At 45.3% G+C, this 56,261-nt stretch overlaps 1 protein-coding gene across 4 annotated transcripts; it reads right to left on the bottom strand.

Annotated features, from left to right (window-relative positions):
- Positions 1 to 15,527: 15,527 nt before the first annotated feature.
- ATP1B4 (ATPase Na+/K+ transporting family member beta 4) lies at positions 15,528 to 34,511 on the bottom strand. 4 transcript variants are annotated; one of them, XM_026520509.4, is made up of 8 exons: positions 34,120 to 34,511; positions 29,913 to 30,180; positions 25,435 to 25,563; positions 25,071 to 25,175; positions 21,647 to 21,843; positions 20,912 to 20,968; positions 18,693 to 18,788; positions 15,528 to 17,946 (listed from the first exon to the last, which is right to left on the bottom strand). In XM_026520509.4, the coding sequence occupies exons 1-8, from the start codon at positions 34,180 to 34,182 to the stop codon at positions 17,785 to 17,787; spliced, it is 1,077 nt and encodes a 358-aa protein (XP_026376294.1). In that variant the 5' UTR covers positions 34,183 to 34,511; the 3' UTR covers positions 15,528 to 17,784. The 4 variants fall into 4 exon arrangements, with proteins under 4 accessions (XP_026376294.1, XP_044247557.1, XP_057170066.1 ...); XM_044391622.3 differs by having other exon boundaries at positions 29,925 to 30,180; positions 34,120 to 34,297; XM_057314083.1 differs by lacking the exon at positions 25,071 to 25,175 and having other exon boundaries at positions 34,120 to 34,504.
- Between the last annotated feature and the right edge of the window lie 21,750 nt (positions 34,512 to 56,261).

Raw genomic sequence — 56,261 nt, 5'->3', positions numbered from 1 at the left:
TGGGTTTTTTTTAAAGATTTTATCTATTTTTATTTTTGCACGTGTGCACACAGGCATGTGCAAGAGTGAGAGAGAGTGAGGGAGCAAGGGGAGGGGGAGGGGCCGAGGGAGAAGCAGACTCCCTGCTGAGCAGGGAGCCCACTGCTGGACTCTGGGATCACAACCCAAGCAGAAGGCAGATGCTTAACCAACTGAGCCACCCAGGTACCCAGGCTTGTTTTAATATTGTGGGAGTTGAGAGAGTCAATAGCTGTTTCTCGACAGTGTTAGGTATGGAGGGGCCCTTGGTTTACAAATAATTTTCAGGAATTTACTGAAATGGCAGGGCCTTGCACTATGAGTGAGGCAATGGCCCATCCACTTTGCCGATCTCCCTTGTAAGTATTCGTGTGCCCTGAATAAGTGTGCCAAATGAATATCCTCAGAGGAGGGTGTCATGAATATAATGCTATACGTGTGCCCCTGGAAAAATCTAGATGCAGTTAAGATCATGTCTGCAAAGACTGTGTGCGATGGCCAGGCTACTGTGGTACTCCATAGATAACCAGGTAAAGGTATATCGTGTCCCTTAGGTAAAGGGAAACTGCCGGTAGAATAGACACTGAACAGAACATATGAGCCAAACCTATTATGGAAAAATATTTACCAGTTGCTGATCAGATACTCTGTAATTTCAATATTTTGAGTATGGGGGCCTTAATGAATGGGACCACAACACTGAAGCTGCAGTAATCCCCTGGGAGGCACCATGCGTTCTTTCTAAGTTTAAGAACAAGTGAAATTGAATTGTTAAATGGAGGAGTAGTGGTTAACAATCACTCTTTCCCTAAATAGATGTTATATAATGGGTTTCAATCCTTGAAGGCCCTATTTAAATTTACATTGGACCTTATTAGCTTTTTTAACAGGTATGTAGAGGGGAGAAGGTCCATGTGGTCTCATTTTTTTAAAAGATTTTATTTATTTATTTGACAGAGAGAGAGAGACAGCCAGTGAGAGAGGGAACACAAGCAGGGGGAGTGGGAGAGGGAGAAGCAGGCTCCCAGCGGAGCAGGGAGCCCGATGCGGGGCTCGATCCCAGGACCCTGGGATCATGACCTGAGCCGAAGGCAGACGCTTAACGACTGAGCCACCCAGGTGCCCCAGAAACACTGTTCTCATTTTTTAAAGCCAATTTGTAAGTGCCAAAGATTTAATTTTAATTTATTACCCATTGGGTTAGAGCATCTGTGTCCTTATTATGGGATATTTTAGGGCAATGGGTGCTACCGTCACAGGGAATTTAGGCAAGGCTATTGTCCCGATGGTGAAGATGAGGCATAACTGTCCTCTATTTTATGTTGTAGTAACTTCCCTACGAGTACAGGGGTTCTGTTCAAATTTAGAAGGATCCTCAGGTATCACTATAATTTGAGCCCAAGTATTGGTAAAGGCCATCAAAGTTTGCTAGTTGATGCATTTCAGCAGATATTAAAGTTAGTTCAGAAGCTATGTTGTAGAGGCACAAAAGCCAATCAGCACACTTTTATCTCTTTGTTTTATAAATTCGTTTAGTAAATTTTGGATCTTCAGTTGAGTCAAACTGTGGACCTCTGTTTCATTGTTTTGTTTCTTCCCCTGTATCCCATTCCTCCCTCCCTCCCTCCCTCCCTCCCTCCCTCCCTTCCTTCCTTGTTTTCTGCTTGCTTGCTTCCTTCCTCCCTTTTTCTTTCTTCCTTTCTTTCTTTTTTTTCTTTCTTTCTTCCTTCCTCCCTCCATCCCTCCCTCCCTCCCTCCCTCCCTCCCTCCCTCCCTCTCTCTCTTTCTTTCTTTCTTTCTTTCTTTCTTTCTTTCTTTCTTTCCTTCTTTCCTCCTAGCTACATTTCCCAGGACTCTTTGTCTTTTTACTTTAAAAAATTTTTTATTTACAATTCAATTTAATTAATATATAGTGTATTATTAGTTTCAGGGGTAGAGTTTAGTGATTCATCAGTTGCATGTAACACCCAGTGCTCATTACAGCAAGTGCCCTTCTTAATGCCCATCACCCCATTATCCCTTCCCCCCAACCCACTTCCCCTCCAGCAACCCTCAGTTTTCCTACAGTTAAGAGTCTCTTATGGTTTGTCTCCCTCTCTGATTTCGTCTTATTTTATTTTTCCCTCCTTTCCTCTATGTTCATCTGTTTTGTTTCTTAAATTCCACATATAAGTGAAATCATATGATATTTGTCTTTCTCTGACTGACTTATTTTGCTTAGCATAATACCCTCTAGTTCCATCTATGGCAAATGGCAAGATTTCGTTCTTTTTGAAGGCTGAGTAATATTCCTCTGTGTGTGTGTGTGTGTGTGTGTGTGTGTGTGTGTGTGTGTGCCACTTCTTTATCCATTCATCTGTCAATGGACATCTGGGCTCTTTCCATATTTTAACTATTGTGGACATTGCTGCTATAAACATTGGGGGAATTTGCCTTCCTTTATGTTTCCAGTTAGGGTAAGACACAATCGGGTTTATTGTGGGAGATTTGGAGGACCAAAGTGAAGCGGTGGCCATTTTGTAGCTTGAACATATTGGGCTTTTTTCATTGATTCACCTTATTGACACAAGGCAGCAGCTGGGTTTGGAACTGTTCCGCCTTCTGCTGGATCCTCCTTTGGCTCCTCTGACTCCTGGGCCAGGTGCGTGGATTTAGTTCTGTGATGAGGTGTCTTGGCCTCTGCAGGGTACCCGTTCCATCAAGGTCAGAGGAAATAAGAACTGACGAAGGCTTCAGTCTATCCTCAGGGGTGCCAGCTCATGTTTGTGGGTACCACTGTGGTTTTCTTCTCTCCCACTTTACATTATGTCCATCTTGCTTTCCTGATTTCCTACACTGTGGACTTCAAGTTTCAGCATCAGATGTAAAGATAACAGCTCTACAGAGACTCCTTAACCAGGTCCCACAATTGTACAAGGGAAAATCTCTATAGCAAATCCCTTATAAATTAATGTATACATCTGTGCACATGTGCGTGCACACACACACGCAGTAGTTCTACTACTTTGATTGAAGCCTGACTGACACACTTTGAAGTAAAACTTAACAGAAAAGATGGTAGATTCCACTACTGGCCAAGATGACATACTAGGGACTGGATTTACTCTCCCACCAGAAAAAAAAAAATTTTTTTTAATGGACAAAAGATATGAAATAACAGTTTTAAAGCCATTGGCCGTTAAGTAATAAAGGACAGTGATCCCTGAGAAATGAGGTGAACCCCATGTTTGTGTAGTATACTGTCTGGAGTGAGTGTCCAGGCCATGGTGTAAGGAGAGGGAAACCAGGTGGAACCTGAAAAACTGAGGAGATGGAGTGGAGAATCTGGGGAGACTGTGGCAGCTGGAGTTTGCAAGACAGAGTACTAGATAGGAGAGATGTATAGAGAGAGGACTCCGCAGACCTAGAGCATGTCCCCCCCAGCACTAATATGCACGTACATCAGAGGAAACTACCCAAGGCTAAGGAATTAACCACACAAAAGGATTGGAGCACAGACAGAACTATACTGAACTATACACTTAAAAATAGTTAGGATTTTTTTAAAAGATTGCTTATTTATTTATTTGACAGAGAGAGAGAGAGCACAAGCAGGCAGAGTGGCAGGCAGAGGGAGAGAAAGAAGCGGGCTCCCCACTGAGCAGGGAGCCTACCATGGGGCTCGATCCCAGGACCCTGGGATCATGACCTAAGCCAAAGGCAGGCACTTAACTGAATGAGCCACCCAGGTGCCCCTCAAAATGGTTAGGAGGTAAATTTTATGTTTGTGTATTTTTTACCACAATAAAAAACTATACTAAAGAAATAGAAATGGGCAAAGAGATTTTTTGCAAAAATGTTTATTGCTATATAATTTGTAATATCAACCAAAAAAGGTAGTGACTTTAATCACAATTTGGAATTGGTTAAATACATTTTGATGCGTCCATACTCTGAATAGTACATAATACTATTTAGTTATGAAAAGTCATGTTGCAAAAAAAAAAAGGTGATTGGTTAAGGCTAACAATAGCAATGTAGTGTGGTGTTTATAATATAGGCAGAAGAAAAATGTATGATGATAGCACAAAGATGAAAATGGAAGTATATTGTTGCGAATTTCCTACACTATATGAGAAGTGGTACAATATGACTTCGAGGTAGACAGTGATATGTTAAAAATATCTACTACGAACCCTAAAGCAATGTCTAAAAAAAACCCCAAACAAATAAACCAAGCAATATAGCTAATAAATCAAAGGGGATAAAGTGGAATCATTTTTAAAACCCAATTCATTCAAATAGAAGGCAGAAAAAAGAAGAAGGGAGAAACAATGAACAAACAAGACAAACAGAAAATGAAGAGCAAGATGATAGATTTAAATACAACGCGTATCAATAGTCGTGTTATTTATAAATAGTCTAAACAATTCAAGTAACTGGTAGAGATTGTCAGGATAAGAAAAAACCTGAGACCCAACTATGTGTGGTCTACAATAAACCCACCTTAGATAATAAAGACACAAATAGGCTAAAGTATAAGAATAGAAAAAAAAAATACATTCTGCTAACACCAATCGAAGTAAAGCTGAAATGGTGACTTTAATTTCAAACAAAGTAGGTAGCAGAGCAGCAAACACAAAGAAGACTTGAAAAGTGTGATCAATAAAAAAATATGATTAATCAACTTGACTTAATTGATATTTATAGAACACTATACCTACACACATCACAATACGTATTTCAGGTGATCATTTGCCAAAATAGACAATATTCTGAGTTATAAAACAAGTCGATATATTTAAAATCATTTAGATAATATGAAGTATGTTGTCTTACTGCAATGGAAAATTAAATTAGAAATCAATAACAGAAAGATATCTGTAAATCCCCAAATATTTGGAAACTAAATAATGCCACTTCTAAATATTTCTTGAGTTAAAGAAGAAATCAAATGGGAAATTAGAAAGTGTTTTGAAGGGAATTAAAATAAAAACACAATATATCAGAATTATTGAGGTGTAGCTGAAGCATAAGCTTATTAGAGGAAAATTTAAACATGTTTAAATGTATTGTTTAAATCTAAACATACTTGGAAATTTATAGAACTAAATGCTTACATTAGAAAAGAAAAAAAAAAAGAAAAGAAGAAAGGTCCAATTGAATGACCTGAGTTTCCACTTTAAGAAACCAAAAATGTAAGGGCTAATTAAATGCAAAATAATTTTTGAAAATTAGAACAGGAATCAATGAGGTAGAAAACAGTAAAACAATAGAGGAAAACCAGTGAAATCTAAAGCTGGTCTTTAAGGAAATCAGTGAAATTGATAAACCTCCAGGCAGACTCATTAGGGAAAAAAAGTGAAAAGATACAAATTACCAATATAAGGAATGAGAGACAATACATCACTACAGATTCATACAGACAATAAAAGGCTTATAAGGAAATATTATGACAACTTTATGCCACAAAAATATCAATCCAGAGTATATTTTCACATATCAAGATATATCTTTTCCTCTAAATCTGGATTTGAACATCGTCGTTGGTGTTCCAGTTTGGGTTCTCCAGAAACAGATGCTGAAATGGAGCGAGGGTGTCAGATGTTCGTCAGGGATCAACACCCACGAAAGACGGATGAAGTAGGATTGGGCCAGTGGAGAAGCTGAAAGGTGATATGGGCCAAACAGAGACTGGTGGCCCGGCAAAGAAAGGGCTTTGGAATGAATATTGCCGATCAGCGTGGCCCCATGTCAAACTCAGTTACACATGTGGGCTGCCCCAGGAAGGGTGTAACTTGGGCGGAGAGAGACTGCAGCTGAGGCATGCCCTGAGAACGCTGACAGCTACCTCGGGTCGCTGCCCTTCTCAGAGCTGAGCAGCAACTTTTTCCTGGAAGAGGCAGCTAGGTAGTATATGTCTTTGTCTACCACAATATACCACTTGTGCCACTGGGATACATTTCTTTCTGTATATTTGGGGGACAGATTCTACAGGACTCTATACGGTCTTTTCTCCTGAGGGGAAACTTAGAAGAGAGAGGTCAGTGTTACAAACTACAGGCAACGCTGCAGACGTTGGTCTTGGGTTCACAATTGATAGTCATCACCTCCTTCCTCTACTATCCATTTTAAATCCCATTTACCCCCCAGTTACCACCTCTGTTGTCTCAGTGGCTTACCTAGTGGTATGACCCAGACCTTTGTCCTTGAGTGGCCTCAATCTCCTCACCACCTCCTTCTCAGTTCAAGGTTGCTCTACCTGTCCATTCATAGTCATAACTGGGAAAGGTAGTACCTAGAAATATTCAAGTGGATCACCTGGTTGCACACACATACCTGTAGGGAAATGGATCAACCCTGGCACCCTGGCAACCTTCATATATCTGTGTAAGCTGCATAGGCAAGGCTCAACTGGTTCGACCTAAGTCTTGGCAGAACACCCTGTGATCCTCCTGGGAACACGGCAAGATAGCAATCTTGTGAGGAGCTGTCGCAAGGCTATTTCTCATAAGCTTCCCTATCTTGCAAGAGGATGCCACAAATCAGGTTCTTATCTACCTCCCTGGTTCCAGTGAGGCCTGGACTATCTGCCTTGGCTTGCTCAGCATGTAGATAAAGGCTCCAACACTTCTTAGCTGTAGTCTAGAATTGGTTCCTCCACAAGGGAGTGATCTATCAGTCTATTATCTGACCCCTGTGGTTCAGCTGTCATCCTGTGGGATTAGAGATGTGGGATCTGACACTGTGCTGATCTTGCTTATGCCATCTATGTAAGTAACAAAGTGTGTGTATCTATTTGGGCTTTTCTCCTTACTGGACAGTTCTCTGACAGAATAGTAATCCAACCTAGCGGCTGCTTCTGCTTAGAGACTACTTGATCCTCCAATCATTCCTCCCTGTTCCCATTGTCCAATAGTAGCCCTATCTCCTGATAGTCAGGGTCAACTGACCAAGTTAAAATGGTGACTCCTCTCCTTGCCTGCTGGACCCTCGACACAAGGAGATCAAAATGCCCAGGTGGCAGCCACAAATTATAGCTCAATATGAACCTTTTACTCTCTATTGGATAGAGCAGTGATTCTCGACTTGGGGCACTTCGGTCTCCCAGAAAACATTTGGAAATATCTGGAGACATTTTTGTTCATCGCAGCTGGGAAGACCGTGCTACTGGCGTCTAGCCAGGGATGCTGTTAAATATCCTATAATGTACAGGACAGCCCCTGCAAAGAAAGAATTATCTAGCCCCGCATGTCATTAGTGGCAAAGTTGAGAAACCCTAGGCTAGAGTGAGCTCCCTTCAGGGCTAGCACCTCTAACCCTAGAAAGTTCAGAATTGCAGGGACGGCAAACATAAAATTCCCCAGATGTGTCCTTGGAAGTGATGGTAAGTGTGGCTATTCCTGCTTCCACTCCTTGGCTCCTGAACCCATGTATCCTACTTGAGGATACACACAATATAAAAATGTTTAATTCAATGAATTTAATGTATTCTGGAGAACAGCATCCTGTCCTCACAAAGTATTTATTTACTTTGAGTTGGTGTTTCAGCTGTTCCTCAGCAGGCAATTCCATTACTTTGTCAGGATATCAGCTTTCCAGGGGGTGTCATATATTACAGAACCAGTAGATCCCATCATCATAGGCCCATTCTTATATCTCCTTTGCTGTAAAATACATCTCCTGGCTTAATGCAATGTTATGTAATATGACATGCCAATTGATCAAATACTCTGTAAGATCTCAGAGAGCAATGTTGACTGGGACCTTGTGATTAAGAAAGGCAAACCCATACGAGGAATAGACATCCACTGCTGGTGGTACGTCCAGGAGTGACGTGGCTCATTGTAGTCAATTTGTCACCAAATGGTCAGTGGGACACATAGAGTGATGATGCCATACCAGATGCTCCCTGTTGGTCTAATTTGTTGGTAGGTTAGAGATTCAGAGGTAGCAATAGCCAGACCAGTCTTGGTAAGTATGAATCCATGCTGTTGGGCCCATCTTTAGTCTCCACCTCTGCCATTAAGGCCACCTTGTTCATGTGCTCAACGTGCTAGCACCAAAGTGATGTGCTGATGTCAACTGACCAAGTAATTTTGTTTACTTGGTTTTTTAGGACCTCTTCCATGGTAGACACTGTCTGGTGAGCATTAACAAGTGATACAAAGATCTTCATACTTTGTAAGCTTTGCCATATGTTTATCCACATCCCAAACTCTTTTGCCTGCAATTTTCTAGTCATTTTCCTTCCAGGTTCCTAATCAGAGGGCCAGGCCACGAACCCTTTGCCCATAAATCTGTAATCATCTAATCTTAGAAAAAAAAGTCATTGGGGCACCTGGGTGGCTCAGTCAGTTGAGCATCCAACTCTTGGTTTTGGCTCAGCATGATCAAGTCCTATGTGGGGCTCTGTGCTTGGTGGGGAGTCTACTTGAGATTCTCTCTCTCCCTGTCCCTCTGCCACTCACCCTGCACTCTCTCTCTCAAATAAATAAATAAATCTTGAAAAAGGTCATTATAAATATATTTAACATCCTCAATAAAGTACAGAAGGATTGAACATAATAAGTAGAGATGTGGGAAATATAAAAAGGAACCAAATCAGACTTGTGGAAATGAAAACTACAATATCTGAGATCAAATAAGCACTGTATTTTTGATTAATGATAGATTTCCAGTTGTAGAGGAAAATAGTAGTGTATCTGAAGATATAACAATAGAAAATCATCGAAATGAAATGCAGATAGAAAATGAATGAAAAAAGATCAGTGTATCAATGAATTATGGGAAAATTTCAAGCAACCCAATATTATATGTATTCAGAGTCCCTGAAGGAGAGGATGAGGTGGGAGTGATAGCCAAAAGAATATTTGAAGAGGAAATAATAGCTGAGTTATTTCCAAATTTTAGGAAGTCTACAGATCCAAGAAGATCAATGAACTCTCAGCACAAGGAGCATGAAAACTGTGCCAAGTACATAATATCAGATTGCTTAGAAATAGTGATAAAGAGAAAATCTTACAAACAGTGAGGGGAAGGGACGCCTGGGTGGCTCAGTCAGTTAAGCATCTGCCTTCGGCTCAGGTCATGATCCCAGGTCCTAGTATCAAGTCCTGCATCCAGTTCCTTGCTCAGCAGGGAGCCTACTTCTCCCTCTGCCTGCCGCTCCCCCTCCTTGTGCACATACTCTCTCTCTCTCTGACAAATAAATAAAATCTTAAAAAATAATAATAAAACAAAAACAATGAGGGAAAAAAATATGTATAAAGGTTAACATCAGATTTCTTGGAGAAACAAGCCAGAAGACAGTGAAGCAATATCTTTAAAGAAGTAAAAGAAAACACTTTTAATCAAGAATTCTTTTTTTAAAAGTAGGTTCCAAGCCCAGTATGGAGCCCAACGTGGGGCTTGAACTCACAACCCTGAGATTAAGACCTAAGCTGAGATCAACAGTCGGATGCTTACCCCACTGAGCCACCCAGGTGCCCCTCCCAATCAAGAATTCTATACTCATCAACATATTTTTCAAAAAGAAAGACAAAAATGAAGACTTTCAGGCATACAAAGGCTGAAAAAAACCATCACCAGCAGTTCCGCACCACTGAACGTGTTAAAGGATATTTTTCAAGCAGAATGAAAGTGATGCTATTTGGAAACCTGGATCTACACAAAGGAATAAAGAGCCCTGGAAATGGTAACTACATGATTAAATAGATAAGATTCTTTTTCTTATTATTTAAATCTCTTTTTAAAACAATTAATTGTTTAAATAAAAATAATAATGTGTTGTGGGACTTATGTGAATAAGTAAGTAAAATGTATGATAACAGTAGTCAAAGGTCTGGATGGGGAAAATGGAAGTATACTATGGTAAGGTTCATATACAATACATGAAATGGTATAATAGAACTTGAAGATAGACTGTGATGTTAAAGATGTAAACTCTAATCCAGTGGTTCTCAGTCAGGGGTGATTTTGGTCCCCGGAGGACATTCAACAATGTCTGGAGACATGTTTGGTTTCCAAAACTGATATTTATTGGATAGAGGCCAGGAATGGTGCAAAATGCATAGGGCAGTCCCCAAAACAATTACCTGGCCCCAAATGTCAACAAGGCTGAGAAAAAACTGCTATAAATCCTAAAGCATGCATTGAAATAGAACCTTTCTTGCAGAAATTAACAAGCAGATCCAAAAGTTTAAATAGAAGTTAAAAGGAAAAAAATCCAAAAAAGGTCTTTAAAAAGAACAAAGTTGGAATATTCATACTTCCCAAACACAACTTGCTACAAAGCTATAGTAATTAAAAGATTGCAGTAACTCAAGGGGTGCCTGGGTGGCTCAGTCAGTGAAGCGTCTGCCCTCAGCTCAGGTCCTGGAATTGAGCCCTGCGTCTCCCCACTCAGCAGGGAGCCTGCTTCTCCCTCTGCCCATTGCTCCCCCTGCTTGTGCTCTCTTGCTCTCTCTGTCAAATAAATAAATAAATCTTAAAAAAAAAAAGACTGTGGTAACTCAAAGTGGTCATAGATCTAAATGTACCAGCAGAAGCTCTAAAACACCTAGGAGAAAACATAAGAGTAAACTTCATGACCTTGAGTTAGGGAAGAGTTTCTTAGATATGAGACCAAAAGCACAAGCAACCAAAGAAAAAATATATAAATTGTTCTTCACCCAAATTAAAAACTTTTTCACTTCAAAGGATTCTATCAAGAACTTGAAAGGACAACCCATAAAATGGGAGAAAATTTATGTAAATCTTATACTTGATAAGGGTCTAATATCCAGACCATAAATAGCTCTAACAAAAATAGTAAAAAGACAACTGAACTAAAAATGAGCACAGAATCTGAACAGATAGCTCTCCAAAAAAAATATACAAATGGTCAATGAGCACATGAAAAAAATATTCAACATCATCAGTCATCAGGGAAATGCAAAACGTAAATCAAAATCACAATGAGATGCCACTGCATAACCGGTGGGATGACTATAATTGAAAAAATGGACAGTAACAAGTGTAGGCAAGGATATAGAGAAATTGGAACTTGCATTTACTGCTGGTGGGACTGTAAAATGGTGCAGCTGCTTTGGAAAACAGCCTGGCAGTTCCTCTAAAAGTTAAACAAGAGGTTGCCATATGACCCAGAAATTTCTCTCCCTCTGTCTATAGATGAATAGATAGGTGGATAGATAGATAGTCAGATGGGTGGATGGATACATACATACATACATACATACATACATAGATATTCTCATTCCCATTAGCAATCACTCTCTATTCCACCCCCCTCCAGCCCCTCCCTGGCAACTGCTGCTATGTTTGGTGTCTTTATGGATTTGCCTATTCTGGACATGCCATATAAATGGGATCATGTATGTGGCCTTTTGTTTCTGGCTTCTTTTACTTAGCATAATGTTTTGAGGTTTGTCCATGCTATAGCATGGATCTGTTCATAGCTTTTATAGCTGAATAATATCCCATTATATGGCTATGCCATACTTTTATTCATTCATTAGTTGATGGACATTGAGTTATTTCCACTTTTTGTTTATTATGAATAATGCTGCTGTGAACATTCGAGTACATGCTTTTGGGGGGACTTATGTTTTCAGCGATCTTTGGTGTATATCTAGGAGTGGAATTTCTGGGTCATATGGTAAACTCTATGTTTAACCTTTTGAAGAACTGCCAAACTGTTTTTCCAAAGTGGCTTCACCATTTTACGTTATCTCCAGCCGTTTATGAGGGTTCTAATTTCTCCACATCCTCAACAACACTTGTTATTGTCCTTTCTTTTAATAGCCATTGTAGTGGATGTGAAATGGTCTCTTATTGTGGTTTTGATTTGCACTTCCCTAATGACTAATAATGTTTAACATCTTTTCATATACTTATTAGTCATTTGTGTATCTCTTTTGGAGAAATATCTATTTAGACTCTTTGCACACTTTTGTATTTAAGAAACTATTGTTTAATCCAAGGTCACAAAGATTTATGTCTATATTTCTTCTAAGAGTTTTATAATTTTTGCTCTTTTTTTTTTTTTAAGATTTTATTTATTTATTTGACAGAGACAGAGACAGCCAGCGAGAGAGGGAACACAAGCAGGGGGAGGGGGAGAGGAAGAAGCAGGCTCATACCGGAGGAGCCTGATGTGGGGCTCGATCCCACAACGCCGGGATCACGCCCTGAGCCGAAGGCAGACGCTTAACCGCTGTGCCACCCAGGCGCCCCTATAATTTTTGCTCTTAAATTTAGATCTTTGATCCATTCAGGGTTAATTTTTGTATATGGTGTGAGGTAAGGGTCCAAATTAACATTTTTACATGTGGATTGTCCCAGCACCATTTGTTGAAGAGACTATTCTTTGACTATTGAATGGATGTAGCACTGTTTTCAAAAATCAACTGGCCATAGATGTATGGGTTTATTTTTGAAATTTCAGTTCTATTCCATTGTTCTGTATGTCTATCCTTATGACAGTACCACACTGTTTTAATTACTCCAGTGTTGTAGTAAGTTTTGAAATTGGGATGTATGAGTCTTCCAGATTTGTTCTTCTTTTTCAAAATTATTTTGGCTTTTCCCGAGTCCCTTACATTTCCAAGTTAATTTTTGGATTACCATATCAATTTCTCGGGGAAAAAAGGAAGTTGGATTTTGAAAGGATTGTATTGAATATGTAGATCAATTTGGAAAGTATTGCCATTTTAGCAATATTAATCCTCTAATCCATGAACATGGGTCTTTCCATTTATTTAGCTCTTTTATTTCAACAATGCTATGTAGTTTTCAGTGCACAAGTCTTGCATTTCTTTTGTTACTCTTTTCCTAAGTATTTTGTTTTTTATGCAATTGTAAATGGAATTGTTTTGTTAATTTCTTTTTTTTAATTGTTCACTGCTATTGTATAGAAAGACAACTGATTTTTGTACACTGATCTTTTATCTTGCAGTGTTGGTGAACTTGTTTATTAGCTGTAATAGTCTTTTAGTAGATTCCTTAGGATTTTCTATATTCGAGACGATATCATCAGCTGGAGGATTAGAGGGGGAAAGGATGTCACCCTTATCCTGATTCTCATTTATGAACATGTTTGTCCTTGATGGAAGACAAATACTTTTCTGATTCAAGTTAACTGTATTACGAAGGTCGTATCATTCTGTTCTGGAAAGAAAATGTCTTATGGAAGCCAGACATTTAATGCAGAGTTGAATTGTAGAATGTTTTTTGGTAAAGATAAAGTGGAATAAATCAAGGCAGCTTCTTTCTCTCTCTCTTCGCCCTCCCTTTCTTTCAAGTGAAAGATGTCAACAAAATGCTGGGGTAGAGTGAAAGGACTGTTCTTTGGAGATCATAATGTTAAAATTTTGAAAAGATTTTAGTTTAAAAGTTCAGATACAACCATAAACAGGTGTAGGATTACCTCCCTACAAGATCACCTTGGGCTAGCTTAGTCCTTCAACAAGGTCACCACTCCTCTCAAGGCAGTCAGCTGTACATGACTCAGTCTTTCTGGGTTGTGGGAGTCACTTCCTATGCCTGTCCCTTGGGGGTCTAGGGAAGGTAAGAGTTTAGCTTATACTAGCCTGGGTTATTGTGCTTTTCTCTGTGGTTCCCCGCATCTGCACATTTATAAGTAATCTTTTTGGAAATAACCCCCCTTCCAATTATTGCATTTTGTCAGGTGTGCTATTTTTTGTTGCAACCCTGGTTGATGTTATGGCCATACAGGAGCCTGCACAAAGTACATCCTGCCAGACTGAGAGCCTATCATATCCTTCTTAAGCCTTTTAGATCTTCCTATCAGCGTTTCTAGCCCTTCTAGCCTGCAACTAAAGAACTTTGTGAAGTAAGCAGGGCTATTCAGTCTTTCAACTCCTTTTTCCTCGCCCTTTGCCTCCATCCATCCTGCCCTTCCTCCCCACCACCACACACATCGAAACCTCTGTTTTCTGCCTAGATAAAAGCACAGTGTAAATCACACTTCTGCATGACTTGGCTAAATTACTCAATCATGTTTGAGTATTTTAAGAGGAAATTAGTAAGGAAAATGAATCTGACAAAGAGCCAAATAGGGGAAATGTATTGGGATCACAGACCTCACCCCAATCAAACCATATAAACCTAGTAGACCTTGGGCCAGGGCAGCTTCCCAAGAAAGAAGGGATTTCTACAGCAGCTTAGTCTCTTGAGTCAAACAAGGGAGTGGAAATATTTCTGTCTTTAATTGCAATTACCATTAGAGATTTGCTCTGGGAAATCATTTGTGACCAGATGTGCCCTAAGTCACTTAGCCAGGCTTTCATCAAGCAATTGAAGCTTCTCTTTGGCTTTTGGCTCCTTCTCCCAACCTCAAAGTTTCTCTTGGTGTTCTTTTCATACACAAACAAATGGAACAATTTATACCAAGACTCGATGAAGAAAGGAAGTTTGCTCTGACGAAACAGTCTTCCGAAAAGCCAGAGTGTAGAGACTACAAAAGGAAAAATGCTCCGAAATGAAACAACTTTTAGTTTCATCCTCCTGTGGTTAAACCCCAAGAGTCAAAAAAAAAAAAAAAAAGGTAGGGGGAAGCAGAAGAAAAAGGTTTTAAACTAATAAGCTGTCAATTGTCAAGTTTTCCACCCACATGACTGCCCAGTATTCCTGTGGGAAAATCAGTGGTACCGTCTAGAAAGAGAAAACCATACACTTCTTTTTTATTTCAATTTATTGTTGTCAACAATTCCTCAATACAATAATAATGTTTTCTACATGAAGAGTCCCAGCAAATAGATGCCTAAGAAAAGTTACTTTAGGATAATGATTTCAGAGGGGTGAGAAATCATAAATCTAGCATGGACAAAACCACGAAGGCATTTGGAAGTAGTAATTCTCATTGACAATCAAGTAAAACCAAGTGCATTGCAACAGATGGTATACAGATCAAATCCCGGTGTGAAACGGTAGGGGGGGAAGATTTAAATTAATCCACCGGAAGTTTATTGAACTGTCAGAATTCCATTTTAGTGAGTATATATTATAATATCCAGTTCTGCGTGATAACGCTATTTTTTCACGTCCCATCCGACAACCCAAACCATCCTAGTACTATTCAATACTGCTTGGAAACTGTGGATACAATGGATTCCACTGAATGAGAAATGCTGTACGACAAAAGATTAATAATTCCTTGTCTGTGTAATAGTCAACGCATTTAACAGGATAATGTATTATGTATAAAATATAGCACCAGTAGTTGAATTCCTGTGAAATGTTAACTATTCTAACTCAAATTTGACATATGTTTCAAAATGTTTGGGGTATCATCCATTGATTTTTAAAAAGATGGTACTTCCTGGTAAGCAGCAGCTCAGAGTAGAAAGAGCACTGGACCTGGAGTCAGATGCAATGCAGGTTGTTTTCTCTAAACACTCTAGTATCCTTTCCAGATCTAATGTTCTATTATCTTTTACTACTGAAGTTTGAGAGTTTGATTATTTGAGGTAATCTTGAAATGGTTTTAAAGTTACCGTCTTCAGATATTTTGTTCTTTCTTTTTAAAGATTAGTTTTAGAAATGGAATTTGGTAAGAACAGGAGTTGGGAGGAGACAGTTTCACTGGTTTTTGTTTTTTTGTATTTTCCACAGATCTGCTGTCGAATATCTTTTATCACTTGTTAATAGAGGTCGGCTCCCCTCTACTCTGTTGACAAGGGTTGGAAAGCTGGAAGGAGATTCCCAAGAGCAGCCGCAGTGCTTTCTGCCACAAGCGAAAGAGAAAAACACTATCTGAGAGACTAGATTGGTGTGGTGTGTTTACATAACTGGCTCAAGTTCCCGAGGTTAAATAGCTTAGAATTTCTTAAGAGAGTTCACTTAAGCAAATGTTGCATTTGTTCTCAGATTTCCTTCTCCCCAACCTCACTTGTGTTTACATCTCCACATCGGTGTCTGACCAATAGGAATCGCAAGCTTTAAATTGATCACATCTTGCTCTCCAATCTTCCTTCTCTCTTGGATTCCCAGTCTTGATCAACAGTATCACCATCACACTGGTTCTAGCCAAGTTCAAAGCCTTGGAGCCATTCTTGACCCCCCTTGTCCCTCATTGCCCATTCCCCAGTCTTGCCCTCTCCAACCCACCCTTCACACTGTAGCTGCCAAAGTGCTCTTTCTAAAGTGCAAATATGATCGCAGAGCTTCCCCGCTTAAAATACTTTAATGACTCCTTTTCACATATTGGATCAAACTCAAAGTCCTCTTTCAGTACCCGTATACCTCTCTAGCCCAATCCCCTGCCCCTCGCGGCCATTCCTTGGAGCCCCTTACACTCCAGTTACACGAACTGCTCCCAGTTACCTAAACACACCGCGGTCTTTCGTGATTGTGACTTTGCATGTGAAATTTCCTCTGCTACATTCTCAGCTCAAGTTCGTTACTTTTCCTCGTGTTCCCACAGCATTTCCACCTACTAGTTGTGTATCTCGTCCTACTAGTTCACAGTTACTTCTTTGCTTGTTAGTCTTCACTACCAGACTGCCAGTTCCCTGTTTCGGGAGAAGATAAACATTATAGAGGAGATTCAGACTCTGGATGCTTCTAGGTGGCACTGAAGCTTACTTTGGACCCCGAGACACTAATGCAATTCTCTACGGCTCACTTTTTCTCCTTGTCCCAGCCCTCCCCCTGGTGGAGGTGTTAAGAAGCAGTGGAATGGTCGCATGGCCAAAGATAGACAAAGCAGCCTGGCTGATCCACAACCTGGATAAACATCTGTCCCACATCGTATTCTAGGCAAATGAAACGCTGGCAATGGGCCTTGGATTTGGGGTGGCCTGGCGGGAGCTTTCTGTCTTACTATGTATCAGTTGGCAGACCGTGATTTCAATCCCTAGAGCTGTAGCCAGGGCTCAACATGCCCATCCCGGATGGTCTTGAAGAACATTGTACTCCTGTCAAGCATATAGCCCAAGAATAATTCGCTGGTGGAGATCTTCCTTGTTTTCTCCTTTGCCTGAAGCTGAGACACACCCGTGTGCAGGAATGTTTGCCTTGGGATGATCACACCACAGAGCAAGGAATCAAATGCCAATCACATCCACATGGTAGGTATTCTCCCCAGTTGCTATGGACCCCACCTCCTCGAAAAAGTCATAGGAAAGGTGTTCATTTCTATTCCAGCACGATATCCAGTTAGCACTGCTTTCTGTCCCAGTTGAAGGTAACCTAGTCTTCAAATCAGTATTATTTAGTTGCCCATTTGAGGCAGCCAGTTCCTCAAACACCCTTGGATATAGAGTTCTCTAGGTATGGTAGCCCTAGGTGTATTCTGAGTTGGTCTGATTGGTGATTCCCGGGGAAGGAACTTGCCAGGCAGGTTAAGAAAAAAAATTTTTTTTAAATGTTATCAGCCTGGTTGGGAGGAATCTCACCTCTAAAAACAAAATTTTACAGAACACAATGAATTTAAAATCATCATAGAAATTCTCCTTCATGGCTCTTTTGAATTTTCTCAGATACTATGTTTACACTATGGTGAGACTTCTAGCAGCAATGGGTTTTAGTTTTAAGTGGGGGGAAAGGAAATTAACATCATCTATTTGTCATCAGGAGAGACTACCTTTAAAAAATCAATCCCACAATGTCATTTTATACATATGTCAAAGGCAAGGAAAGATGACCTGTTGTCTTAGGTGTCCATCTGGCTGTGTCCTGAGCGAAGAAAAAGAATTCAGGTACTACCAGGGGGTACATGAAATAAAACAGAAACAGAACTAGTGGGAGTGGTCCGCAAAGTTCTTAGGTTTCTATGTTCAGCGTAAAGATCACCCTACCCACAAAACGATCGTTGATGACATCATTTATGATGCCCTTGCCCTTCAGCTGGCACTGGACAGGCACTGCTTGGTTCTTCACCACATCTGTAAAGTGCATTGCCACCAGCGGGGAGGTGTAGTTAACCTGCAGGCGGAAGAACAGTGAATCCTAAGTGGGAGGAGCGGAGGGCGTGGCGTGGGTAACAGGATGCAAGTGAGCGGATACTTCAGTGCAGGATGGGATAACCTCCCGCAGCGAACTGGGTAAATCCCATGATGCCAAGGCACGAATGGCTTAAGCAACTGACATGCGCGCTCTCTGCCCTGGGACGGTGGGGAAATGACATGTTTCTCTCATAAGTCACTGTCAGATGTCTGACTGTCCTCTGGGGAAAATCAGTTCTAACTCTGTGTGATAGGAGTTTCTGGATATCAGACCACAAATGAAACCAGAACTAGTATCTTTCAAATGTCTATGCTAAAGGTGGAGCCTCACCCTATGACCCACCACCCACTGCCCCAAGGCTTCACCTGGGAGAAACAGGCAGGTGTGATTATTTGGGTGTCGTGGAGTGCAATGACAGTGATTTGTCTGCTCCTGGCTCTGCCACTATTAGCTATGTGTGTTGGGCAAGTCACTTTCTCTCTCTGAACTCGAATTTCTCCATCTGTAAACTGGAGGAACTAGACCAGACCATGTCTGAATTACCTTCAGATACGGAAAGGAGTGGTTATACTAGGAATTGGTAGAGAGAGCTCCTGGTCTTGGCCAGCCGCGATTCACCCCACTGTTACTACATGAGGCTCCCTGATTCTCAGAGATTCTGGACAGCCGTGCCTCTGTCTCCGAGCCCTTTCTGACAGCAAAGACTGAAAAGGATACAGGCTTACATGAGTCAGTTTGCCGTAGTAAGGGTAGTAGCGAAGGTCAAAAGAAGCCGACTCTGGGTAGTAATTGATGGATCGGATGTCATTTTCATCGCCTCTCTGGAAGTAAAAGCAGGTATATGTGGGATGCTGGGTCCCTCGGTGGGTTGAAGCCTAAGCTCAAGGGGTCTGTGCCCCGGGGAAAATCACGATGTGACCCACAACCAAATGTCCCAGGAAGACCCATGAGAGCAGACTGGGGCATAGCTTACCCCACATCTATCCCCAGAGCATTTCCAGGGAGAGACTGTGCCTCGGTTTTCAGTTCAAGGAATATCGAATGGAAGGTCTGGACTCAGGAGGCCGAACGTGCTCGATATAGTTCTGTACCGGCTCCTGGGGACCCAGACAGAAGGGCTCTGGAGGGCTGGCAGTAGCTGGTGCTGCTCTAGCAAGAGGGCCTACCGTGCCAGCCCCTCTCCAAAAAAAAAAAAAAAATCATCCTGGGCCTGGCACCCAGTCTTGGACGTTGAGGCAGGTAGAAGTTAGAACATGTTGAGTAAACCCCATGCCGCGACAACTTGCACACCGTGGGTTCAGTTCCATTGGAAGTCAGACCAGGTGCACAGGGGTCTGCTGCATAGGGACACAGCCTATAGTTTGGCCCACCGAAACTCAAGTCTCAGACCACCTTCTCTGTAGTGCTTAATTACAGGAGGTGAACTCAGGAGGATAAGCCAGAGGGAGCCAGGGCTGGAAAGATGAAATAAGTAAGTCTACCCTCATGATATCATGTCAGGTAGGGGACTGACCTTTCGCCTGTGCATTAGGCTTGCTCTATATAGCCGAGGTCTGGGGGCTAATAAGGGACGAACAGTGGATTACTACTAGCAAATCACTCTCTGGGGTCATGTGATTACTTCTGTCAATATAGTGTAATCGTTCAGAGTATACTCTGAGCTCTCCTTAATTTATTCTAGTGATTACCTTGTCCTGCTTCATTTTCACAAGTTGGTGTGGATTTTGACCAATTGATTATTATAGCATGTATAAAGACCCTTACTATTTCTTGTTTTCTTTTTAAAAGACAGTTCTCAGCAAGGTTCTGTGTAAGTGGAAAAACGAATGGCTTCCACTGGGGAACTCAAGCCAATTAATATACTAGTTTAAGACTGAGTCGGTCTTTATGATTTACTTAACGTATTCTTCTAGAAGGCAATGCAATTCACGTCTGTGAATAGTCAGTGCCACTCGTTTGTTGTCACGCCTCACGTGCACGTATATTTACACACACTCATGTCCATGTGAACGGAATGAATGTCCTATCTACCTTGTTCACGGGGCAAACCACGGCCTGACCTTTCAACACTCACCTTCAGTGTCCCTACTGCTCCTTTCATAGCAGCTGTAATACGTGATTGCCCCGATTTCAGAGACAGAGTCCTAGTTATCTTGGCACCCCCAACACCTAGCGAAATACCTGGTATACTGTAAGTGATCGATAAATGTTTGCTGAATAAATGCGGCCTTCAGCTGCTTTCGGATCTGCCTCCATCGAGGCTGGAGTTTTGAGCTGTATTTCTAGCACTGAGAATGGGATCACTGCCTTCACACATTAGCGAGACAGCTGTCCGGTCTGGGGGGCGCAGTGCATGTTAGGGAACGGTGGGAGCTACAGCTTCCAGTCTGAGAAGCAAACCCAAGATCTAGGGCTTCTCGCTACAAAGTAGCTAATTGGTGCAGATGAGATAGGAGTTAATGGCCCTGGAAGGACGGTTAATTAGCATATTAATGGGGGTTCTGTTTATACTTCCCTTGTAGTCATTTGTTGTTGCAACACTCAGTGCCCCTGGTCATTGCTGCAAAAAGTGAAATTCTGTTTTAAAAGCAGGGACTAATGACTCTAATGAACGCTGTTGAGTTCAAAGAAACAAGTAATTAGAGCTAAAAGCAAAAGTGTAAACAGAATCCCAATTAATGACGGGGCACATTGTCGGTCCCAGCCGTGGCCCTTAGCCCGTTCATCCTTTGGCTTTCACAGGTATAAACCGGCGCGGACACACACACCCGCACGACACACAAACACACATGAATTAAATGCTTTCTGGCAGGAAGGAGGCCGGAAGGTACTAACCCTTTCCCTAGCCCATGGCCAGTCATCCCTGGCGAAACCCTTGGAGGGGATGAACCATCTTTCTGCATAAAGCGATGTGCTACAATACTTACTCAAAAAGGCACTTTACCTGAACTTTGCAGGACACCTTCACGGGATCCCCAAGCTCAGGACGAAAGCCTACAATCTATCGAAAGAAAACCAGCGTTGTTGTTGTTGTTGTTGTTGTTGTTGTTAAACATCAAAAAGCAAAAGGGATTGAACAGTAAAAATGGGGCTTTTCTATCCCCTCCCCCGTAAGCCACCCCTTCCTTAGGCATAAACTGAACCTATTTTGCCCTCTCAGGAATGTTACAAAAAGCCAAAAATGCCAAAATATCTCCAGAGCTGTGCAGCTCAGCCTACTCCTTGCTGTGTCTGTGCCTGATGTTCATACAATGGTAACTGCAGCAAGAGAACCCCGAAGCTACAAAGAACTTTCAGGTCTGAAGAGGGATGTGCCTGGTAAGGCTCCACCACACCGAAGGCATGGCAGGAGAGGAGGAAAATGTAGCTCTTATGATACAAGAATTGTCCCCCCCATCATGTCAGTCCCCTGTTCCAAACAGCTCAGGACCTCATTACTGACCCAGGGCATCAAAGGGCAGGTTAGGGCAGGAGAGAAGAGTGCAAATAGGAAATACTCAGGGAGAAAAAGGGATTGTTGCTTGAAAGGTTTGTCCAGTTGTTTGTATTACTGATGCTGTCAGCGAAAGTGACCGGACGTGCAGCATGCGAAGACAGAGCCCAAGAGAAATGGAGTGGCCAGAGCCCTCCTACCCAGCTCCTCCACTTATTATCGCCGGAGTATCGAGGGCCAATATACCCGGTTCATCTTTAGAAGGATGCAGGGCTGTCCAGTAGAGTAGCCAAAAGTAGGGTCCTCCAAGCCAGAGCAGTTCTTCAGGAAGGAGCGCTTAAATTGGCAGGCCTTCTTGTCTTCATCCTCATCGCCATCTTGGATGAAGTATTGCCCCGGGGGACAATCTACATTCATCTCCTCTTGAAGACTGTCGTTGTAACCTAAAGCGTGGGGGGGGGGCGAAAGGGGGGGCATGTTAGGTGCTAGGGGGGAGGGCCACCTTGTCAGTAGTCCCCCTCCCTAGTTTCCCTTCTGCAGCTTGCTGGTGCTCCTCTGAAAGCCCACTCAGCCTGGCCTGGGCTCTGTGACCCGGCATTGGTGCCCAAGGCCCCCCATCAGCATCTCTCCTGGAAACCTTTCGGGCTCATCCCCTCGACCCACTTTGATTGCTTCTCCTTCCCTCTGAACTTTGGAACATCAATCTCTGGGTCACGTGTTGGTTACTGTATAACTTCCATTTTCCATTCTTTCTTTTTTTTTTTTAAAGATTTTATTTATTTGACAGAGAGAGACAGCCAGCGAGAGAGGGAACACAAGCAGGGGGAGTGGGAGAGGAAGAAGCAGGCTCCCAGCGGAGGAGCCTGACGTGGGGCTCGATCCCATAACGCCGGGATCACGCCCTGAGCTGAAGGCAGACGCTTAATGACTGAGCCACCCAGGCGCCCCTCCATTTTCCATTATTTGTTTTCAGCTATGGCAAACTGTACACTGGGAGGGCTGCCTCTTCTACTTCTGGAAGAGGAAGAGACACATAGATTCTGGAAGAGGGAATGAATCATGTCTCGGCATGGCTTGTATAAGGAAGTGAAGCTCTTGGGCTAAATCTCTGTACGCTCGGCCTAGGAAACATCTCCCTTGGAGGTCCACGAAAGACACCTGATACAAGAAAATGAGAAGTGTGTGTTGTGGGACAGGAGGGAGGGATAGGAGGAAGAGAGGGAGAAAGAGGAGATAAACCGGCTTCTCATCCTGTACAGACCGAAGTCAGCACCACAACACAGAAGCTTAGGTTGAAAGCCAGAAACCAACAACAAGCTGTAGCGTCTCCCCCGAGAAGGTGAGAGGGTGAGATCTCGTCTACCGAGACCCAAGGCACTCAGGGTTCATGTCCCTTTCCATCAGACGGAACGGAGCATGTGTCCAAGGTATACATATCATGGAGAGAGAGCTGAAAGGGGCTGTCTGTGAGCTCACTCTTTGGACTACCAGATGCCACGGAACTGGGCTTTGGAAATGACTGTGTTCTTTCCAATTTGGTTTTAAGTGCTGGAGTCCAGTTAGTCCTGTTAGGTCCAGCCCCCATGCATTCAAGTTCCTGGTAGCTTAGTTTTTTCATAGGAGACCTATGATCTACCAGTGGTAAAATTCCAAATGTACTGCTGGGTTGTACAGCAACCAGCTTGTGACTTGGGGTTAATATTATTAAGGAACAACTGGGAATTTTAAATCTATTCCAATTATGGTTAAGCCTTTATTTTTCTTTTGACAAAGCTACATTCGATTCAAGGTTTTGTTTTAATCTTTTTTTTTTTTTAGAACAAGAACTATGTTCAAATAATAAGTTTCTAAATAGAAGCTCTAATCACGTGTTCATTGTTTCTCTTGAGGTAGTTCCATTAAAAATAATGTGACATGGGCATGACTCTTATTGCAAAATCCCAGTACTCATGGGAATGAAATTGATACTCTGGGATGTCTATTTCAGAGATGTGTTCCTTTTAAATAGGGCATGTTATCTACACTTAGGAACTAAAAACCCAATGCTTTCCCTAATGTTCTCCATCTCTGTCGTCAGGTCAGAATTGGTATTTCTCTAACTACTAGCTTCTCGGAGGGATTTCCTCAGCAGAGATTCTGACAACACACTTGGAATAGCTCACAGTTTGAAAGAAAAGAAGATGTTGTGCTGGCTATGATGCCCAAAACGTTTTTTGCTTTTTTGTTTTGTTTTATTTTGTTTTGTTTTTGAGCTCAACGAACTACATGGACTCAGAAAGGACCCAGCCCCCCTCATTTTACAGATGAGGAATCTGAAACTCAGACTTCCCCCAAATGACACTGAGCATGACTGATCCGAAGTTGAGTTTCTAACTCCTGGTCACATGGCAGCAGCAAAGAACTACGAAAAGCAGTATTTCTCAAGCTTTAAAGTTCATAAGTTTCGATCCTGATCCAACAGGTCTGGGGTGGGGCCTGAGAGCCTGCCCTTCTAACAAACTCCCAGGGGAGGCCGCTGCGGCGGGTCCTAGATCACACTTCCAGTAGCAAGGGTGTCAAAACCACGGATGTGGGTTTAAACACTGGTTCGGCTGCTATGAGACTTCTATCACGTTACTTCCCCGCTCTGAGCCTCAGTTGCCCCATTTGTAGAATGGGGATGGTAGATTCTTTATGTGGCCCGAACGTGGGGCTTGAACTCACAACCTTAAGATCGAGACCTAAGCTGAGATCAAGAGTTGGATGCTTAACCGACTGAGCCACCCAGGCGCCCGAATAATGGTAGCTTCTATGCAGGGTTAAAGTGAAACGACAAAATGTATGCATTTACATAACACTTCCCATCGCAGAAGAGATGTTTTTCTCTTTCAGTGCACACTCTACTGCTCCCTATCCCCCCACTTCAGCCAGGCAGGGACCACCAAAGCAATCAAAGTGGCTTTTTCCACAAAAAAATTGTGCAACCCCCTGGGGCTTAGAGCCTGCATGCTCTGTGTCGAGCCTAAACCAAACTGCTACCTCAGTTTTCAGTCTGTGGAAGGGCTTCTCAAAAAGCCACTCGTTGGTCCCTGAAAGTATATCTGAAGACGCTATAGAGATATAGGCATCTGGCAAACATTTGCTGTCAAAATTTTGGAGTGACTGTCACCCAGAGATTCTTCCTCTAACTCCCTGCCGGGATGTTATTAAATCAAGGCCCTTGCTCTCTTCCTTCAAGATGGCCCATCTCCAAGAAAGGAATTCTCTTACCTTGAGAAAGTATAGGAGGCAGGAATCTTCCCATTCGGGAGAACACTCTTCTTTTCTCACCACTACCCACCCCCTAGAATGATCTTTTGTAAATGATCATTATTGAGCCATCTGGATGTGCCCAGGACATAACTAGGTGCCCTAGAATGTTTAACAAAAGAAAACAAGTTCTCTGCCCCAATGAACTTAGCGTCTTGCTGGAGAGTTTGGCTTATATGCTTTCAAGACAACATCCAAGCACAAACGAGAACAGTTCTGATTAAATATACAGGTGCTGAGGGGGATGCAAAGTAAGGAAAGACCAGGATGGGCTGGGGTTAGTGAGAGTGGGATTTCTGATGAATTGTGAATTTCGAATCCCCCACCTCCACCCCATCCCCTTTCCAAAGAGATGTTCCCCCATTCAGAGGAACTTACTTACCTTGGAGAAAGCCATTTAGGCTAATGACATAATGCTGCCAAGTGTCAGGTTCAGAAACGTTGAAGTTGAAGTTAAGGCTATGGGCGAAGGGTCTAATCATAACTCCTGGCAACGAAAACAGGTCTTGGATATATTAACCCGTTCTTGGGATAATTTTTTTGTATTGATTCCCATGAAACCATTACCCCCCAGGCAATCAAAATAAAAAGGACCATAATTTGCCAAGTACCATTTTACTTTTACTCTTAATAATTGAATCCCTAAGTCATTACCGGGAAGAGCCAAAGTTAATTGAGGCTGAACATGCCGTACAGGCGGATTTCTGTCCAGCAGTTCTGACAGCACAGGGCATCTGGGCACTCACCAGGCGGCTTCACCCTCTCAGTGAAGGTCGGCATGTAGGGACTGATGGTCAGAAATAGCGTGTACATGCAGAGGGTGATCACGGCGGCCAGGGAGGCATAGAAGAAGAAGTAAATGACTAAGATCAGGCCTGCAGAAGGATTAGAGATGAGAGAGGTCAGCGCTTGCCAGAAAGCCCTCCTGCCTCCTCGCTCGAACTCGCGAGCCAGCACCAACCCCAACACGTGAGCCGGCTTATATTTCTTTCTTTATTTTTCCACCTTCCCCAGATTCAGTATGTCCTTGCTTATTCAGACTTCACCAATTTGGAATTTGTGAGCACCGTGCCGGAGGCCTGATTGCGGTGTACCTTTACAGCAGCCCCGATGGAAGGGCTCGTTGAGCGGGTGGTGGCCATGAGCAAGATTATAGGGGAGTGGAGTTGAAAGTAGTGCAGTGGGCAAATTGCTTGGGAGTCCTCATGAAAGCAGGTGCCCTGAAGAGTCCTAGTGGCTTGGCTCCAGTGATTATGTGTATTTGCAAGTGATGAAAACAGCATTTCTTGTCACATACCCTATAATTCAAACTTTTGATTAATTTCCGCTGGACTTGCCTCTGCTCTATAATCAAGGCAAAGTGAGGTCTCACCCTACTTATTTCAAATCTTATTCATCTTTAGCAAAAGTTTAAGTGGCTCTGCTTTTCCAAAAGAACACGAGACGGGGAAGGAAGGAGCAAGAAACTGTACTTAATTATTGGCGCTCACTCCACCTGTGAGCTTGGACAAATTCCAGAACCTCTCTGTGCCCCCAATTCCTCACAGGTAAAATGGGAACAAGTTTAGCACTTAACCTCATATCCTGATCTACATCCCTAACAGTATCTGAAATTCCACTTCTCCTTGCGTCCTACCCTGACCTTACCATTTCCTCACTGTTTCATCGTGGACATGCTGCTCGCCTCTCTGGGCTTCAATTTCCTCATCTGTACAATGAGGACAGTAATAGGACTTCCTTCTTGGCGTTGGATGGTGCATATAAATAGCATAGCCCAGAGCCTGGCAGATACCAAGTGCTCTTTACACGGCAGGTCCTCACCATTGTTATTATTCGTATGATTATTGCTGTCGGACCAGCAGCACAGTTGTGTGAATCCCTCCTCCGTGGGCTGTTTTGGGATGAGGTTTGCCCCGGGATGAGGCAGCACCGAGTGAAGTGAGTGAGCTCTTTTCAAGCCCTCCTCGGAGCCCTTGCAGGCGATAATATCTGGCTCCGCTCACAGCGGGGACATGATATCGGAACGACAGGTTTGAACTGAATCACCAACCAGAAACCGGAACAAACCACATAACTCTGCTGTATCCCAAACGGAATCCAAATATTAATTTTTAAATTGAACCATGAACCAAATAAAATTAACCAGAAAGGGGCGGGGGAGGAGGAGCGGAGGAAGGGAGAAAAAAGATCCTCAGTCATCCAACTGGAAATGGACCCTTGACGTTTTATAAGGTGAACTGAGGCAGAACTGGAACAGGGACACATCGATTCAGCTGGACTCCCTGGAGAACGCACGGCCGCCCCTGTCCACCTGTGGTGCTTGATTACCGCCCACAGGCTGCCCTGTGCCTCCTCCTCCCTTCCTCGACGCCCGTCCCCAGTCCGGGGAATGGGCCGATGGCTGGAGCCATCCTGGGGGACTAGAAGACTCAGTTTCACGGATGCGAGGAAAACAATGGAATAGAGGTACTCTCCCTTGGACATATCTTCCGCCTCGCCTAGGACATGGGGCTAGGATGTGTAGGGGGGAGAAGGGTACTAGTGGTAAGTCCCCTGAGCCTTACCCCTGGGCTATGCCCTGAAGGCTGTGATGGGCTAACACAGCTTCCCACTCCCCATCCCTACCAAGGAAGACCGAGCACCATACCCATCGGAACCCACTGATCCCTCCAACTTTTTCTGCTCTGGATGTCCAGCTTTTACTCGGGCGACTCCTCTAGGTAATCCAGGGCTCTCTTCTGAATGCCTTACCCAAACCTGGAGAGACCGAGGTATCTTGGATATAGTAGGGACCCATGATCTAGATTCTTCATTGCTCCCACCAAAATATCCCATCAGGTCCTGAGACCCTACCCACCAGGGCCTTACTCATCACTACACTTCATGAAGACAATGGGGTGTTCCAGCAAGAGGATGAACCCCAGTGTTCATCTGACCTGGGCTTCAATCCCAGTGCCGCTGCTTAATAACTGTGTGACTTTAGATAAGTTACTTACCCTCTCTAAGCCTCAGTTTCTGCATCTGTAAAATGGGGATAATAATATTACTACCTCATATGGTTCTTGTCAGTATCCAATAAAATAACAGATAGTTCCTAAAAACAGAAGTTGCCCAGCTACCAAAGGAAAAACCCAGAATATAATCATAGGCTGGGTGAATAATGTTGGTGATGTCGATGTGCAGGCTGGGATGGGGTTAGTAAATGCTCAAGTGGGCACCTAGTTTTCAAGCAAGAGGGCAGCAAAGAGGGCAGCAAAGCATATGCTTGGTGGCCTAGGCATTAACGTCACTACGTGCCCCTTGCCCAGGCGTAGCCCAACAGCAGAAGCCTGAGTTCCTGGACTCTCCTCAGACCTGCCACCCAGAGGCCTGGGTACGGCTTACCATGTGGTGTCCCCACTACCATGTCTTCCCTGGGCCCTTGAACCTTTCTCCCCCATCCCTCTCTTTTGGCCTATGGATTATTCCCCGCAGGAGCAACGTGGATCAACTCATCTGGTGAAGTTCCAAGGGCTGGCTATTTGGGGGGGTAAAGTATAGCTCCCCCTCCCAGAATCACGCTTGCATTTCACAAGGCCTGTTTTCCCAGTCTTCTTTAGGCAAGGGAGAAACAGCTGTGCCCCCCTCTGGAGCCCCAGTGAGTGTCCGGCATTTGTCTGCAGCTTCCAGAATGTTGGAATGTTCCTTGAATGGTACATTTGTTACAGTTGAGAGTTTGAGGGATCGGCAGGGGTGGGGCTGGGAACTGAGGAGGGGTGAAGGGAGGTGGGCATTGCTCAGAGCCCCACACCTGCTATTCCTAATTCCAGGAAGGAGGGCTGGCCGGTTCACCCTGACGGAGCTGAATTAGAAACATAAACTAGGCGGGAGAGAATTCTCAGCCAAAGGGGCCTTTAGAAGGCATGACTGTCAACTTTAGCAGCCTAGACCCTGGGCACTGGGGGACTCTGATTTCTTCCATAGAGTCATCTATTTTGTTCTTCTCCTATGGATTAACTGAATGCCAAGCCAGCAGCTGCTCTTTTTCTGGGCCGTGCAGAGAGTGTGGCAAGTGTGACTTTTACCACGGCTACATCTCCTGAGGAGACGGCTCAGCGTGCATAGTTCAAGAGGTGAGTAGGGCCCTGGGAGAGGGCTGCCGGAGAGGTCGTGAAGTCAAAGCGGTGGCTAAGGAATGCCATTCTGCCACTGATTGAGCACGACGGGACTCGGCCGTAATCATGAGAAATGACCCCTTTAAACCGAATTTCTCTGTGTACGCGGGAGCCTAAAGCACCCACAAGCCGGGGCCGAGGGCAGCCCTCCTGGCTTTCCTTTTCTGACATTGCTGGGTGAAGCGATGAGATCGCATAAGCGATCAAGTTAGCAGGCACCGGGGTCTCATATTCTAGCAATAGTCTCCTGCATAGTACAGTGGACCCTTGAACAGTGCGGCGCGTAGGGGTGCCAAGCCCCGTGCGATTGAAAATCTGTGTCTAACTCTTGACTCCCCCCAAACCGAACTCCTAATAGCCTACTGTTGACCAGGAGCCTTTTGAATAACAGAAAGAGTCCATTCGCACGTATTTGGTATGTTACGTGTGTGATATACTGTCTGCTTACAATAAAATAAGCTACACGGAAGGACATCTTGTGGAAGAGAAAATACATTCACAGCACTACGCTGTACTCGCAGGGGGAACACAGCGCGCCCGTGCAGAGCAGCGCCGTCCAAACCTGTGTGGTTCAAGGGTCAACTGTGCTTTCCAGTCTACAATTGGAGCACCTGACGGGAGCCTCAGGCTGATCCTGTGGGAGAGACAGGGTAGGGATTGTTTCCCTCATTTGGCAGGTGAGGAAAACCGAGGCTCAGAGAGGGTAAATGATGAGCCCAAGGTCACACAGATAGAAAGTGATGGGGCTGGGACTTAAATAAATAAATAAATAAATAAATAAATAAATAAATAAAGCTGTGCTTTTCCAACTCATTCTTACTGTCTCTCCGCATCGCAAATGAAGTTGAGCCCAGCGGCTTTCAGCTCCACAATCCAGTGTGTTAACTACTTGGAGTTTCTTCCGATGGGATCTGCCCACACTCCAGGCATTTCCCTAGGCATCGAGCCCTTCACACGAAATCGAAGAGAAGTTTGCAGACAAGCCCATCCAACATATGGTAAAGGAGTCCTGGACACCAAGCCAAAAGCAAAGGACACCCGACTGGGGCATTGGGACAGCTGGGACTTACTCCAACTCTGACCTGTTCGGGCCAGAGACATCCTTTTCTCCGGATCCCACAGGTATTCGTTCACGATCTGCCATCTCTGCCACCAGGCATTGCCTGCTGGCTCACCCTGACCCTTTTCCTCCTCCTTTTCCTCCTCTTCTAGCTCCTCCTCTTCCTCCTCCTCCTCTTCTTCCTCCTCCAAATCGGGTGCCACCATCACCCGGGCCTCTTCTTCAGCTTCTTCCTCTTCATCTGCTAAGTAGTTCTGGTTCACTTCATCCTGATCGTCCTGGAATGGTGACAAAACACAGTCCCCTTTTTGAAAAAAATTCCCCAGGGCGCGTCCCATCAGCCAAAAGGAATGGAAACCGACTCCATATTTTGGAGACGCTTCCCCGTACACATACCCATCATTACAAGAGGCACATGTTCTCTCTCTCTCTGCTCTTTTGGAGGAAATATCCTTTCTTTGACCCGTTTTGACCCAGTATTCTTTCCACAGAGGTGTACGTTTTATTCTCAGCCGCAGGCCCCTGGGCTCTTCCCCTCACGACTCTGCTTATGTCACTCCTCGGTCCTGGGGCCCTGGCCTCACTTTGTCTGGCCTGTCAGGGCGGGGCTGAGCCCAACACTGAAGGACGGAGTCACTGTAGACACTTGAGTCCACCGTGGCAAATTCTAAGTCCAAGCCGGCTTTATCGTCGGTCTTGTAGCTGGCGGGTGCTCAACCCGACCATCCCGCTTTGTCCCTGAAGGTAACGGGGACGGACAGCAGGAGGAGAGGCCAGCGGCTGGACTCCGCCTCAAAACTGAGACTCCCTCCCCAGCAGAAACAAAGCACAGGGGTCTGTTTGCGGCTTCTCTGACTGCTGCCTGAGCTGACACCTCTTTTTGCCTTCAGCTGGTTCAACAGACTCCCTGAGGTCTGGAACCTCAACTGACGCTTCCCTCATCTCCCCCCTTCCTCCCCCCCACCCCATACCCTCGGCAAAAATCTGGGCACGTAGTGAGTGCTCAGCACATAGCTGTTGATTGACTGATTGCAGTCACTGAGATCCGAAACTGTAATCTTCTCTGAGTGGTTCTAAGAAAATGAAACAAAAAAAGAGAAACCCAGACTTCACCAACGGTATTTCAAATGCCTTCCAGCCACAGGCAGGAGAGCTGGATCTTTGCTCTTTGGGGGTCTGCCAAGGCTCACTGCAGCAGCAGAAAATGAGGCCACCCTCCCTTCCCTCTGTTGTCCAAATCTGAAGAGTGGCGGGGCCTGTGCACCTGTTGGGGCTGGATGTGTCAAATGATAGAGGCCAGGGGCTCCATGCTGCCCCCTCCCTGTCTGATTCCTCAAAGGCCGTTTAGAGGACACTCAGCTAAAAATGCTGCCATGGGTTGGGGGGGGCTCAGAAAATTGGATTGTGCAGAATTAGTAAAAGTGACACAGAATGACAAGGCTCTGCTCTCAGCGTTCAGGCTGGCCAGCACTATCTAGGTCTGGACCGTAAGCACTGCTGAATGGCTCTCGAATTTGTTCCAATGCACAGCTTTCTGTCACACACCGTGTTAGAACTGACAGGGACCTTGAAGATTCCCTTGTCCATCGGAGGCCCAGAGAGGGGGCAGGACACAGCTACAGCCACACAAGAGAGTTTGTGGCCGAGTTGACAGTCTCAGGACCTGTGTCTCTTGTTGCCTGGGATAGGGAGGTCTCCCCCTCGTACACCAAGCGCAAGCGCCTAGACGTCGTTAACAGGTCGATGGAGCCACCGGCGCTGTGTTGCGTTCTGTGTTCCCAGGAGACTGTGGGTGCTCAAAATCAAGGCTTTCTGACTCTGACATGGACACACGGTACAAGGCTCAGGAGAAGAGCCCCCAGCCCTCAGTGTTGAATGGATTAATAAATGTTCTTAAATCTCTTTCCCTTGTGTGCGAACACAGGTACGCATTTGACCTCCCCAACTACATTCTGAGCACCCAAGGGGCAGAGTCGGTATTTTCCAGCTCCCTGATGCCCCCCCACCCGTGTGGAGCCCACAGCTCGGGAGCCCGTGGGGAGTGAACGAGCGCCGGGGGTAACCACCAGGCTTAAGCCTGAGCCTGCACTCTGGGGAAACGGCTCTCGCAGAGCTTGTAGCCCTAACCCCAGCAGCCTGCTAGACGGTGGTGGATGGTCCTCGTGGCCCCCGAGAATCTACCGCAGCTGGGAATCTCCGAGCATTTGAGGTTGGAACGGTTCACTGCGGAGGGATTTATAGTCCCCTTTATGTTTTCTGGACAAATTCCTTTTCTCCCCCTCTTGCCGGGGCGCCTGCCCTCCACCTCCGCGCACAGAGGAGGCAGCTGGCCTGGGCCTCAGCCTGATCGTATTTGTAGATATGGGCTTTCATGATAATCCCATTAAAGATGGCTTGTCATTAAAGCTTTACCCTCCCGGGAAGAATTAACCTTCTCCGAGCTAATTTCCCCACGGCTCTCAACACTGCCTGAGTTTCAGGAACCTCAACTATCTCTTTTGCTCTCCTCTGCTTCCCGGTGCAGGAGAACCTCACATTGTGCAAGGGAGGCACTTCGGTGCAACTATTTAACAGAATCCTGTAGGGGATCCTCTGGTCATGAGAGGGTCTGTGTTTGTCCGTTGCCTAAAGTGGCGGTGCCCTCATGTGATAGTGTGTGTGAATGTGCTGGAATATAGTAGTGGGTGTGTGCCGGAGTCATCATGTTGCCCTAAAAGGGAACAGTCTGAAGGGCAGAGGGTGGCTCCATTTTGAGCACTCTAAATATATAAACATATAAACATATAAACAAACAGTGTGACCCGAAGGATAAATTTGTGCCCTGCATTGAGTAACACCCTGTAAACACTTGAAGGGTTGGTTAATTTTAAAGCGAAGTTAGCATACGAGAAACCACTGCGTTAAATGGTTTCTTTTTAAATTTGATCAAGTATCCCCTCTAAAGGCCAAGATGCCCCGATGCACTTGACGGATTATTGAAACGCTACACAACGCTTGAGCAACATGACGCGGAAAAGAAGCCAAGGAAGGACGAGTTCTAGCTGCCCGACAGGCCGTGACTGCTCCGAAAGCCGGGAGGGACTCTGGAAGTGCGAAAAGAAAGATTCTGCGCGGTGTGGCTGAGAAGGGAAGCCCTCTGTGGGTTGATACGGGGTTGGAAGGATTCGTGTTTTCCTGGGCCGGCTGTTGACAGTCTTTTTTTAACTCCCCGGTTATATAAGCGGCCATTTTCCAAAGAAAAGTGGATTAAGGCTTGTTTCCTCCTGGGGCTCAGGTCACAGCCCTCTCTGGGGGAGATCTCAGACCACACTCTCCCCCTCCCCGCCAAAAAAAGGACTGCGTGGGGCATATGGTAACGGTTTCTAGCAAAGTAAATGCAAAGAAACGGCGGGTTCAAAGACATCTGTAGAGCACCCTGGAGATAAACAGCGACAGCGGAGAGGCGTGCGTGTGCACGCGTGCGTGCGTGCGTGCGTGCGAGTGGGGGGGCAGGGTGGGGGGGCAGGCAGGTTGGCAACGGGGGCGGTGGGTCAGAGGGCCAGGGAGTTGCCTACTGCTCGTCTAATAGAGCACAAGATTAGAAGTGAGCAGACTTGGCGTTCTCACTGGGGCTCTTCCGCTGACTTGCAAGTCACTCCTGTGCTCTGAGCCCCAGCAGCCTCCTTTACATAATGAGGGGTTCTGGAGAGATGATGTCTAAGATTACTGCCGGCTTCTATCTACGATTGTCTGATTTTAGCGAGAGTTGGGAATTTCTGCTTTAGAAACGGAGCAGCTGGGTTCCTAAGACGCTCCCGCCCCAGGGGACGGAGACAGCTGGGTGGGCAGGGTCTTTCGCTTCCTCTTCCCCTTCCTCTCTCTCCTGGCGAAAATTTCCTGCTATCGGACCAAAACCTCTACTCCCAGACTCCAAAAGGTCTGTTTGCTTAAATTCTAGACTCCTCCCCCCGCAATTTTAGAAGGCCCCTATTCTTTTGGCGTCTTCCCCTTCCCTTGTCTTTTGTTCCCCAGGAAGAGGGGTCTCCTCCTTCAATGCAGCAATGTAGGGCACAATGGGGTGCCAGGAGTCACTGCTCGAGCCTGAAATTATAGGCTTCCTTAAACCTCGCCGTTCCTGCCCGTGCTGAGGAGAAGCGCCCATAAGCCAAGATCTACGCAACCCCCAACCCACCCCCCTAAAAAGGGTCGGCAAAATACTCTGCTTCCCCAGGACTCACAAGTCTGTAGCGATAACCGTAAGGAGAGGCCGGAGCCCTTCTGGACCGGAGCTGCCTTCTCATGGCTGGTCAGTGGGCGAAGCCGAGGCAGAGGCAGGCAAGAGGGTGAGAGAGCTGCAACTTCTGCTGGTACAGGAGACACTGGTTGCTGGGGACACTTGGCGCCTGGGAAAAGTGAACCCTCCTGGCACGAGCCCTTCCCCAAAATAATCTAACATGCCCCTCTCTCATTGGTTGGCCCATTCCCTGAATCAAAGGAAAGCCCTTATGGAAAAGCAAGCTCATCATCACAGGGAGGGGGAGATATTCTGGGTCACGAGGATGAGCGACTCACCACCCCCCTCACCTCTCGTCTCCACCCGCCCTCTGCCCTTCTCTAGCGCCCGAGGTACTATGGGCCCAATGGAAATCTTAAGTCGTGTTCTTCTCAATTGAGAGCCGAGTATCAGTGTGCGCAGGAGGTGGGGCGTGGGTGGGAGTTGGGGGTTGAGGGGACATGGCCAAGAATAACTTTCTTTTTTCATAAGACTGATCTCATGCAAAAGGATCTAGGGTGTCAGGAAAGATTCCCTTTGCTCCCCCCACCCCCCTAACACACACCAAGCCACCTACAATATTCCTTACTTGTGTCAACCCATGAGCCCCTTGAAATGTGGATTATGCATTCTGATTTTAGAGGCCAGGCTCCTGCTCTACCCCTCCCCTCCGCAAAGAGGGTCTTGCACATAAAGAAGCCTTTTTCTAGCCCACATGTCAGAATGGCCCCATCAGTCACTGCCCCTCACACACACACCCCTTGGAATCCTGGCCACATTTCTCTAGTGGTTGAGATCTATATTTATCCCTTAGCATCAGGGCAGGGAACAGGCCAGAACTTTGCAGTGTCAGTTTCTCAGACATATATAACTCCTGAAGCCAATGTGGGATCCAACAAGAGAAAAATTAGTGGAAAGAGCCAAAACATTGTATAGCATTTTTGGTCTGTTTGGTCCACCCGCCCAGAGCCTGGGTGGCTAACAGGCTTGGGTGGAATTTGTGATCATTCTTTCATAAATCACCCCCCAGCCCATTATACCCAGGTGGCTGAGAACGTTGCAGATAATGAGATTCTGGGTATATACATAACCAAGAAAACCAACACAATAGCTTAGATAGAATGACTTATTCATAATTCCAAGCCTAGGCTATTCTGATGAAGACAGCTTCAATAGTGGTTAATTTAAAATAAAGACTCCATTTACTAGAACGTTACTAATTAGGACTCTTCCTTAACAGAGTCCCTCCCCCCCATACCCTTATTTGATGAGAAAGAGGCCACTGACAAAAAAAAGAGAAACTCATTCTTCTTTTTGGACTTTGATGAAAGCAAAATACATTCCAGGGGTTAACCTGATCTCAGTAGATACTGAGCTCTCTCACGCTTTCTCCAATCAAGCCTTTGGGGTGACTCCAAATGTTAAATATGAGAATCTCGAAGCCCTTTGCAAGCCTCAAAACCCAGAGGATAGGTTAACTGGTCTTGTCTTCCTAAAGCAGAAAAGAGCACAGTCATGTAAACAAGATTTCAAAAATCAAGAGTGGGGGGGCAGGATTATTCACAATAGTCAGGGAATGGAAGCAACCTAAATGTCTGTCAGTGCATGAATGGATAAGGAAAGTGTCACTCACACACACACACACACACACACACACACACACACACACAGGAATATCGTTTAGCCACGAGAAAGAAGGAAATCCTTCCATTAGCGACAACATGGATGGACCTTGAGGGCATAATGCCAAGTGAAATAAGTCAAACAGCAAAGGCAAAAACTCTGTGCTCTCACTTATATGTGGACTCTAAAAAAGCCAAACTCATAGAAACAGAGTAGAATGGTGGTTAGCAGGGGCTGGGGGTGGGGGAATTGGGGAGATGTTGGTCGAAGGGTACAAACTTGCAGTTATAAGGTGAATAAGTTCTAGGGATCTAATGTACAGCATGGTGACTATAGTTAATAATACTGTATTATTACTTGAGAGTCGATTTTAAGTGTCTTCACCCTAAAAAAGAAATGGCACTTAAGTGACGTGATGAAGGTTTTGTTAGCTAACACTATGGTAATCATCATTTTGCAATATATGAGTGAGTCAAACCACCTCGTACACCCAAACTTATACGATGTTATATGTCAATACATCTCAGTAAAGCTGGGGAAAAAACCCAGGACGGGAAAGACAAGAGGAGATTTGGAGCAATGTGACCTCAGGTAACAAAATATTCCATTCTCCGCAATCTCCCAAGCCCGAGCCTTCTGGGTAACTTGGGGTTTGCTATACACTTAATATACTTGCAGTGTATTTTGACTATAGCTCAGGCTGCCTTCTGGAATGCCAGCTGTTGGGTGGGGTAAAATAACAAAATCCTATAGGACCTTAAAGACAGAAATCTGTATGAGTTCACACTCAAAAGACTCTAGCTACAGGAGAAACCATTCCTGCCAATTTTTTTTGAGGGGGGGGAAGCAATCTGCCGAGCAGTGCAGCAGGCTGGAGCCAGAGTGGCCAGTGGAGCTGCAAATGAGCCATGGCTACGGAGGCAGGAGAGGCAAGGAGAGGCTTTGACAGCAGACTGAACGGCTAATGACTCCAGTCTCTCAAACTGTATATGCCCAGTCCTTGGGTGCAGGTGTTAGCAGCTCCTTCTAGAAGCCTCCTCTCCTGGTTGCCTGCTCTGGTCAAACCACATGGTTACTGGGTTGCTGATGGGGAACAGAAACCTATGGACTGGGTCCTCCTGCTCCCAGAGGAAGAAAGAGTTGGTAGCATTCTTCAGAAAATCTTCACCTCCACCATGAGATGGGCTAGTTTTTGACATCTGTTCTTGTGGGTCATTTCCACAGTTGTGTGTGTGTGTGTGTGTTGAGTGCGGGGAGGAGGGAGTGTGTCCCGGAGCCATCAAAGAGCAGTCGTGTGGTTTCCTTACCTAGGGATTCGCTAAATCTTCAGGGAGTCTCTGGGAGGTCACCGGCAGTGGGGCTTAAGAGTTCTTTGCCATTGGAGTCAGCGGGGGCAGTGCTGGGCACACTCTAGAACCCCAGACCCTTCCAAGTTAGTGACCTGTGGACTCTGAAGTCATAGGTGCCAAAGCTCCAGGCCAGCCGAGGGCCTGAGGCTGTCTGTGAATACTGCCCGGCATAGGGTGTCATCTTCAAAGTGCATGGAGGAGGGGGAACTTATTTGGAGCTGCAGAGATCAGGGAAGTCTTCCCGGAATAGGCGGGGCTTGGGCTGGACCTTGAAGGGCAGTCCTTCAAGCTGGAGCAGCTACTGCCCGACTTTGCTGAGCCAGTATGGTTCCCTGTGCCCGAAGTTCCCCCCTCCCGAACAGTTCGCCTCTGAGTACTGGCCAGCAGGCGTAGCCAGCAGGCTCACTGGCTAAGGCCAGAGGGTTTCCTTGACCTGAATGGTCCAGATAATGGCCCCAGATCCCTACTTCGCTGGGTTCCAGGAAGAACCCTTAGCGCATCACATTCCTGAGCAGAGTTTCCATCTGTCGAGTACAGTTGTACAGTGAGAGATGCTTTCATTTCGAGGGACTGAGGGCCATGAGTTTGTGACTGTATAAGCCTAGACCCCTAGGGGGAAAAAATGAAGGCTTGGGAAATTGTGAGGTCCTTGTGGAGATCCAAGCCTATTTCCAGTGGCTAAAAGGCACTAATGAGCATAATGCAGGCAAGAGACGTTGGTTCAAACAAACAACTAATTGGAATTAAGAGAAGAAGTGTGCAGAGGCCCCTAATGAATGGATATGCTAATTGGTCTTCTTGGCTAGCCCCTTGGGCTTTGGCTGTGACATAGACTAGCCTATTAGATGCCTGCTCTGTAATAGCTGCTGAGCCGGCCCTTTATCGCCATGGTAACATTGATGTCTAGAGTCTAGCTGAGCCCCGGATCTCTTAATTTACTACTCAGGCAGCTACAATTCTTTGGGTTTTATTATTCTTCATGCCCCGGGTGCCAGAGTGGCAGTGAATCATGCTTATTCATCCTCTGCACCGCCCACGGTGTCTTTGAATAAGTCAGGGTGTCTCTTACTGTGTGTGATGAGCAGATTATTAAGTTAGAGCCTATTTCTGCCTTAGCTAGATTGGTGGCTCTCAGAAACCCAGTGCACCTCGCTAACTGCCTGCTTACCTGCTACATCAGATGGCTTTTGGCAAGCGGAGTCACGGCCCTGCAACGGGCCCGCAGACACCGGCTTCTGAGGAGCCTAGCGCTCGCTGGGTGGGCAGGGAGGAGCGGAGCGGTGTAGGTGGGGCAGCCCCTCCCCCCTCCCCGGGGGAAACAAGCTCAGGGACACAATCCATCAGAGGAGCCGTTGGAGGGGGAGTAGAGCCGTCGCAGCCAGGGTTCTGGCTCAGAACCGCAGTGCTGGAAGCTTCAGTCTCTCTAGGGTTGGGGGTGGGGCCTGGGTGCCCAAGGAGATCCCTTGTTCGAGGAGGGAAGTAGCCCCCCATGGCTAGCAGGTACCAGGAGGGTGGATTTCCCCTTGTTTTAGAAAAGACCTTTGTTGAAAAGAAGCTGGTCACGGAGGCCAGCTGCCTCTGAAAGCTAGCGAGCAACTTGTCGCTGGAGCTGCCCGGCCTTTGGTCTCTCGGCCAGGGGGTGATGAGTAGGATGGAGGGCTTTGCCAGATGACCTCTTAGGAGTCCTCCAACTTTGAAATCTTGTGTGTCTATACATGATGCTGTTTAATTTATCAGGACGTACTAAACTTGGATGATCCTTTTATGTACATGTGCTGGTTTCGACGGCACACATGCTAAAATTGGGGTGACACTCTATATGTGTTTGTCTGCGTCTATCTCCAGCCGGAGCTGAGACTTTGCAACAGGTGCACGGGTGTTTTTCTGACACCTCTGTCGCTAGAAAATGGGCAACCTGAAACTAAAGATTAAACTGGGCCGTAAGCCCCCAAATTACCAGTGGCTTGCTAGTAGGAGCCGGTCTTGATTTTTGTGGGTTGGTTTGTCGTGTTGTTTTCATTTCACTGCAGCATTTGACTGGGCGTTCTCACGGAAGAATTGAGAGATGAGGGAAAAGCGTGGGCTACGCAAATGTAGAGACCCTTCACAAGGCTCGTTTTCTGTTTATGTGGCATGGAGGGTGGAGGATGGGGGCGAGAGATTTTCTGGAGCTAACTGGAATCTAAGAGGTTGCATTTTTCCCCGTGACAGGCTGGACAGAGCGCCAGAAGCCTAAAGGCAGTCAGTCAGGAGGGGCTGTTAGGCAACATTGGTCTTTTCCGCCAAAGCCTGCAAACCTGTTTATTATCAAGCAGTAGCATTTCCCCCACACAAAGGACAGTGATATTAATCCAACCCGAACCCACTCTGGATTCAGCAAGCACCAGCCAGAAATCACAGTGGCTCTCAGCTGCCTCTTAAATCAAAATCAAATTCATAAGCAAGAGCTTACGGTCTCTCCATCAGCAGCCCCGCTCAGCTACTCACTCGCCGTAAGACCGCAGGAATGCCAATTGATTTCTGTGTCGCACCGTCTCCCCACCTTGAAAGAGAATAAGTCCAGGGCCCCTGCTTCCTTACGCTCAGGAATGCTGAGGGCTCAGAAGGCTTCAGAAGAAAATGGTGAGAGAATTCTGAAGTCAGGTGGAATGAGCGCTCCGTAGGGAGTGCAATATAGCACTTAATAGCATGGGCTCTACAGTTGAAACTGGATTCGAATCCAGTTCCTACCCTGAATAGCTTGGGGAGGTTACTTCACCTCTCTGAACCTCAGTGTTCCCATATGTGCACTCATTGGATTAATGTAAGGATCTTTTTTAAGGGCTCTTCTTCACAAGGCCAATGACCTTACTGGTAAAGGGAGCGAGCTCCCTCATGTTGGAGGCGATGTCCCCATCTGGCCTACTAGTGTCTCTTGTGCTAGGGATCTGGGGCCAGGCAAGACAGAGGGGGCATTTGGAGGTGGAGTGGGAGGTGAACAATGAAGACAGACATGCTCAGCCCAGGGTGAGTCTGTATTTGGGAGATGGACAAGGCCTTTCGGACCTTCCGTCACATCATAACATGCAAAACAGCGGTTCAGACTTCAGGGCACTCAAAAATCACCGTAAAAGCTTGTTAAATGTGCACATTCCTAGTTAACCCACAGATCCCTTATTAATTTTAAAGAAAAATTGTACCTTTACAATGAAGAGTTCTAGAAGACACCGCTTATGTAAGTGATCGAGTTTAACGTCACGTGGACCTCCCCGTGTGAAGCGATGGGAAGTGGGCAAAATCACTCCTATAGTCTTCCTGCCAAAGGCGTTGGATAGGAATCTAACCATGAAGAAAGAGTCAGACAAATCCAGATTACAGGTAAGACAACTGACCTGGACTCTTCGAAAATACCAGTATCTTTAGGAAAAATAGCCAAAGGTACTGCTCTAGAATCTTGATTAAAGGAGACAAAAAAAAAAAAAGACAATTAAGTGAAATCCGTGATTCTTTAAGATTTTTTTTTATTTGAGAGAGAGAGCACAGGTAAGGGTAGGGGTAGAGGCAGAGGGAGAGGGAGAAGCAGACTCCCCGCTGAGTAGGGAGCCCGAGGTGGGGCTCGGGGCTCGATCCCAGGACCCTGAGATCATGACCTGAGCTGAAGGCAGATGCTTAATCGACTGAGCCACCCAGGCGCCCCAAAATCCATGATTCTTGATTGAATCCTGCATCAACACAAACATCTAGGATGTTTTAGAGATCATTTGAGTAATTTCTATATGGATTTGATATTGGATAATGTTATTCTATCAACATAACACTTCTTGGATGTGATAATGGTATTATGATTATGTAAGAGAATGAGAGAATGCTCTATTCTTAGGAGATACATGCTCGAGTGGCAGTTAGGTATAAAGTGGCTTGATGCCTGCAATTTAATTTCAGATGTGTCGCCAAATACATCCATATGTGTATTACATATGTGTATATGGAGAGAGAATATATGTGCAAATCTAAAACATTAACAATTTCTAGGTGAAGGCTATACTAGGATTCATCACAGTTTACTTTCAAATTATTCCAAATGAAAAGTTGGGGGTCAAATGTAAATCCCTTCCTGTAGCTCCATCCCAGATGTGTCTTCATCCCCAACACCTCCCTGTACCCCAATTCTTATATGCCCACTATGGCCTATTCCATAGCAATGGGAGGTAGTAGCAGTTAAGGAGTCATGAAGTCAGGGAGAGCTTCATGAAGGCAGCTACATCCGAACTTGGCCTCCAGGGATGGGACGGGATTTTGTGAAGCCAAGATAACAGGGAAAGAACTTTCCAGAAAGAGGCCGCAGCTCAAGTGAAGCTCGAAGAACATAGAGCAGAGGTCCTCAACTTTAGTGTGCACAGAGTTATTTGAGGAGCTTGTGCAGATTCCCAGATCCCAGCTCCAAAATTCTGATTCTGTAGGTCTGAAGGAGGCCAGAAATTTGAAGGTTTGAGAAGTACTAAGATGAATCTAATGCAGGGGTTTGAGGACCGGGACTTGGGAAACGCTGACATGAGCAGTTGCCTATTTCACCTACACAGGGAACTGGCCCCGTCTCTCTCCTGGTCAGCTGAATCTGTCCCAGGTGCCTCGTCACCAAGGCCGACGCAAACCTTCAGAGGAGAGCCGTGTGTACTAGACCCGTCAGTCGTGGCGCCTGCTACGTCCAATCCTGTGCTCGCTGCCTCCTGCTCAGGAAGGCGGATCCAGCCAGTTGTGGCACAGAGGTGACCGTCACTGTGCCAGCAATGGGTCCCACAGTTTGGAGACAGATATGGCAGCCAGGGACAAAGGGCCCTGCCCAATAGGATTGATAGTAACAAGCTAAGGCAATCAGACCAGCACCCGGTGGAACTGTTGCTATAGACCATGGAGAGAATTTTCCAGTCAGTGGCGAGAGGAGAATAGCGCAGACTTCCAGCGTTAAGCAGGGACAGTATACAAGACGCTGATGAGTGGGGCTACTTTGGAATCTCGCTGTTCCCCAGGCCATGTGTAGCCATGCTTACCATGAGCTTCCTTCCCTTGAGGTATCCTGAGTGGGTTGTTGCTGTCTGTGATAAACGGGTGAAATGAATGCACGTTCTAGGAGGTTCCCAGTTCTTAGAGAATGCCTCAGGCCCATGCTGAAAACAGAAAGTGTCTTTAGGTTGTATTGCTGCTCACCTGAGGAGCGAGTGGGACAGAAATAAGCTAATTGGTTCCTTGTCTCTTGTCTCTTCAAGCAAACACACGCGCGTCAAGAAAGAAACCGGAAGCCCACTTTCTTGAGACTCTTTCTTTTAAAAAAAAAAAGATTTTATTTAATTATTTGACAGAGAGAGCGAAAGAGCACAAGCAGGGGGAGCAGCAGAGGGAGAGGGAGAAGCAGACTCCCCGCTGAGCAGGGAGCCCGAAGTGGGGCTCGATCCCAGGACCCTGGGATCATGACCTGAGCCGAAGGCAGATGCTTAATCACTTAACCGCTTAACCAGGTGAGCCACCCAGGCACCCCTCTTGAGACCCTTTCTCTCTTATGGATGCCTGGGTCCCAAAGGCCTCCCTTTCCTACCCCTAGTCCTCCTTGCTTGGTTCAGGATGGTTCCAACCCCAACTTGTGCAGGCCTCTAATGAACTGGTTGCTTCCCGCCACCTCTGGCTCCAACGCAAGTGGAGCTCGGCTTGGTAAATCTATGCCCAGAAGTCAAGAAGTGAAACAGTCGTCCTCTGTTCAGGCGACAGCAACAGCTGTTGGAGGGGCCGGGAGGGGGCGGATAGCTGAAGGCTGTGGGTTTCTACCGCAACTCTGCCAGTTGGCCATTCGGCCAGGGGGACCGGCCATCTGGCTGGACTCCAGGAGGGAAAGACTAACCATCACAGGCCTGAAGACACCTACACGTTGTAGATTTTGGATGCAGGGAGGGAAAGGACAAAGTCATGGTCCAGTCAGACTCTGGGACTGTCAGTCCCCAGCTCTTTGCTGTACACCAGTCCTTACACTGCTCTTCCACCCCGCCTTTGTGGAAGGAAGCCCGACATGGCTTGGCATTGACTTTGCCCTGCCTTTGGTCTCCCGAGATTCTGTCTTCCAGGCAAGATGACCAGAAGCTGTCAAAAGGAAGAACCCTCATCCTAACGTTCCTGCCCTTCTTCCTCCTGACCCTGGGGCGCTATCCTGTGAACTCACTACGTTTCCAAGCTGGGGAGATGAATTCTAGCCCCAGACCTGTTAGAAATGCACAGTATGGGCGCCTGAGTGGCTCAGCTTGTTAAGCGGCTGCCTTTGGCTCAGGTCATGATCCTGGAGTCCCAGGATCGAATCCTGAGTCGGGCTCCCTTCTCAGTGGGGAGTCTGCTTCTCCCTCTGACCCTCCCCCCTCTTGTGCTCTCTCTCTCTCTCTCTCTCTCAAGTAAATAAATAAAATTTCTTTAAAAAAAAAGGAAATGCACAGTATGCTGCTGGAATGGTCACTGAAGACCTCAGCTTTCTCGAAGGGCTATTATGAAGATAGCCTGTTACCACTTGAGTGGAAGTTCTAGACAGATCATCAGGCCTTCTGGAAGAGCAGTCTTCCGGGGACGTGGTAAGTGGGAACAGCCTCACTCCTCTGCAACCTCCTGGTTCCCCTCTTTGCCACCTTGAGCTGGCAGCCCCCGCTCCAGCTTCGCCGAACAGAGAGAGTGATGGTCTAACATCCCAGCAGCGCTGAAGATAAAAAGTGTTTGTAAATAATGAGAACATTATTATATGGGTCTTCCATATAAACAAAAGGGATCCTGGAGACTCCTGAGATGAGAAATCTGTACTGATACCACTTGATACAATATCCGGGGGGGGGTTTAGAAATATAGAGACTGTGATGCTGGGATCTCACCACTGTACACCTCCCGAACACACCCAGATGCCCTCGATCTAGAGTTGGCCAGTATCAAGCCAGCTTGTAGTATCTAAGGTGCTCCAGGTGTCATGCCCTCTGGGAATCCCTGGCCATCGGTATGAATCGGCCTGGCTCCTGGGTCAGAGACAAGGGGCTTGATGTCTCACAGCCAGCGTAGTAGCCAGAGTGTAAAGATTTTCTCGTGTCGCTTCCTCTTGTACCCAGATTTCCCAGGAGCTCCTCGGAAGGGGCCAGGCGACCCCCATACCTGGTGTGGGTTGTGCGGCAGGAGAGTGACACTGAGCTTCGCGAAGCCGAATCTTTTAGGGCAGGCAGTGAGTGTGCCCTTCCTTCGCTCCAGAGGGAGATACCGTATCTTCCAAAGCTGTTCACTCTACAAATACCGTCGAAAAAAATACTCCGAACACCGTTGGCTCCGAGATGCGCAGAAACGCTAGAGATTCACGGAGAACCGTCTCACACTGGTGATCGTGAGCAAGTTGTAACTCTCTGCGGCTCCTCTGTTCTCCTCTGTAAAACCTTGCAGGGGGGAGGGTACATGACTTCATACATGTTAAGGTACCAGACACCCAGAAGATGCTCTGCAGATGTTAGTTTCCCTTTGCCACCGAGACTACTAGAAGGCCCTGCTGTCTCACACTTCCTGTCCCGTTCTGCAGCCGTCCCGCGGCAGCCAGTGAAGACCTCCATTTCTTTCTTACCACCTTTTCTCACTCATCTGTTCGTCTCCATCCACATCCAGTCAGGACTTAAGCCCCACTTAATTCATTAATTAATTCTTCATTCATTTGACACATATTTACAGGACACTGACCGTGTGTCAGATACTGTGCTAGGGGCCAGAGACACAGCAGAGAATGAAAAAGACGCGGTCACCACCCTCAGACAGTTTGCCCTTTAGTTGGGGAGATGGACATTAAACAAACAAATAAAAAATTACTGGTCACCAGGAGAACATAATATATGGAAGAGAGGATTATCCCCATTTCCCTCTTTCGCTCTACACTGCCTCACTGAGAGACACTGTCCACATAGGATCCTATCTCTTAACCACTTTTCCTTGATGGAGTCACGCTTCACTTCTGGGCCCTAACTAGGTGAAAGGTCAGTCTAAACTTGCAGACCAGCTAGGATGGAGAACACTGTCCAAGGAGTGGAGTCCTATTACTTTCCAAGACAGGCAGAGACACTGGTGATAGAAAGGAAGGAGGGTCAGGGAAATGAGGCTTCTAGAATCTGCTGAGGACTTGAAAGAACAGATCCCAGTTGACATTAGTAGAGCCATCTTTAAGATAAAACACAGCTGCCAAAGGAGCGTTTGTTAGCTAATCTGTTACCCTTCACTATTCAGGAACCGACAGGCTGCCCTCATTTTTCACCATCAATTAGCCACAAAACTGCCCTCCCTCTCCTTCGAAGGTCAGCCTCACCTCTGGCAGGTAAAGAAACGATCACACACTCCAAACCAGTGAGATATCGCACTGGTTTGCTACCACCCTTCCTCATCCTGGCTGAATATTTTTTCTCTCCAATAGGATTGTAAGAGCCCTGAAGGCAGAGGCTGTGCCTGACACACCTCACTTCTATTCCTTCCCTTCCCAGCAGAGCCGGCATCTGTTCGGGGACATAAACACGCTGGTCTCGAAATAAATAAATAAATAAATAAATAAATAAATAAATAAATAAATAACTAGCTAAAAAAAGGAATGACCCTGTGGAATGGCATGGCGTCTACCAGCAGATTCGTGGGTATTTTATTTATAAAAATTCTCAGACTTCTCTGGTCAGTCGCTCTTAGGGTATCAACAAAAATATTTTTCCCCAAGTATTTTGCGAGCCCAAATTGGTCTCCCTAGTTTCACAGATAGAAAGTCAGGTGTTAATTTGAACCAATCCCATGCTAGTGCAGTACTGCTAGGAATAGAAGCAAGGAAACATTATCCCTAACTCTCATTTTAATCATTAGCTCGGCTTCTTTCTTCATCTAATCCCCCTGATCAGGAGTCAGAAACCTTTCCGAGTGGTATGCCAAGTCTTCTGTCACTGTTCCTCCCTAGGGCAGGGGGCAAACGGCGATTAACTTCAGGGGAGGGCAGGAGGGAGGAGGTCATCACCTCTCAGCCATTGCAACATGGCGGCTCAGGGAATAGAGCAACTCTTTGGGGAGAATGAGATCGGAGGGAACTTTCAAACGTGGCAGCCAGGACACCCTCCCAAGAAGGGTCAATAACTCCTAACTTGATTCTAGAGAGGAAGGATGGTGTGATGGGAAAAGCGTAGAATTTGGACTTTGACAGTCCAGTGTACTTAAGTAAGTCTAAAATTAACATATTGACATGCCTCCTGAAAACTGTGAGAAACTTAGAGCACAGGAACTGTAATCATTTCTTTCTAGATACTTCTCCATTTTTAAAAGTTGTGAAATATACTTACAGATTTTTAAATAGACTTTATTGTTTAAGTCATTTTTAGGTTCCTAGCAACATTGAATGGAAAATAACAGAGAGTTCCCATATATCCCCTGCCCACTCCCCCACTATCAACATCCCACACCACAGTGGTCCATTTGTTATAGTCAGTGAACCTACACTGACACATCATCATCACCCAAAGTCCATAGTTTACATTAGGGTTCACTTTAGGTGTCGGACATTTTGTGCATTTTGACAAATGTATGATGGTATGCATCCACCATTAGAGTATTGTGCAGACTGTTTCAGTGCCCTAAAAAATCCTCTGTGCTCCATGTACTTATCCCCCCTCCCTAACCCTTGGCAACCACTGACCTTTTCACTGTTTCCATAGTTTTTCATTTTCTAGAATGTTATATAGTTGGAATCATACAATATATAAACTTTTCAGATTGGCTTCTTTCTCTCAATATATTCATTTAAGTTTTCTCCACGTCTTTTCATGGCTCAAGAGCTCATTTCTTTTTAGTACTGATTACAAACAAATTTGACGCATCGAACATTATTGTGCAGCCTAATGAAAAATTTTAGAAAGCTAACATCATAGGGAAACCACTACCCAGGTCAAGAAATAGAAGACTGACAGCCCTCAAGAAATAACCTTCTCCCCATGTGGGGAACTTCTAAAAGTCAACTAGTCTGGACTCTTCAAAATATCAATAACATGAAAAGAAAGATTGGAAGGTTTGTTTTAAATTAAGGAAATCTAAAGAGACAAAGCAACGGAATGCAATATGTGAATCGTGTTTGGTTATTATCCTTACCCCCCCACACACACACAAAAAAAAGATGAATAAAAGACATTCTTAGAGAAATTTGAATATGGAATGTTTATTAGATGATACTATAGAATTATGTTAATTTATTTAAGAATGATAATAGTATTGTCATTACATAGGAAAATGCCCTTATTTGGGAAAGACGCATGCTGAGGTATTTAGGGATAAAGTTTCCTGATGTCTGCAACTTATTTTGAGATGGCTCAACAACAACAAAAAATACATATATAAAGGAGTTCCACTTCCAGCATGACAGTGTGAGGAGCTCTGTAGACCGGCCCTCTGATGAGACTGGTGAAAATTATGGAAAAATACATACAATCCTGAAAAGTCTCTAGAAATGATCCTAAGGACATACAGCAAGTTAAGAAACATCTATTCAAGAAAGTCTACTAAAATTTGGTGAGAACATGGAGTGTCTATGGTATTTGAACCAAGACCCATTCCCTCCCTCCTGCCTCCTTAGCTCTGAGAGGAGGAAACTCCACTCCAGATTGGTGCAGCCAAGAACCTAGGGCTCCACCTCCTAGCTCCCTGCTGGACCGCTATTTTCTCAGGAGGGGCAGGAGGTGAGTATTTCTCATCTGGCCCTTAGCTACCTTTTGCCGAGTCTAAGATCCAGTGACTGTGAAAACGTGCAGGCTTCCTTCTTCCACCTAGCCCCCAGTCAAGAATGGAGGCCTCTGCCTTGGGCGTGGCACTGCTGAGGATATGGGGAGCCCAGTCACCCTTGCCCTGCCTTGTAAGGTGGTGGTTCTGTGCTGGGAGAAGCAGGCCTAGAAAACTTGAAGCTACTCCTCCCCGTTCCACTGAGCACTAAGCTTCTAGAGTGGGTGTACCACTCAGATGGAAGTGCACCATTAGCTCCACCCTCAGCTCCAGAACCATGGCTCAGGGGTTTTTCTTGGGGGGGAGGGAGAAGCAGGCCATAAACAGAGGGCTCTGAATGTCTCCCCAGAGGAACGGACTTCATTTGCAACAGAGTGTAGAGAAGTTCTAGTTTAAAGGAGCTCTAGAAAACAGTGGAGGTTGTGGCGAAAGGCAATCGGCAGGAGACTGGTAAATTCGTTGGAGATATATAAGCTAACTAACTGTAGGCACACTAGTTTGCTGGAGAGAACCTAGGAAAGAGACAGCTGGGAGGAGTCCTTCTGGGGTCAGAACAAAGGTCAAAACACTTCCCTTGGGAATTATCCTTTCTGAATTTGATTGGATCAGTCTGTGGAGAAGTTTACAGCCCTGGGCATTGTTGACAACAGTAGAGCAGTCAGCTGACAATGAGTAGAGCTTAACAGCAAGACGTGGTTAGTAAAAGAGATAAGGAGAACTCTGAAAATCACTGCCACCCCAGGGTGACTGTTGGAATACCCGGAGCTGCACCCCTTTGAGGGGCAACATCAGAGCCTTCACACTGTGGTAGTGGTGGGTGGGGGACAGACTTCACTTAACTAAGCCAGATGGTCACTAAACAAACAAATAAAAGAAACAAACTAATTCAAATAACAAGCCCTAGACAGGAAACCAGTACCCAGAGTAGCTATCATATACTATCTAAAATATCCAGTTTGCAACACAAAAATTATGAGACATCCAAAGTAATTGGGAAGTATGACAAACACATGGGGTGGGGGGGAAGCAGGCAACAGAAACTCTCATGACACTGTTGTGGATTGAATGTTTGTGTCCTCCCCCAAATTCATCTGCTGAAGCCCTAACCTCCAATGTGATGGTATTTGGAGGTGTGGCCTTTGGAAGGTAATTAGTTTTAGAAGAGGTCATGAGTGGGGCCACCATCATGGGACCAGTGCTCATATAAGTGTTCTCCACTTAGCCCTGCTGCTGCCACCAAGCCATGTGAGGACACAGCAAAAAGGTGGCCATCTGTAGGCCAGGAAGAGGGTTCTCACCGGAACCTCACCAGCTGGCACCCCGAACTCACACTTCTAGCCTCCAGAACCATGAGAAATAAATTCCTACTGTTTAAACCACCCATCCATGGTACTTTGTTAGCCTTAGCCTGAGCTAAGACAGATAGTGACCAGATGAGGATTTGGCAAAGATTGCAAGGTAACCATTATAAACATGTTCAAAGAACTAAAGGAAATCATGATTAAAGAAGAAAAGTAAGGAATGACGACACCACATCAAATTAAGGACATCAGTAAAGAAGTAGAAATTATAAGAATGAAATAGGGGCACCTGGATGGCTCAGTCAGTGAAGCATGTGATTCTCAACCTCAAGGTTGTGAGTTTGAGCCCCACCTTGAGCATAGAGATTGCTTTTTTATAAAAAGATTTTACTTATTTATCTGACAGGGGGGAGCAGCAGAGGGAGAGGGAGAAGCAGGACCTCCACTGAGCAGGGAGCCCAATGTGGGGCTCGATCCCAGGACCCTGGAATCATGACTGGAGCCGAAGACAGATGCTTAACCAACTGAACCACTCAGGCATCCCTAAAAATAAAATCTTTTTTTTTTAAAGAGTGAAATATAAATTCTGAAGTTGAAAAGTATAATAACTGAAAAGAATTTCACTAAAGGGACTCAACAGTGGATTTGAACTGGCAGAAGAAAGAATTAGTGAACTTAAAGATAGACCAATAGTTTATCCAATCCAAAGAACAGAGGAAAAACAATGATGAAAAATGCAAAGATCTTCAGAGAAATTTGGTATATCATTAAGTACACCAGCACACATGCAGTGGGAGTAGTAGAAGCGGAAGAAAGAGAGGAAGGAGCGGAAAAATTATTTGAAGAAATAATGGCGGAAAACATCACAAATTTATTGACAAACATTTATTTATGCTTCTGTGAAGCTCAGTAAACTCTAAGGAAACACAAAATGAGGCCAGAGCAGGAAATGAAAGAAATATAAAAGAAGGAATATATAAGGAACTCTTACAAGTCAGTAATACAAAGACAAATAACCTAATTAAAAATTAGGCAAAGAGGGGCGCCTGGGTGGCACAGCGGTTAAGCGTCTGCCTTCGGCTCAGGGCGTGATCCCGGCGTTGTGGGATCGAGCCCCACATCAGGCTCCTCAACTATGAGCCTGCTTCTTCCTCTCCCACTCCCCCTGCTTGTGTTCCCTCTCTCGCTGGCTGTCTCTATCTCTGTTGAATGAATAAATAAAATAAAATCTGTAAAAAAAAGTTTAAAAAAATTAGGCAAAGGATTTGAATAAATATTTCTCCAAAGAAGAAATGCAAATAGCCAATAAGCACAGTAAATAAGACGCTTGACATCGTGAGTGATCAAAGAAATACAAATCAAAGCCAAACTGAGATGCTACTCACATACATGAAGATGACTATAATAGAGTCAGATAATAACAATTTTTGTCACAGAGTTGGTGAAGTTGGAACACACATGCGTTGCTGGTGGGAGTGTAAGATGGTGCAGCCATTTCGGAAAACAGGCTGGCAGTTCCTCAAATGGTTAAACATAGTTACCACATGACCCAGCCGTTCAACTCCCAGGTATATAGCCCAAGAGAATGAACACACATGTCCACACAAAAACTTGTACATGACTGTTTATAGTGGCAGTATTCGTAATAGATAAAAGGTAGAAACAACCCAGATGTCTATCACCTGATGAATGGAGAAACAAAATGTGATATAGCCATACAATGGAATATTATTCAGTCATAAATAGGAATGCAGTCCTGTTACAGACTGAACTGTGCCCCTTCCCCAAATTTATATGTTGAAGCCGTGACCTCCAATATGACTGTGTTTGGACACAGAACCTTTAAGAAAATAATTAAGATTAAATGAGGTCATAAGGGTGGGGAGTCAGTCTGATAGGACTGGCATCCTTATAAGGAGAGGAGGAGAGGGCAGCTGGGTGGATCAGTCAGTTAAGCGTTTGCCTTCGGCTCAGATCATAATCCCAGGGGCCTGGGATTGAGTCCCAAGTCAGGCTCCCTGCTCACCGGGGAGCCTACTTCTCCCTCTCCCTCTGCTGCTCCCCCTGCATGTGCTTTCTTGCTCTCTCTGTCAAATAAATAAATAAGATAAATAAAATCATATATATATATATATATATATATATATATATATCCATACATACATGGAGGAAGAGAAAACAAAATACCAAAATGTTACTGTTATATCTAACTGGAGGGTACATGAGTATTAATTGTATTTTCTTTCATTTTTTCCTATATCTGTGAAAATATCCATAATAAAAAATTGGAAAAGGTGGAAAAAGCCCTTCCATGTGTGCCTTCCTGATCACTCCCACCTTTCCTCTTCCCAGAAGTAACCGATATCCTAACTTTTGGGTTAATCGTGTTCTTGCTTTTCGTTATAGTCCTACCACCTATGTATGAGTCCTTAAACAATGCAGTTTAGTTTTTCCTGGTTTTCAACTTTATATACATGGAGTCATACAGTATATAATACAGATGACCCTTAACACAGGGGCTGGGGTGCCGACCCTCTGTGCAGTCAAAATCCATGTGTAATTTTTGACTCCCCCCAAACTTAACTACTAATAGCCTACTGTTGACTGGAAGCCTTATCAATAACCAAAACAGTCGATTAGCATATATTTTGCGTGTTGTATGTATGATATACTGTATTCTTATAATAAAGTAAGCTAGAGAAAAGAAAATGTTATTAAGAAAATATTATTAAGAAATATTATTAAGAAAATCCTAAGGAAGAGAAAATATATTTACAGTCCTGTGCTGTATTTATTGAAAAAATCTGCTTATAAGTTGAAACTCATGTTGTTCACGGGTCAACTGTATTCATTCTTGGCTTGTTTGCGTCATTATTATGTTCGTAAGTTTCATTCATGTTGTTGAATGTAACTGCAGTTCATTAATTTTCATTGCTGAATAGCATTCCATTGTATGGATATAATACAATTTTGTATCTGATCGACTGCCTGCTGACCAACATTCTGGGTGATTCCAGTGTAAGGGCTATTAAAACAATGCTGCTAAGACTGTACATGTCTTTGGATGAACACATGTACACATTTCTGTTGGGTGTACGCCTAGAAGTGAAATCGGTGGGTCACAAAATGCATTAGCTTCAAATCCACAGGGTAATGGCAAACTTTTTCAAAGTGGTTCAACCAAGCAGCAGTGTGTCAGAATTCCTGTTGCTCCACATCCCTGCCAACCGTTGGTATTACAAGAATTTTTTAAGGGCATCTGGGTGGCTCAGTCGGCTAAGCATCTGCCTTGGGCTTAGGTCATGATCCCAGAGTTCTGGGCTCGAGTCCCTCATCAGACTCCCTGCTCAGTGGGGAGCCTGCTTCTCCCTCTCCCTCTGCCCCTCTGCTCCTGCTCTCTCTCCCACTCGCTCACTCTCTCTCAAATAAATACAATCTCTAAAAAAAAAATAAAAATTAGCCATTCTAGTGAATGTGTGGTGATATTGCACAATGGTTTTAATTTGCATTTCTCTGATAAAATTGAGGACATTTTTGGTATGTTTATTGGCCATTTGGATCTTCACTTCCGTGGAGTAACTGTCTATGAGTTCTTGCCCATTTTTCTTGTTTTCTTATCACTTTCCAACAATTCTGCATATGTCCTAGGTCCTAGAACTTTACTCGCTACACCTATATTGCAAATATCTTCTGCTACTGTGTGGCTCGGTTTTTCATTCTCTTCATGGTGTCTTTTCTATGAACTCCTTCATTTTATTGTGGTCAAAGTCCTCAATTTTTTTCCTTTATGGTTAACAGTTCTGCATACTGTTTAAGAGGTTCGTCCCTACCCCCGAAGTTGTGACCATAATCATGTACATTTTAAAAGCATAATTTGGCCCTTTAAATTTAGATGTATAATCTGCTTGTAACTCATTTGGGCGCATTCATTGAAGTAAGGGCCCAATTTCTTTCCGCTTTCCGTGTGGGTACCCAATCATCCCAGCACCATTTTTGAAAAGAACCATCTGTGCCGCTTGGCTGTTCTTTGAAGAACTTGCCGCCCAGCTGCCGAGAGCGCAGTCAGCAGTCGGCCTCAAGCTGCCGCACCTCGGAGGTCTGCTGGAGCAGTTAAGCAGAAGCCAGGCTCTTCCCCGGCAGCCGCTGGCCACTGACGGAGCGTGCCAGGTGTCCTCAGGCCCCATCCCCTTGGTCCAGTGAGCAGTTTCTCTAATGGGCTCTCCCGAACGCCCAAACTCTCAGTCTGAGGTTCTCCGTTCTCCTTCTTTACCCTTCACAGATGTCACCCTCTCAGAAGCCTCTTGTACTTGCAACTGCATCCCAGGATCCCCCCACCAGAGGACCTCAACTAACACATGACGACATGTAGCAGCCCATCCGGAACTCAGGCAGTACGATGGGAGTTTGGAAGATGGCATCGCCCACCACCAGGCTGTCAGTGTGGACCCCATCCCCAGTGGTATGTGGGGAGTATGGATTGTCCCAGGCACAAGATGGCGGCATCCCTGTTAACACTTGCACAGTTAGTGTCTCGAGGAAATGTTCCATGGAGGGGAACACTGTGGTCAGTGCAATGATTCAGGATTTGGGGAAATGGGTTGGGGCAGAAGAGGGAATCATACAAAGACAATGAAGTTTGCCAGCTGTTATTTGGCTGCATTGATACCCTTACAGAAGGATAATGAAAAGGTGAGGGCCATTAATGAACAGTTGAAATCCAACTGCGAAATCCAGAGTGCCTTTTTGGTAGCTTACACCAAAGCTCTCTTATCTTGTGCAGTAAAGAAGCAGAAAAAAATGTGAAGACCAGACTGGGGATGTTAAAGAATAGAGAAGCTTCAAGGGTGATTGAATGCTCAGTAGAGGTGGGTCTGTTACGCTAAAATCAGAGCCTGGGTTGGGAAAACTGGAGACACATGTGGGTGAATGACCCCGACCATTCTGGCTCCTATCTTAGCCTGGTTGTGCTACTATAAGAAAATACCACAGATTGGGTGACTTATAAAAAACAAAAATCCATTGCTCATAGCTCTGGAGGCTAGAATTTTGAGATCAGGCTGCCAGCACGGTCAGGCAGAGGGCCCTCATCCGCGTGGCCAACTTCTAGCTGTGTCCTCACATGGAGGAAGGGGCTAGGGAGCTCTGTGGGGTCTCTTTCATAAGAGCACCAACCCCATCATGACGGCTCCACTCTCATGACCTAATCACCCCCAAAGGCCTCACCTTCTAATATCATCACATTGGGCATTAGGATTTCAACATATGAATTTGGGAGTGGGGGGACATAAATATTCAGACCATAGCAGCTCCCCAAACAAACATTGCCAGATTTAGCAAATAAAAATTACAAATAAAGGGGTACTTGGGTGGCTCAGTTGGTGAAGTATCTGCCTTGGGCTCAGGTCATGATCCCAGGGTCCTGGGATTGAGGCCCCCATTGGGCTCCTTGCTCAGCGGGAAGCCTGTTTCTCCCTCCCCCTCTACCCCTCCCGCCTGCTTGTGCTCCCTCTCTCTCTCTCTCAAATAAATAAATAAATAAAATGTTTTTAAAAATTACAAATAAGAAAATGTCTCATGGGACATACTTACACTAAAAATTTATTTATCTGAAATTCTAATTTAACTGGGCATCCCTCTAATTATACCCCAACCCCAGGCCCTCTGCCTCTGCACCCTTAGAACCTGCACAAGTGTCCCACTCCTTCCCTGACTCAGGGAGTGAGGAAGATTAATACAGTATGGTCTCTAGGGCCAAATAGATGGACAGCCAACAAGGGTGTACACACACACACACACACACACACACACGCTGGGCAAACTATGATCCTTTGCTGAGTCTCTGGATCTGAGTCAGTTTTTGGAACCCATTGACTGAAGAGGTGGCTAGGTCCCCAGAAAGAAGGACCCTAAATCACCATGACAATTATATACCATAATACTAGCCCCAGTTCTTCCCCAAAGGGACCTATGGCCATTTATGTGGGTGATTGTACACTGGGGAAAGGGGAGACATTGAGGTCTACCACTTCTTTTTTTTTTTAATGATTTTTTATTATATTATGTTAGTCACCATACAGTACATCCCCGGTTTCCGATGTAAGGCTCGATGATTCATTAGTTGTGCATAACACCCAGTGCACCATGCAATAAGGTCTAGCACTTCTGAGTAAGTCACAGAGCAGGAACTCTGGGCAGTATAAGCAGCCTGGCCGCTTAACTCATATGATCCACAGCAGGCCCTGTGGGGTGGGAAGAGTAAGGCGTGAGAAGACATGCATTCTAGAGTTTCTGGCAAGTCCCAGGGGGCTGCCGTTACAAAACGGGGACAGGGTGAAATAGGAACGGAGCTTATGTAATCCATTTGGCCAACTCTTGCTCCAGTGTAATTGCAAATAGGCAAGTGCAGCAACCCCAGACAGGGTGTATGGTTACTGGGGCTCAGGTTTCTCAACAATGGGGCTTTTACTTACTTGACCAGGTAAGCCACCGGGACCAGCGGAGGCGATAGCTAAGGGTGAGAGGAATTAAGGATGGATAGGGAGGGAGGAGACAATGGATTCCAGGGGTCCTTCTGGAACCAACTATAGCAGTGGGAGCTGTGGGTTTTTTCCACTAACTTCCCTCTTCTAAGTTTCGCTCCAGAAGAGAGGCCTATGGGCAAACTACAAACACCTGTCCCCAAATACGTATGGAGAAATTGATCTGCTTAGCGCCAGGGATGTATTGAGGGAGCCACAGAGGATCTCCCTATGAGAAAGAACCCACCACTCAAGGGAGTGCTCCTTCCTGGCAGTTCTGCCCAACGTGGGACCCCTCCAACTGGTAGTGTTTGCTCTACAGCTCCCTGTTGGATTGGCCAAAAATTTATCAGGTATGTATCACAGTTCGAGGCTCTTGCTGCACAATCCTGCTTCCTTCTCTTTTATCTTTCACAGGGAATACTCAGCCCACTCCCAATAAACCTCCTGCATTTCTGACTCCATTGCCACATCGTTTGTCGGAGATCTAAAATGACACGCCGTCCTCTCTCCATTTCTCTGCTGTAGTATCTCTGTCGTAGAGCAAGTCTCCATATCTAT

The sequence above is a fragment of the Ursus arctos genome, chromosome X, assembly GCF_023065955.2.
Source record: "Ursus arctos isolate Adak ecotype North America chromosome X, UrsArc2.0, whole genome shotgun sequence".
Lineage (NCBI taxonomy): Eukaryota > Metazoa > Chordata > Mammalia > Carnivora > Ursidae > Ursus > Ursus arctos.
The sequence above is the reverse complement of the archived record's forward strand: the minus strand, read 5'-3'. Positions and strand labels throughout refer to the sequence as shown.

Coding starts and splice junctions, on each gene's coding strand:
- ATP1B4 (XM_026520509.4), bottom strand. CDS start 34,182: ATGAGAAGGCAGCTCCGGTCCAGAAGGGCTCCGGCCTCTCCTTACGGT. Junction 30,181..34,119: donor ACGGTTATCGCTACAGACTT/GTGAGTCCTGGG, acceptor TCACCATTCCAG/GACGATCAGGATGAAGTGAA. Junction 18,789..20,911: donor AGGTGTCCTGCAAAGTTCAG/GTAAAGTGCCTT, acceptor TTTTACTTCCAG/AGAGGCGATGAAAATGACAT.